This window comes from Myodes glareolus, chromosome 10 (genome assembly GCF_982192425.1).
Source record: "Myodes glareolus chromosome 10, mMyoGla1.1, whole genome shotgun sequence".
In the NCBI taxonomy this organism is placed as follows: Eukaryota; Metazoa; Chordata; class Mammalia; order Rodentia; family Cricetidae; genus Myodes; species Myodes glareolus.
In genome coordinates this window covers 67,850,342-67,922,430 of record NC_142035.1, presented here as the reverse complement: position 1 = coordinate 67,922,430, position 72,089 = coordinate 67,850,342, and the positions used below count along the sequence as shown (strand labels likewise).

The 72,089-nt window shown below is 35.9% G+C and overlaps 2 protein-coding genes and 1 pseudogene across 2 annotated transcripts; 2 read left to right on the top strand and 1 right to left on the bottom strand.

The window, feature by feature from the left end:
* The first annotated feature begins 16,398 nt into the window (after positions 1-16,398).
* On the top strand, positions 16,399-17,337 carry LOC125416716 (olfactory receptor 4F15-like). The gene has a single exon (XM_048459862.3). It carries the CDS (start codon positions 16,399-16,401, stop codon positions 17,335-17,337), a length of 939 nt encoding a protein of 312 aa, XP_048315819.3.
* Positions 17,338-25,607: 8,270 nt separating this feature from the next.
* On the bottom strand, positions 25,608-26,509 carry LOC148120688 (olfactory receptor 4K3-like; annotated as a pseudogene).
* Positions 26,510-47,037: 20,528 nt separating this feature from the next.
* On the top strand, positions 47,038-47,979 carry LOC125416819 (olfactory receptor 4F15-like). Its single transcript, XM_048459993.3, has one exon. It carries the CDS (start codon positions 47,038-47,040, stop codon positions 47,977-47,979), a length of 942 nt encoding a protein of 313 aa, XP_048315950.3.
* Positions 47,980-72,089: the final 24,110 nt, after the last annotated feature.

Sequence of the window (72,089 nt, the reverse complement as noted above, 5' to 3'; positions counted from 1 at the left end):
TTCCAAGAACACATTAGAAAAATTATCCATTATGATCAAGTAGGCTTCATTCCAGAGATGCAGGTCTGGTTCAACATACGCAAATCTATCAATGTAATCCATCATATAAATAAACTGAAAGAAAAAAACCATATGATCATTTCATTAGATGCTGAAAAAGCATTTGACAAAATCCAACATCCCTTTATGATAAAGGTGTTGAAGAGATTGGGGATACAAGGATCATACCTAAATATAATAAAAGCTATTTACAGCAAGCCAACAGCTAACATCAAGCTGAACGGAGAGAAACTCAAAGCCATTCCATTGAAATCAGGAACAAGACAAGGCTGTCCACTCTCCCCATACCTCTTCAATATAGTGCTAGAAGTTCTAGCAATAGCAATACGACAACATAAGAGGATCAAGGGGATTCACATTGGAAAAGAAGAAGTTAAACTCTCGTTATTTGCAGACGATATGATAGTATACATGAGCGACCCCAAAAACTCTACCAAAGAACTCCTAGAGCTGATAAACACCTTTAGTAATGTAGCACGATACAAGATCAACTCCAAAAAATCAGTTGCCCTTCTATACACAAAGGATAAAGAAGCAGGGAGGGAAATCAGAGAAACTTCACCTTTCACGATAGCCACAAATAGCATTAGATATATTGGGATAACTCTGACCAAGGAAGTGAAAGACCTATTTGACAATAACTTTAAATCCTTGAAGAAAGAAATAGAGGAGGATACCAGAAAATGGAAAGATCTCCCTTGCTCTTGGATTGGGAGGATCAACATAGTAAAAATGGCAATTCTACCAAAAGCAATCTATAGATTCAAAGCAATCCCCAACAAAATCCCATCAAACTTCTTCACAGACCTTGAGAGAACAATAACCAAGTTTATATGGAAAAACAAAAAACCCAAGATAGCCAAAACAATCTTATATAATAAAGGAACTTCTGGAGGTATAACCATCCCTGACTTCAAACTCTATTACACAGCTACAGTATTGAAAACAGCTTGGTACTGGCATAAGAACAGAGAAGTCGACCTATGGAATCGAATAGAAGACCCAGATATTAACCCACAAACCTATGAACACTTGATTTTCGACAAGGGAGCTAAAGGTATGCAATGGAAGAAGGAAAGCATCTTTAACAAATGGTGCTGGCACAACTGGATGTCAACCTGTAGAAGAATGAAAGTAGATCCATATCTATCACCATGCACAAAAATCAAGTCCAAATGGGTTAAAGACCTCAACATTAATCAGACCACTTTGAACCAGATAGAAGAGAAAGTGGGAAATAGTCTACAAGATATAGGCACAGGAGGCCACTTCCTAAGTAGAATCCCAGTAGCACAGACAATAAGAGAATCAATGAATAAATGGGACCTCCTGAAACTGAGAAGCTTCTGTAAAGCAAAGGACACCGTCAGTAAGACAAAAAGGCTACCTTCTGACTGGGAGATCTTCACCAACCCCTCATCAGATAAAGGCCTGATCTCCAAAATATACAAAGAACTCAAGAAACTAGACAATAAAACTCTAATTAACCCAATTAAAAAATGGGTGCTGATCTGAACAGAGAATTCTCAACAGAAGAACTCCGAATGGCCAAAAGACACTTAAGGTCATGCTCAATATCCTTAGCAATCAGGGAAATGCAAATCAAAACAACTATGAGATATCATTTTACACCGGTCAGATTAAAGCTAAAAGTCAAAAACACCAATGATAGCCTATGCTGGAGAGGATGTGGAGAGAGGGGAACTCTCATCCATTGTTGGTGGGAATGCAAACTTGTGGAGCCACTGTGGACATCAGTGTGGCGGTTTCTCAGGAAACTGGGAGTCAACCCCCCTCAGGACCCAGCAATTCCACTCTTGGGAATATACCCAAGAGATTCTCTAACATACTACAAAAGCATTTGTTCAACTATGTTCATAGCAGCACTATTTGTAATAGCCAGAACCTGGAAACAACCTAGGTGCCCCTCAATAGAAGAATGGTTAAAAAAGGTGTGGAACATATACACATTAGAGTTTTACTCAGCGGTAAAAAGCAATGACATCTTGAATTTTGCATGCAAATGGAAGGAAATAGAAAACGCTTTACTGAGTGAGGTAAGCCAGACCCAAAAAGAGGAACACGGTATGTATTCACTCATAAGTGGACTCTAACCATAATTAAAGGTCTTTGAACCTATTATTCGAGATCCTAGAGAAGCTAAATAAGAAGGTGAACCTGAAGAAAATCATGTACTTATCCTCCTGGAGATTGGAAATAGACATGAGTCCCAGGTAACCTCGGGTGCATGGGGGGGGTGGGTGGGAGGGTTGTTGGAAGGGGAGAGGGTTAGAGAGAAGGGAGTAGGGGAGGAATGGGGAAAACTCGGTGGACTGAGATGGAGGGAGGGAGGACGGATGGATATGGGATCAGGGAGGAATATATCTCAACTAAGGGACTCATTTTAGGGTTTACAAGAGACTTGATTATAAATGGGATCCCAGGTCCAAGGAGAGATCCCCAGATTGTTCTCTGGACAGAGGAGAGGGTGCCTGAACCGGCCTTGGCCTATAACCATACTGACGAAGATTTTCCTTATCACCATAGATCCTTCATCCGACGATGGATGGCGATACAGAAGGAGACCCACAATGGAGCACCGGACTGAGCCCCTCATGGTCCAAATGAGGAGCAGAAGGAGGAAGAACATGAAAAAAAACCTCAGGACCGCGAGGGGTGCGATCACCCACTGATACAAGAGGACTGATCTAATGAGAGTTCACCAAGGCCAGTTGGACTGGGACTGAATGAGCATGTGATCCAACCAGATTTTCTGAATGTGGCTGAATTCTCTGAATGTGGCTGGCCCGGAGCCTTTCTGAAAAGTCATTGACAATGACACTGGGACTTGTTTCCTCTGCATATACTGGATTTTTGGGATCCAGTCTGTTTGGATACTCACCTTCCTTGACCTGGAGGGAGGGGGAGGAACTTGAACTTCCCACAGGACTGGAAGCCCTGACTCCTCTTAGGGATGGAGAGGGAGAAGGAGGGAGAGGGGGGAGTGGGAGGGTGTTGGGAGGAGGGGCGGAAATGGAAACTTTCATAATTTAATAAACGTTGAAAAAAAAAAGATCCCACCTAGGTAAATTTTCAATTTGTGAAATGCAATTGGGGAAAAGTTTCAGGGCAGGTGTTGTGGTGCATAATTTTAATCCCAGCACTGGGAAGACATCAAGGTAGGTTGTTCTCTGATTTTGAGGCTAGCCTGGTCAACAGAACAAGTTTCAGGACAGCCAAACTTAGGCAGAGAAAGACAGCATGCTAGAGAAGATTGTAATCGTGTGAGTGGACCATCTTCCAGTCCTAGAAAGTAGCAGAACTTGGCAGTTTTGACCATGGTTTTCATTTCTTTAGAGATGAGGAAAAAAGAAAATGGGTTATGGAATTTGCCTCCATACCTATGGAAAGCTTTTGAGTTCAAGTATGTGTCAGAGTGTCCCTGAATGGAGGCCTAGAGAGGCAATTTTGTGAAGCTCTGAAGCTGAAGCCTAGATTACTTTGAAAAGCCCAAGACTTTGGAGATGCCAGCACCATGTGATAACTGCTAAGGAAAGCTGCTCACAGGGATCACAACCAGCTCAAGAGAAAGAAGTTTCTGGTGTCAACAAAACTGAAAGCAATTGGATATCTGAAGAGCATTTTGGCATCAGACATGGAGATGCAGCTGGCTTTCTATCTTGCTTTGGTCCTGAATTTTTTCACTATGCTCCCTTCACTGAGTTTTGGAATGGTAATGTATCTGTGACATTATATATTAGAAGTTTGCAATCAGTTTTTGCATTATGATTTTAAGCGATTACAATTAACAGTGCATGAATCTTAGAAGAGAATTTTTGTTTTGGATGTTTAATCGTTATTGAAACTCTGTATACCCTAAGGACTTTGAAGTTGTACTGAATGCATTTTTGCATTATGATATTGTTGGAAGTTTATGGGGGCCAGGGAATGGAATGTGGTAGCTTAAAAATAATTTGCTTCCATAAGCACACAGCAAGTGCCACTCTTTTGAGGTATGACTTTTTTGGAGTAGGTATGGCCTTGTTAGACGTCATTGTGGGGATGAGCTTTATGTCTCATATGTGTTCACATCACACCCAGTGTCTCAGTACACTTTTCTGTTTTCCTTCTGATCAAAATTTAGTCAACACCATGTCTGTCTGCATGCCACCATGATCCCCACCATGATGATAATGGACTAATCTTCTGAAACTGAGCAAGTCACTACAAATAAATTTTATCCTTAGTAAGAGCTGTCGTGGTAATGGCGTCTGTTTACTATAATAGGAAACCTATCCTCATCATGACCTCTGCTGCCAACACTAACTGCAGACATCAAAACTGCCATCAGAACAGTAGGGATCACATACTCCAACATATTGTTGCACTGTAGCAGAGATCACAGAAATCAACATGATCTTGATCATGAACCTTAACATGGTCTCCAGAAGCAGCATGGACCACGGACACTAACACTAAGACCATAAACATTAACATGGTCTTAGGCAGCAGCATAGACCACATAGATCAAAATGGTCTCCTGTAGCAACATGGACCAAGGGCATTACATGACTCATATCAGACATCAACATACCCTCACAAACATAGAAGAGAGTACTTAAAAATTGTAATAACAGTGCTACAGTGTAGGTCTTCACAGGTCCAATGAGTTTATGGGCAATATAATTGTACTTGGTGTATATTTTTTTTCATTTTTAGGTAGGTGGAGGGCTCAAGGTTGAATGGGTAAACATAGGAGAAATGAGAAGTAAGTGTGATTGGGATGTGTTGTGTGAAATTCCCAAAATATGAATAAAAATATTGTGTTGGAACAAATGGCAATCGGGTAGGAGATGGCATATTTCTTAAAACTAAGCAGTTACTTTGTTTTATGTTCTGCTATAAAAATTCTTTTATTAAAACCAAAAATTACTTTTTTGTTTTTTGATGTTATTTTTAGATTTTATTTATTAAAAATTTCAACCTCTTTCTCTCCTCCCATTTCCCATCCACTCGTCCCCCTCCCCCTCCCCCCTCTCTCTCCAGTCCTAAGAGAAGTCAGGGTACAATGCCGTGTGGGAAGTCCAAGGCTCTCAACCTGCCATCCAGGTCTAGGAAGGTGTGCATCCAAACAGACTAGGCTCCCAAAAAGCCACTACAGGCAGTAGCATTAAAAACCCAGTGCCATTATCATTGGCTTATCAATCAGCCCTCATTGTTAGCCACAATCAGAGAGTCTGATATAATCGCATGCTTGTTCAGTCCCAGTCCAGCTGGCCTTGGTGAAGTCCCATTAGAACTTTTGCCTGGTGATCTTGTCTACTTCCAATATCAAGGAGGATAAATATATGTTTTCTTTGGGTTCACCTTCTTATTTAGCTTCTCTAGGATCTCGAATAATAGGCTCAAAGACCTTTAATTATGGCTAGAATCCACTTATATGTTAGTACATACCATATTCATCTTTTTGGGTCTGTGTTATCTCACTCAGTAAAGAGTTTTCTATTTCCATGCGAAATGCAAGATGCCAATGTTTTTTAACACTGAGTAGAACTCTAAAGTATATATGTGCCACACCCTCTTTATCCATTCTTCTATTGAGGGGCACCTAGGTTGTTTCCACGTTCTGGCTATTACAAATAGTGCTGCTATGAACATAGTTGAACAAAAGCTTTTGTAGCATGATAGGACATCTCTTGGGTATATTCCCAAGAGTGGAATTGCTGGGTTCTAAGGGAGGTTGACTCCAAGTTTCCTGAGAAACCGCCACACTGATTTCCACAGTGGCTGTACAAGTTTGCATTCCCACCAACAATGGATGAGAGTTCCCCTCTCTCCACATCCTCTCCAGCATAGGCTATCATTGGTGTTTTTGAGTTTAGCTATTCTGACAGGTGTAAGATAGTATCTCAAAATTGTTTTGATTTGCATTTCCCTGATCGCTAAGGAGGTTGAGTATCCCATCTTTTAATTGGGTTAATTAGAGTTTTAATGTCTAGTTTCTTGAGTTCTTTGTATATTTTGGAGATCAGACCTTTGTCGGATGTGGGGTTTGTGAAGATCTTCTCCCATTCATTAGGTTGACTTTTTGTCTTAATGACAGTGTCCTTCACATTACAAAAGGTTCTCAGTTTCAGGAGGTCCCATTTATTCATTGATTCTCTTATTGTCTGTGCTACTGGGGTTCTACGTTGGAAGTGCTCTCCTGTGCCCATGTGTTGTAGTCTACTTCCCATTTTCTCTTCTATCAGATTCAGTGTGGTCAGATTAAAGACTGAAGTCTTTAATCCATTTGGACTTGATTTTTGTGCATGGTGATAGATATGGATCTATTTTCATTCTTCTACAGGTTGACATCCTGTAATGACAGCATCATTTGTTAAAGATGCTTTCTTTCTTCCATTGTATACTTTTAGCTCCTTTGTCGAAAATCAGGTGTTCATATGTTTGTGGATTGATATTCGGGTCTTCAATTGATTCCACTGGTCAACATCTCTGTTTTTATGCCAATACCAAGCTGTTTTCATTACTGTAGCTCTGTAATAGAGTTTGAAGTTAGGAATGGTAATGGATCTGGAAATACTTCTATTGAATAGGATTGTTATGGCTATCCTGGGTTTTTTGTTTTGCCATTTAAACTTGATTATTGTTCTCTCAGGGTCTGTGAAGGATTTTGTTTTGATTTTGATGGGGATTGCATTGGATCTATAGATGACTTTTGGTAGAATTGTCATTTTTACTATGTTGATCCTCCCAATCCAAGAGCATGGGAGATCCTTCCATTTTCTGCTATCTTCTTCAATTATTTTCTTCAAAGACTTAAAGTTCTTGTCAAGTAGATTTTTCACTTCCTTGGTTAGAGTTACCCCAAGATACTACATTATGCAATTTGTGGCTGTTAGGAAAGGTGATGTTTCCCTGATTTCTCTCTCTGCTTCTTTATTCTTTATGTATAGGAGGGCAACTGATTTTTTTGAGTTTATCTTGTATCGTGTCACATTACTAAAGGTGTTGATCATCTCTAGGAGTTCTTTGGTAGAGTTTTGGGGATTGCTTATGTGCACTATCATATCATCTATAACAATAGTTTGACTTCTTCCTTTCCAATTCGAATCACCTTGATCTCCTTATGTTGTTTTACTGCTGTTGCTAGAACTTCAAGCACTATCTTGAAGATGTATGGAGAGAGTGGACAGTCTCGCCTTGTTCCTGATTTTAGTGGAATGGCCTTAAGTTTCTCTCCATTTAATTTGATGTTAGCTATCTGCTTGTTGCATATTGCTTTTATTATATTTAGGTATGAATTTTTTATCCTTAATCTCTTCAAGACCTTTATCATAATGGGGTATTGAATTTTGTCAAATGCTTTTTCAGCTTCTAATGAAATGATCATATCGTTTTTTTTCCTTCAGCTTATTTATATGGTGGATAACATTGAGAGATTTTTGTATGTTTAACCAACCTTGCATCTCTGGGATGAAGCCTGTTTGATCATATTAGATAATTTTTGGATGTGTTCTTGATTTTGGTTTGCCAGTAATTTATTGAGAATTTTTCCATCAATGTTCATGAGTGAGACTGGTCTGTAATTCTCTTTCTTGGTTCAGTCTTTGTTTAGTTTGGTATCAGCATAACTGTAGCTCCATAAAAGGAGTTTGTCAATGACTCTTATGTTTCTATTTTGTGAAACACATTCAGGAGTATAGGTATTAGCTCCTCTTGGAAGTTCTGGTAGAATTCTGCATTGAAACCATCTGGTCCTGGGCTTTTTTTGGTTGGGAGATTTTTGATGACAGCTTCTAATTCCTCGCAACTTACATGTCTATTTAGATTGTTCACCTGGTCTTGGTTTAATTTTAGTATTAGGTACTTATCTAAAAAACGTGCATTTCTTTTACATTTTCCAATTTTGTGGCATACAGGCTTTTGTAGTAAGATCCAATGATTTTCCAAAAATCTTTCTGAATTTCCTCACTGTCTGTGGTTATGTCCCCCTTTTCATTTCTGATCTTGTTAATTTGCATGTTCTCTCCCTGACGTTTTATTAGTTTGGATAGGGGTTTGCCAATCTTGTTGATTTTCTCCAAAGAACCAACTTTTTGTCTCATTGATTCCTTGGATTGTTTTCTATGTTTATATTTTGTTGATTTCAGCCCTCAGTTTGATTATTTAAAGTGTTTTACTTCTCCTGGGTGAGTCTGTTTCATTTTTTATAGAGCTTTCAGGTGTGCTGTTTAGTCTCTAATGTGAGCTTTCTCCATTTTCTTTATGTGGGCACTTAGTGTTATGAACTTTCCTCTTAGCACTGCTTTCATAGTATCCCATAGGTTTGGGTATGTTGTGTCTTTATTTTTGTTGAATTCCAGGAAGACTTTAATTTCTTTCTTTATTTCTTTCTTGACCCAGATGTGGTTCAGTAGTTGACTGTTCAGTTTCCATGAGTTTGTAGGCTTTCTGGGAGTAGAATTGTTGTTGAATTCTAATTATATTCCATGGTGAACTGATAGTACACAGGTGGTTACTACAATTTCTTTGTATCTGTGAATGTTTGCCTTGGTACTGATTATGTGATCAGTTTTTGAGAAGGTTTCATGAGATTCTGAGAAGAAGGTATATTCTTTTCTGTGTGGGTGGAATGTTCTATAGATGCCTATTAAGTTCATTTGGTTCATTACATCTGTTAGTTCTCTTATTTCTTTGTTAAGTTTCTGTCTGGTTGACCTGTCCATTGGTGAGAGAGGGGTGTTGAAATCTCCTCTTATTAGAGAGTGGGGTTTGATGTATGCTTTGACTTCTAGTAATGTTTTTTCTACCTATGTGGGTTCTTTTATATTAGGGGCATTGAAATTCAGGATTGTGACTTCTTCCTGATATATTGTTCCTGTTATGAGTATAAAGTGTCCTTCTCCATCTCTTCTGATTGATTTTAGTTTGAAATCACTTTTGTTAGATATTAGTATAGCCAAACCTGCTTATTTCTTTGGTCCATTAGATTGGAAAATCTTTTCCCAACCCTATACTTTGGGGTAGACTCTGTCTTTGAGGTTGAGATGTGTTTCTTGTAAACAGAAGAATGTTGGATCCCGATTTCGTATCCATTCTCTTAACCTGTGTCTTTTTATAGGTAAATTGAATCCACTGATATTTAGTGATATTAATATCCAGTGGTTGTTAACTCTGGTTATTTTTTTCTGGTGGTAGTGTTTGTGTGTTTCCCTTCTTTGATTTATGCATAGTGGAGGGTTGTCAGATGATTGTTTTATTATGGGTGTTGTTGGCTTCCTTGGTTTGTGGTTTTCCTACTAGTATTTTCTGTAAGGCCGAGTTTCTGGCTAGGTATTGTTTAAATCTGTTTTTGTCCTGGAATATCTTGTTTTCTCCATTGGTGGTGAAAGAAAGCTTTGCTGGGTATAGTAGTCTAGGCTTGCATTTATTGTCTCTTAGTGTCTGCAGTACATCTATCCAAGACCTTCTGACTTTCATGGTTTCCATTGAGAAGTCAGGTGTAATTCTGATAGGTTTCCCTTTATATGTTATTTGATATTTTTCCCTTGCAGCTGTTAATATTCTTTCTTTATTCTTTATGTTTTGTTTTTATTATTATATGGCAAAGAAATTTTTATGATCAAGTCTATTTTGTGTTCTGTATTCATCTTGAACCTTCATAGGAATATCCTTGTTTAGGTTGGGAAAGTTTTCTTTTAAAATTATGTTGAATATATTTTCTGGGCTTTGAGCTGTAATACTTCTTCTACCCCTATTTTTCTTAGGTTTGGTCTTTTCATGGTGTCCCAGATTTCCTGGATGTTTTGTGTTAAGAATTAATTGGATTTGTTATTATCTTTAATCAATGAGTTTATTTCCTCTATAGTATCTTCAGCATCTGAGATTCTTTCTTCTATCTCTTGTATTCTGTTGGTTATACTTGTCTCTGTAGTTCCTGTTCGTTTACCCATATTTTCCATATCAGCCTTCCCTTGGTTTGTGTTTTCTTTATTACTTCTATTTCATTTTTCAGGTCTTGAACTGTTTTCATTACCTGTTTGATTGCTTTAAATTGTTATGTATGTATTTCTTCTGCCTTTTTGTTTGTCTTCTCCATTTCTTTAAAGCAGTTTTTCACATCCTGTTTAAGGTTCTCTATTATTCTCATAATGTTACATTTAAAGTCGATTTCTTCTACTTCTTCTGTAATAGGGTGTTCAAGTCTTCTTGTTGCATGATCCCTGGATTCTGCAGTTGTTATGTTGCTTTTCAGGTTGTTGGAGGAAATCTTGCATTGGTGCCCGACCATCTCTTCCTTCAAATGCAACCAGGAGAGTCTTGGCATCTTGGTCCAATCTTTACTGTGACTGACTCTCTGAGTGGATCTCCTCTCTGCAGGAGCAGGAACTGTTCCTGGGCCAAGGACCTCGCAGACAATCGGGCAGTCTTGGGGGAGGCAAGGTCATGTGGAACAAAGAAGCCCTGCAGCAGGAGCTGGAGGGGCCCTTTCTCCTTTCCCAGACAATCTACCCAGGAACACACTCACCATCTAGATGGATGTCCTCAGCACAAGAACAGGGACTCCTGAAAGTCCAAGGACCCTGCAGACAAAAGGACGAACTTGGGGGTGGGGCAGGGTCATGTGGAACAAAGAAGCCCCTGCAGTAGTTTCTGGAGGTGCCCTGTACTCCCTTCCAGAGACCTTCTGGCAGGGCGGGCAGACACTCACCTCTCTGGGTGGATAGTCTCAGTGCAGGAGCAGGAAATGTTCCTGGGCCAAGGGCTTCAAAGACAATAGGGCAGGCTTGGGGGAGGCAGGGTCGTGTGGAACAAAGAAGCCTCTGCAGCAGGAGCTGGAGGTGCCCTGCCAAATTACTTTTAATTTTGACCAAGATTACAGGTCTTTAGAATGTCTGGTAGCAGAGTAGGAACCCAATGGCACGTAAAGTCTTATGATCTGCTGCATATTTGAATAATCAAGCTGTATTTTTTCTCATTTTAATCTATTAAATTAAATGAATGTTTTTCTTTCACTTTGCATTCATCATTATAGACCTAATATATAATGAAATGTAAAATTGGTATTATAGCTTTATTCTGTGTGTTACAACAGTGACATGAACTGTCTATTTGATTTATAATATCTACAATCTGCTCACTGATATTAGCTCTGGTAATAACTAACTTAAAGATAGTCTACTGCTTGGCTATAGTGATTTTCTTTAAAGAAATTATTGGTTATAACTTAATACATGATGGTTCTTAGCCCTTTAAACTTATTCTTTAATTAAAACTTTAGTATTTGCTCACTCTTCCTACCATGGGTATTCCAATGCAGAATTCCCCTGGTAAATAGGCTGAGGACTATAGGACACCAGTATCAAGTGGTCACTAAGAGCTGGATTTTATGCTGTGGTGATCTAACATCCTGGGTATGTTCCAAAAGAACTCACAGGAACTAGAAATTTTTTTAAAACAAAAACCAACTGAAAATATTGTTTCTTAACATAAATTTTCTTCTTCATTTTTGTGATCAGGTGAGTAAGAAGAAAAGGAAGTGGGTGGACTTTTGAAGTGTCAGAAGGATAAGTACTTCTTTCTCTTAGCAACTCAACATTATTTATTAAATATCTTTTATGTGCTAAATTTTCATAATGGAAACTAAAGGATTTTGCTTCAGATTACATAGAAAAAGATGTACAATAATCTACTAGGTGATTTTTTGGATTGTGTCTCAAAGATATTATAAAATGTAATAAATTCGCAAATCATTTTTTTCCTCATTTTACTATCCATACTGATTCAAGGGAATTTTATAGAATGCTTCAGTTTCTATTCCAGAATTTATTGTATCTCTCTTCCAAAATTGGACAGCTATCCAGGTGTTATACTTTAGGATCCACAGGTCTTATGCCTGATGGATGATATTTTGTAGGAAGAGAATGAACACCATCATTTTCAATTTTATCAATGATGCCTCTGTAACACATATGTACCTTACTTTATAGCAATACACGTTTAAATGTGCCCATTATGCTTCAATGCTTTTAAAGCTTCCATGCATAGTTGTAGAAAAGTAATTTGATTGAGCAGTGAATATAAGATTATTAGAAAATATCTATTTTTGACAGGATTGGTTTTTATATAGCATCACTGCTTTTTATGATAGGTCACAGAGGCCTGTTGAACAAGATTGTATTTTAAATAAAAACCAAAGGCATCATGCAAATTTCTTGCATATTTATTATGAAGCCCTATTTTGCCTTGAACAAACATTTAAGATACTGACATTTACACTTGTTTTTCTTCCACTTTATTTTACACTTATAAAAAATTTAAGAATATGAATAATTAATTTCCTATTAGTGGGTAAATAATGTTTTACAGATAATAAAGCATTGAAAAGAAATCTTTTTACAAATACTTCTAAAAGCATATAAACAAGATTATTGGACAATAATCTCTAAGAACACATTACCAATAACTTCATAACTTTCAACAGTGATAATAGGTGAAAGTATTAATGGGTCACTTTAATAATAACATCAATTTAGAGTGACTCTTTGATAAAGATGTTATAAACAGTTGTTAATGTAAGCATTCAAAATTATTTGTACAAATTTGGAAAAATAGAGTTGAAAATATCATATGTTCTTTAATTCTAGTCTTAACTCAAAGCAGAAATAGGTAAAATGGAAAAATCACCAAAGAACTTTGTAAAAACAAAATTTGGGTATACTTCCATTTACATATTTTAATTACTTTTGAATTAATCTGATTATTTAAGCAATCATGACTGATGATGCCAAGCAGTTGGATAGAATACATTTTCCATTTATTTTTTAAACTGTTTCATTTTTGTTGGAAATTTTGATTTTATATGCATAAGTACTCAGTTATATAAATAAACTTTTAAAAAGTCACCCACTGAGATTCCAATTGCAGGTGCCAATAGAAGGACATATCGATGAAACTGTAGTTAATACAGTAATATTTACAGCTTGAGCCAATTACTTCATTGACAATATCTGAATATAGCTTAAACTAGTTGCCACAAATAATATCCACAGTTCCCACTGTTGCTGTTTCCAATTCTTGCTTTCTTTAAGGAGAATTAAAGTTACCAGGAGAGGCATATAGTGAGCTATTATTGTAATATGAGCTCTGGGAAGTTTTCAGGACAGTGTTGAATCACACGTGAATGGAGTATATTTCCTAAGGAAGAAACGAAGAATGTAGCAGAACTCAAATGGTTATGTCAGCATTTGCGTTCAAAAGTGTCCTTAACCTCTCAAAGATTTGAATTAGACAGGGGACCTTAAATAAAACTCCCTTTATTTGCATAGTGGATTTCAATAGATTCACATGCTTGCCAAATCTTCCTATCCTTTTTTATTATTCTATATGATTTGCTAACACCTGAAGTCTTCACTATCAATTAATTTGTTTAAAAGATAAAGCAATATATTCATGAACTATTCAAAATCAATACTAGAGTCAGTATTCTAATTTACTGAACTCAATTTCCCTCTAATTTACTAAACTCGATTTCTAGACTTAGTGCATGATGACAAGCAAGCGACAAGGGACTAATTCATATCATAAAATGTTCAATATATTCTAATGGAGGCCGTGTAGTTTACCATTTTATAGGCATGAATAAAATAAAATAAAATAAAATATCATGTATGAAGAAACTAGAGCAACTATCTAATTATCTATGCATCTAAGTACTCATGAATAATTACTGAATCTTCATTCTCTTACTTAAACAATTCTGTTTTTTGAAAACCAAGTAATTGAAGACATCTTTTCAACAACACGTTTGTATATTCAGATGTATATCAGTATCTACATAGGTATTATCTAGTGAGCTGCTTTTCAATGTCTTTAGATCATTTTTTAAGAGAACTGATCCTAAAACACTTCTTTCCTCATTTTCTCGTATTGTGATCATCCTGACTGTGCATTTTGTTTTCAGAATATTTATTTTAGGATTTTTATAGAGTCAAAATACATGATACATTTGAATTAAAATATAATTAGGAAGCAAATCACTTTCATAAATGGATACACAATAATAAATTTTAATGAAAATTCATTTTTAAGCTCCAAGCATTAAATGGATAATACGTAAAAACAACTGAAGAAACTTGGCATATAGAAAGCTTTTCTACCAGGATTAAAACATTAACATTGAAAAGAAATGAATTTTCAAAAGTTACATGAAGATAATTTTTAAATGTGAAATTCTATTGGTAATCCTGGCATTTCACAGCTGTCATTACTCACTTAATTTTCTAATTAACTCAACCTATGTCCTGCTCTGTGTTATCCCAGTTGTTACCAATATAATTCTTGCCATCCAGTGACCTGTGTTAGGACCTCCTATCATTGTCACTACAGTGTGTCCTTTCAGTTATCATATTACATCAAGTTCTTAATACATAGGATGTCTACCTACTCTTGTGCAACCTGCAAGATCTGAAATCATTGCTAAATCTTCAATCATGGAACTTGTACTAGTTTGTGCAGATGCTCTTGCAGTGACAAGCTCCGGAGCCTGACATGGTGCTGAGTGACAACATGGAAGTTCACCGAAGGAGAGTCAAGAGGGAGCTTGATGCAGAGCAATGCATGACTCAATAAAACATTGTTTTATAAAGTAGATGATAGTTTAGAAAATTCCAAGAGTATAACAAATTATTACAAGAAAAATTGAATCAAAATCTTAGATGGGCTTCATGAGATTGATACTTGTCCATATTTAGATATATTTAATGCATTATTTCTTATAATCAAGAAATGAGGAAATATTAGCTGAAAACCAGTAAGTATTACTTCTGATTCCTTTCAGTAATCTGGTGCTAATTTAAAAAATGTTTTCTAAGTTGGTTTTAGTTTCCTACAAATTGGAATAAATTACAAACATTTTTCTTTTTATTAATTTTTCTGTGTGAATAACAGCTTTATCCACCTGAATATATTATTTCTACTATATTTTTATTGAAGTATTTTTATTTATTAAAGTAGTTGGTGATATGATTTCACCCGAAAGCACGTGGTAGTGGCATCTTTTAAAGAAAGTTTCATTTAATGAATTATTATTCTAAGACTATCTTCGTTTAGGTGATGCATAAATTCATATTTTGAGTTTTAGTGAAAATGTCTCTTTCCCCAGAGTTTCACTTGTGACTTATTTATTAATATTCATATTTTCTACAAACAAAATAGTATCATAAGATTTTAACTTTACACATCTTTCATAACTTGTGGTATGGGTCTACTTCTTATACTAATTGATTATATTGACTTTCTATTTTTCATAGCCTTTATTTAATACAAATTTCATTTTATCTATATCTTAATATTTATTGTCACACATTTATTTCAATATAAAAGCTTGCATAGAAAATTTAAATTTTGGAATTCAAGTGCACCCATTCTTCTGCAAACATTGTGTCTTTCGATCCATACTTGCTGTGGTCTTTTTCACACAACTAAGAAAAAATGTGCAATTTTCATTTAAAAAAATTATTTTATTAACATAGCACTCAGATTACTTGTAGTCACAAAAGTCATTCTTTTTCCCTCTAAGACTGTTCATTTTGCACCATTTTGTGAGAAATTTCTCCCTTTTTAATCTATTTTGCATAGTCCATGATAAACTTACAACTGATCTGTGTTATGTTCTTCTGTTACATCTTTCCATTATTTTTTCATACTAAAGTGACGAACCATTTATTAAAGTGTTAACCCAGTTCCTTTAGCTCCTCACCAATATGTGTAGACCTATCTGTTACCACGAATATAACCCTTCACCTGAATCAGAATTTAACCTGTCCCTTATTTGTTGCTGAGGTTTTGGTTAAGTCCACTCCTGGGTATTTCTAAGTAATTTTCTCCCTATAAAGAGCTCTCACTTACTCACTCATCTAACCTCACTGATTCTTTATATCTCAAAACAGACGCCTTCCTGAGTGGTTTGTGCTACACCTGCAAGCTAATGTATCACTCAGCACCTGATTCATGTTTACACTACTTCCTTACAGTAGCACATGTACACTGTTATGGATTTCATGTTTCACTTCACATCTAGACAGAACACTAGATGAAGACAGAGTCTGTGTTTATTCCTTTTGGCTGGCACAATGCCCTTCTACATTTAGTTCTCTGTGTTTTCTGCCGGGTTATTGAACACTTGCCAAATGAATGATCAAATTCATTTTTAAAGGTTTTACTATATGAAAAAGATTTTTCATGGGACTCGGCACTTGCTTCTTTTAAAATTATAATATATTCCTTTAAAATTTTTATTTTTTCTGTTTATTTCAGCAAATATAACGAAGGTTAATGAATGAAACATATTACACAGAGGTGTCTGAATTTGTGTTTCTGGGACTTTCAACATCTAGACCAATACAGCATTTCTTCCTTGCCTTCTCTATGGTGTTTTATGTAGCCATTGTGCTGGGAAACACCCTTGTTGTGCTTACAGTGACCTTTGATCCACATTTACATTTCCCTATGTACTTTCTTTTGGGAAACCTCTCATTTATTGATTTATGTCTTTCCACCTTAACTGTTCCAAAAATGATTTCTGACCTCTCCTCTGGGCACAATACCATCTCATTTCAGGCCTGTGTCTTCCAGATATTTGTTCTTCATGTCTTGGGGGGATCTGAGATGGTGCTTCTGATAGCCATGGCCTGGGACAGATATGTGGCCATATGCAAGCCCCTCCACTACCTGACTATCATGAGCCCACGGATGTGCCGTTTGCTTCTTTCTGGTGCTTGGGTTATTGGTTTCCTGCATTCAGTGGCCCAATTAGCTTTTGTTGCTCATTTGAGTTTCTGTGGTCCTAATATGATAGATAGTTTTTACTGTGACCTTCCCAGGTTTATCAAACTGGCCTGCAAGGACACCAACAGGATGGAGTTCGTGGTTGCCGCCAACAGTGGCATCATTTCTATTGGCACCTTCTTCTTTCTGATTGTTTCCTATATTGTTATCTTGTTCACTGTATGGAAACATTCATCAGGTGACTTATCCAAGGCCTTCTCTACACTTTCTGCTCACATTTCTGTGGTCGTTTTGTTCTTCGGACCATGTATCTTCGTGTACATGTGGCCTTTTCCTACTGTCCCAGTGGATAAGTTTCTTGCCATTCTGGACTTCATGATTACTCCCATCCTGAACCCTGCCATTTATACACTGAGGAACAAAGACATGAAGGTGGCAATGAAGAAACTTAGTAATCAGTTCCTGCATTTTAGGAAAAGGTCCTAAAGCACCCCTAATAATAAAAGTTACTCAGAGTGAGTTCAATAGGCTTAAACAGAAAATATCCTTTATAACTATTTTGCTTTCTGATATTTATGTTAATATAATCTTTTTAAAACTTAACTATGATGCTATAAATAACATGAACTCTTAAAATTTATGGATACATAAAATTCTAATATGCAGAACCCATCTTCTTTGTAAAGGTTAATTTATTTTGATTTTGTCTGTAGGATTTTGACAGTGTCTCAAATACCATATTCATTATATATATATGCAGTGCCTATGGATGCCAGAAGTGGTAAACAGACTCTCTGCAACTGGAGTGACTGATGGTTGTGAACCACTATGTGGTACAGGAAAACAAACTAGGACTTCTACAATTATGCTCTTAACCACTGTAGCTGCAAAGAACAATTTCTTCATTTATCAATCAAAATATACTTTCTCTGGATTCACACAATATATATATATATATATATATATATATATATATATATAGAGAGAGAGAGAGAGAGAGAGAGAGAGAGAGAGAGACAGTGATTAAATTTTCATAAATATGGAAATACAACTATCTTTGTGGTTTTATAGATTATATATAAATTTAGAAAAGTGGTAGCCAAACTAATGGAAATTTTATTTATTAGTTTTCTGAGAATCTTCCTTAATGTTTTTGTTATTGCTGTACTAATTAAGATTTCTACTAACATTATAGAATAATTCACTTTTCTCTATCATCTTGCCAAGACTATTTTTAAAGTTTCTTCAGTGTATATTAATTATGCATAATGGTGAATTTTTGTTTTAATAAAATGCGAATAAATTATTGGATTATATTCATTTCCCACTGTGGTCTCTTGACAAATTACCATACCGCCCAGTCCCCTTCATCTTCCCAACTATCTTCACTTCTACTTTCCTAAATTCTTTTGTGACTCAATGGGTTTTCGTAGGGTTCTTTACAGGAGTGTAACATTTTGTCAGTGGATTCACCACTGAAGGAAATGGCTCTCCCTTCCTTATCTTCTCTTGTCACGGAGTAGTGACCCCTCTAAGGAGACTCCTTCCATGTCAGAATTTTGTTGGGACCAGTGCAGTAGAGATCTTATGAAGATAATTATAGCTGTTGTGAGTTTGAGTGCAATAGCCCTTGTCATGCCCAGGAGTCAACATTTCACACACTTCTACCATTTATCAAATTCTTACATTCGTTCCTTCCCTTATTCTTTAAAGATTCCTGAGTCTTGAAGGAAGTGATAATATCTACTTCCTTATATATCATTGGTCAATCACACTCATTTCTCAGTATTTTACCAGCTATATATCTGTGATTCACCAATACACATTGCTCATCTTCTCTGACATAAGTTAGAAGTATATATAGCTATATGTGCATAGACATAATTATCTGAATGACAATCTGACCAGCAAATCATCTGCACTTACAGAAGCAGCTGTTTCCCCAATAAGACCTATAACCTTCCCCAAACACTGCTTTTTACCAGGGTTAAAGGAACATATATGAATTCCATCTTACTTATCAAGCATCAAATACTGTGAGAATACATACTTTTCTGTATTTTAACAGTGAACTATACCTCTTAACAATGACGTTGTTGAACACACAGTATAAAACTGAGTAAGATGACTGATGATAATCTCCATCATATACTCAAAAATATAATACAATTATTATATTATATTATATTACTCAAAAAATATAATAGTAATATAAAATACTCTGGTATTGCAAGGGGATAACCAGCAAGAAAAAACTCCCAGCCCACTCCCAGATTAATTTTTTCAATGTCCTTACCAAGGTATGTGGTGTCTTTAGCAAGCTTTTTTTCTGTCTAGTAATAGTGACTAACGAAGTACAGTGACAATTGACTATATTGTTATGGGGGATTAGGAAAACTTTCTGACCAATAACTTATAAAGAAATAGCAAGCACAAGACACCAAAATACTTTAAGACTTCTGTAAACAACATTTCTCTCTCACACAGGTTGACTCAAACCAAGATCTTTTATTTCATTTTTTTTAATTAGCTTATGAAGCATCAGCTTTTTCAGACATTATTAGGTTGGTTGACATTCCTTCTAACCCTACTTTTCACCTTAATCCCTGTCCTTCCTCACTGCTTAAATCATTCTGCTTTCAGTGTTCCTGTTTCCACTTCCATATCACATTCATGTTGTTTTCTACCACCCTTGAAAAGTCTTTCACACTGGCCTATTTCTAGTCTTCTATTCTCTTCACACACATTCCCAAATGAAAGCATACATCTAAAGCTTAGTAGCTAGGATGCACATATGAAAGAGAATGTGATAGTTTCAATATGAGCCCGAGTCTCCTCCTTAAATTAATATTTCCAGTTCTCTTAATTTTCTTATAAATTTCATAATTTTATTTCTTACAATAGTAAAATTCCACAAGGTATATGTACTGAATTATAACTTCTCATTTACCAGTAGATGAATATCTTGACTGACTATTTCTTTGCTATTTTAAACAGAGTAGAAATAAATATGGTTGTGCACTTATTTCTAAAGAATTCTTTAGATACATGATTACAAATGATGCAAATGGAAGTTCTATTGTCATATTTACTTTAGGAATTCTTTGAAATGCTTTCTATATTTTACATATTAGTTTACACCCTACCAACAATAAAGATTCCATTTCTCCACATCTTTGCCAGAATTTGTTGTCATATGTTTTACTGATAAACTGTTATGAGATAGAATATAAAATGATAGAATATATAATGAGATAGCAATTCCAACTGTAATGAGATAAAATACAGAAGTACTAAGTTTGCATGTCTCTGATATGCTGACACTGATGTTTTTTATCCAATTAGAATATTTTTTTTGTAGCGGGTAACAGATGTGTCTAATTTCACTATTCTACACATGTACTCATAGGATCACATGCTACAGATGTTGTACTTTCTCAACTATGTTTTTTGGGTATTTTGATGAAGTATCAAGTTTTTTAAAGCATATGCACTTATTTCAGTTCTATATTGCTCCATAGAACTTTACATCTGTTTTTGTGCCACTACCATGCTGGTTTTAATACTATATGTCTGTAGCATTATTTGAAACCTGTTGGATAATCCCTTCGGATTTGCTAGTTTTTGCTCAGAATTGTTTTGGCTATTGGGAGTCTTATATGATTTTATATGTATTTTAAAATATTTTTCCATTACTGATAGAAGATATATATATATATATATATATATATATATCTTCTCATCAAATTGCTCTAAGTAAGACTGCAAGTACAATTTTGAAGTCATGCAGAAAGTAAACCTTTTTTTTTGTTCCTAATCATTATAGAAATACTTTCTGTTTTTCCTCCATTTAATATGACATTTGCTACAAGTTTAATACATATAGCCTTTATTATACTGAGGTATCCACCTTAAATTCCTAATAATCCACCCTAAATTCCTAATAATGTCAGTTTACACTGGTGTTGGATTTGCTGATGTTATTTTCTGCATCAATTTTTTTCTGAGTCTATGTGATTGATAACAGGAATTGATTTATACGTATTAAACCATTTTTAATCTAAAGTAATTAAAGTTCATCACAATGAATTGATAAGCTTTTTGCATGTTTTTGAATTTTATTTTGAAGGACCCCAACTCGTTTTTAACCACAGTCATACCGTTTTGCAAAGGTTTGCAGATAACAAGCTCCATTAAGGGCCTCCGGAGTTCAGGGCCTCCGGAATGCTGAGCAGATAACAAGCTCCATTAAGGGCCTCCGGAGTTCAGGGCCTCCGGAATGCTGAGCAGATAGCAAGCTCCATTAAAGGCCTCCGGAATTCAGGGCCTCCGGAATGCTGAGCAAAGATACCTGAGGTTAGAGCAGGACAGCCTTATCTGGCTGCGAGACAGGAGATTTATGGACTGGCCATAGAAACAAAGAAAGAGAGGATTGCGAGGCCCGAGTCACGTATAAAGCGGGGCTCTCACGAGTCAGGGGCTGTGCAATCAGACATCTGGTCGCCAGCCAGGAAGGAGGGGCAGGATAAGAGGAACAGTAAACCGCTGAGTAGTCCCCTCATTGGTATTTAGGTTAAGAATTTACCACCCTGCATCTTGCTTCTGTAAACCTCGCTTTTTGCTCTCCTATAAGAACCCCTCATCCCCAACCTGCGGGCGCGCAAGTCCTTCGAGAGACTCTGTCGCCCCAGGTACCTGCATATCCAATAAACCTCTTGCTGTTTGCATCTGGCTGCATGTTTTCGACTGATCTTTGGGCACGGGGTCTCTCCCGAAGGAAGACGCACACGGGAGTCTTTCAATTTTAAGTATTTTAATGAGAAATTGTTCATTTGTGTTTCTCAGATAGCTTGGTCTGTCAATTTTTGTTATTTGGTGGTGGTGGTTGTGTCTTTATGAGGATTGAGTGTGGTGATAATGCTGGGTTCATAAAAAATTCAATACCAGTCATTCCTCTTCTGTCTATGAAATGATTTAAAAGGAATCGGAGTTAATTTTTCTTTAAATACCTGGTAGAATTACAAATTCAATTTGTCTAGTCCTGAACTTTTTTGTTTGTTGGTTCTTGGTTTTGTTTTGATGGTGAAAGACCCCCGATTTGGGGAGACTCTCACTCGAGCCTCAGGAAGACGCGAACACCCCCAGTAATTCATGAGAGACCATCCTTACTGCAATCACACGAGGTTTAATGACAAGACGACAAGACAGGGACCAATGCACTGGGGCCGAGACTCATAACCCACACAGGGGAAGAGTTCGACCTCGAGTGACCGGAAGAAGTAATTTTTATAGGAAGAAACCACACAGCCCAGTAATCCGAAAGGGGGGGCAGGGAGGATGTCACAGAAGATTCCGAAAATTCCAGTGATGATTACAAGGGGGCAATTCCCTGCCTCTCAAGATCATTCTCAAAGGTCGTAATCAGCTAATTCCTATTCCAGTGATAATTACTAGGGGGGTGACAATTACTAGGGGGAATCTCTTTGTCTCTCAAGATTACTCTCAAGATTACAATCTACCTTTATCTTCAGCTAGTTCCTGGAACCCTGGAACTGGTTAACCTTAGATTTCTGATTCTTCTCTTCCTGCTAGATTTTTGGCTCTATTTTCCAGTTAGGGGGATCTGGATTTATCCAGGTCTTTCAATGGTGAGAAAGGCCATTTTATACCAATTTTTATCTCACTGCTTGTAGAGCCCAGTCTACCCTTGCTCCTTGGGGTGATTATTGTGGATGGTTTCTGGCCAGCCAGCTAAGCTTCCTGTTTGCCTCTGTGCTCCCTCTGCCCTAGCCTGGTGATTAGCTGAAGGGCATTGTTTCATCTTTGGTATGGTAATTTCCCACCTGCCTGGGAGGAAATCCTTTTGCAGCAGCCAAAGTATATTAGTTTTGCAAAAAGCTGAATAAAGTGGCATTTGTCTGATCTCCTTTTAAATGACCCAGGTCTCTTGTGTGTTTCTTTCAGTCTCCAGGCCTTTGTCCGGACTTGCGTATGGGACAGAGGTACGCGAACTGTACCAAGGGGTAACGCAGAATTGGGTGTTACAATTGTTTGTGATAGATATGTTTATCTTTTGAGTTTTTAATAAAAACTATTTTTTTCAAGTGTGCGATTTGGCTTCAGTATGGGTTTTAGTCCATTCTTCTTGGAATTAAAAGGAACATGCTTTTAATATGCATACTTATCAGTCATCTTAATTTTCTTCTTTGGAAAAATGTTTTATTCCTGCAACATTATTCAGGTAGACAAGAAAAACATAAGATAAAATAAAAAAGTAAGTATTAAGAAAGAAGATATATGAGGAATGTGAATTTAAGGTAATCCATCATGGGCTATATAATGCATACAAAGCTAGGCTGGACTACATTGAGAGACAAATTTAAAAGTAAAAATAAACAAGGTGCTACTTGTATAATGAGCAGGAACAATTCTGAAGTATACTCAGATACAAAGTCATAGAAAAACTATCACCCAGATTGAAAGTATATTAAAAAGTATATAAGCATTATCATCTTTTAACCCAATCTACGTGAAGCAATATAGAGAACAGCAAATGGTTTGAGACATAACGCAACATAGATATTTATTATTTTCTGTGACAAGTGTGACAGCATAATAATTATGAAACAACTGAATAAACAGGAATATGTGCATTACAATTAATAGAAAATGGCTAATATAAGTAATAGGCAGATGGAGCTATTGCTAGAGTTAGCAAAATGAGAACATAAGATTGATTTTACCTATGTTTAAAAACAAAAGTTTAAAATGATTCTAAAATATGACAAATTTCAATGGGCAACTCAGAAAATCAAATGATGTAACATTTTAAAATGTGTGAAATATGAATTTTCAAACAGAGTATACAATGGATAAAAAGATATAAAAGCAAGCTTTAAGAATTCAAGATATGCTACAGAGATAAACAATAATTGAAAAGTATATCATAATAAAGTTCCTTGGAATGACATGAAATACAGTACTTTATGTGCAAAGGAGTACTATAGCTGACAAAGGGGAAGATACAAGCATTATTTCATGAACTGAAGAAATGAACACACTCACATATTGAAGAAAATTAATATGTATCAACAGGAAGATATTACAAAATTGTTATTTTTCTGAATTCTAAACACAAAGGTAAAGAGATGGGTAAATGGGTTATCTGTTAACTTCATAAAGACCTGAATTCAATCCCCAGTATTTATGTAAATGCTGAATGAGTCGATTTATAATCCAAGGGATCCCTGAGACATGATGGCTAGCTAGATTATTCCAATAGGTACGCTCAGGTTTCAAGTGAAAGATCTTTCTTCAGTAAGTAATAAGGAAAGCAGTAGAGAACATCACCGACATCACCTAACATTAAACTCTAATCACTTAACCAGCAAATGCAAACAAACACACGCATATACAATACACGTACACACTTACCAGACACACACACACACACACACACACACACACACACACACACACATATAAGCGATGATAAGCTTAAAGCAGCATACAACATTGGAAACGTACAGAAGGAAATAGTGAAAAGTATTTTCTAGGTTGAATCCAGCTTTCTGGTTGAGGCAATTGAACCTACAGTCAAAAGCAAGCTTAACTTTAGAGTTGTTAATTGTTAGAGTTAACTAGGTTAGAGAGTATAAATAAAAGCTCCTTGAATGAAAACCAGAAACCACTATGACAATGATTATGTTATAAATTATTGAAGCCTTCTGGTCTGCAGAAGAAATAATACTGTACATGTTAAAGAGGTACACCTCTCTCTGGGACATGGGGGCAATAGCTCGATACTGTTAACCATTTTTTACTTTTTTCCTTTTTAATTTTGTGGGAGTGCATCTGTATGTGTTACATGAACGTGTGAGTATAGACACCCATGTAGTCCAGAGCTGTCAAACATCTTAGAATTGAAGTTATAGGGGATTGTGAGCCACAAAACATGAGTTCTATAAAATAAATTTGAGTTGCACTCTTTAAATGTTAACTTCTTCCACCACTGTATAAACAGCTGTTAAATATTATGATTACCATTAAGTATTAATAACACTTTTGTTTTTAGTTTTTATCAAATATTTATTGTATATATATATTTTTACTGCTTTGGGTAGATGAATAAATCTGTCAAAAGTGGGTCTTGAGCAGTGGATTATTTTTTGAATAGTCCCTCTAATGCTAAGCAGATAGAATGACCTCATGGAAGTTCTTGATTCTCAACACTTAAGTTTTGAAGGAGACTTCAGAAACAAAGGGGACAATTACAATCATGAAAAGGAATATGCTAAACTCATGATCCCTTGAGACAACCTGATTCCAGAAGTAGAAACTCTCTAAGCAACACAAGACTCATATTCAACCTGTTGACTTAAATGGGGGGGAGGGTAGAGAATTATGTCACATATTTTGATAACTGATTTTATAATGGGACAATAAAGATTAAAGAAACAGCAAAAGTAATAGGTACCAGTAATTTGCCATTAACTTCAAATTTCACTTAAGATAACCAAAATCATAATTTGAAAGATGATTAACATTTTATAGTCAGAAGGTTATTTTCCACCTAAATAATGATCATAAAATTTATAATCATAGACATTTTGACTAGCATTATACATAACTTCCATGAATTTGAGAATGTTTATAATCTATAGAAAAAGGACAAGTATGATTAGTTTAGTTACCTATAAGTTAATATTCCAACAATGTAAAATCATAAAACATTTATTGAAATTCATATGCTAACATTACAATCTCTTCATAGCATTTCTAATCTCTTTGTTTCTTAAAGTGTAAATGGTTGGGTTCAGGAGAGGTGTGATGACAGAAGAAAGCAATGCAAGATACTTGTCCAACTGGATTATGTTGACTGGCCACTGATAGATGAAGATGAGGGCCCCTCAAATAATATGACCACAGTGATATGAGCAGTGCAAGTAGAGAGAGCTTTGGATGCCCCATCCTTCGAGTGAAGGCAGACAGTAATCAGAATATGAGAATTGGAGATCAGCAACAGAATGAAGCATATGGTTGCTAGCACCCCACTGTCAGCATTTATCAAAATTTCTAAAACATAGGTGTCCATGGAGGCTAACTTGATGACCAATGGAATATCGCAGAAAAACTATCCAATTCCCAGGATTCATAGAAGGGCAGATTTATGATTATAATCATTTGGCTTATTGAATGCACAAAGCCAATGATCCATGATGACATCACTAACGCAATTCATATATGTCTGTTCATGATGCTGGAGTAATGGAATGGCTAACAGATGGCCACGTAATGGTCATAGGTCATTGACACAAGTAGTACCATCTCGCCCCCTCCAAAGAAGTGTCCAAAGAAAATCTGACGCATGTACTCCAAAGGAGATAGACTTTTTTTCTTTGAGGAAGTCTGTGATCATCTTTGATGTAGTGACTAAGGAAAGACAAAAGTCAATAAATGAGAGACTGGCCAACAGGAAATACACAGGAAAGTAGAGATGAAGGTCAATGATGATTATGACTACAATAAATACGTTGCTCAAAATGGTGATTAAATAAAGTGAGGAAAATATCACTAAGAAGAAGGCCTGGTGCTCCCAAGAGTCACAAAGCCCAAGAATAATGAATTCAGACACCTCAGACTGGTTTAGTTCTTCCATTCAGTTCAGTTTCAAATTAATCTGGAAATATTCATTATTAGATTCTGAGAATATCAGAGAATATGAATCAGAAGGATTTCTTAAACTATTCTGATATAAGTGATTAATCTTGGCTTTTGGGTATAATATTTCCTGTAACGGTCATATATGGTGTGTTCTAGAATCTTTACTCTCATTTTTTACACAGATTAATTCTTGTATATGGGTATAAGAAGAAATGTATACTAATGCTAATGGCCATTGATGAAATAATGACACATTGTTCTGAAATACAAGTGAAGAAAAATTTGTAAAATGTCGAATTATTTTAGTAAAATATATATTTTATGTTAAATGTATATTTTTACATAGTTTTTTATAAGATGAAACACAAAGGAATATAATTATACTTGGTAAGGATTTGGTAAAACTATATATGATAAAAAGGAAAACAATAGAAAAGCAACAAAGTCGGGTGTGGTCAAAAGTAGGTATGAAACTGAGCACATAAGCATATTAAGATATTCTTAATTTTTTCTTTCTTGAAAATTATCATATCGCATCTGGGTTATGATTAATTAAAAAATATGAGTGGTGATAGACACTCTAAATGAGGAACTCTCATCTATTTCATAATATATATCTGAAATAAATGTGAATTTTTCAAAACGAATCCTTGGTAGAGACACGATAGGAAAATAAAATTTTATCAAAACTTAAAATATTAGAAGAATAGCTCTTTAGTGAATCTCAATACTTATATGATAAATGAATAAATAAATAAATAATTTAGCAAAAATTAAGAGTAGCAATACTAGTTGGTAAAATGTAAACATTTCTTCACAATGACAATAGTTAATTGTGTATGAGCATTGAAAAGCCAGTGAAAAGTAAGATGGCTAGCCATTTGTGTTAAAGTCATTACTATTAGAAAGAAATGTTCTCTTATCATGAATTTCAAAGATCATGGACTCTGTACAAAATTACTCAAAATCTAAAGTATACCTAATTACAGAGAATCAGGAAGCCTAGTTTTCAGAGAGCTCATTTGGGTGTTGGAGAGATGGCTCAGTGGTTAAAAGCACTGGCTGCTTTTCCAGAGCCGAGGACCTGGGTTCAAATTAGAAAGCCCACATGACAACTTATAGTCATTGAACTAAATGTGGTTTAGATAGAAAATACACTATTTGGCACTGAGTTTCTCTTAAAAGAAAATAGCCTCCGAGCAACTTAAATCTGGAAGTCAACAAAGAGTTAAATGAAAAAAGACTGGGGCAAAAAATAGGGACTGCATATGTGTCGTGTTACTTTCAATTTAGAAGACCCTAAGTACCTAAAACCAGGACAACCTATCTATTCTGTTCCAGAGTAGAATGACTCCTTAATTTCTAGACTGTTTGTAATTTTCCTGCTGAATTTCATGTTCATTGGACTGAAAAACTATAACTTTTAAAAGATATCTGTGTTCCCTTTGTTCACCAATAGAAAGATACTCTTGGTTATTCATTGTAAATGGCATATACAAGCTCATTAGGTTCCTAGAATATTCTTATCACAAATCATTTTGAATTAAATGCTTTAAACATATTTCAGTCAAGGCAAAAAGTAGAAAATTTCTTTCTCCTTGTTTTTCCTTTTCTCTACATTTTCATACCTCTTACCTCTTTGTCCCTTCCACTTTCCTCCTTTTTCTTCTGTGCCATCTTTGCTTTTCTCTCTTCTTCCTCTTTTCTTTCTCTGCTTCCTTTTTAAGAATCCCAATTTCAATTGATTTGCTATACATCACCAAATATCTTTACAATGACAATTCCTATTTCCTTACAACTGATGTTAGATCAACATCCTCTATCAAAATTAAGTGATATCTCAGGATTTGATCTATAAGTTAAGATTGTGTTAAAAAATTTTAATCACAACGTTATAATTAAGGTAAGAACCACATACATTTTATAGTTGAAATATCAGGAGACAAACTATACAGCAGCATAGTTAAATATCTAGAAGGATTATCTTATAGATTGGAAAGCTGATTATAGTAGGTCCTAGTTGTTTGGAAAACAATAAGACTTCTATAAGCTAAGGAAACAAAGCTCTTTCTAAAATTACATTTTCTGTGAAAATATATATGTATAACTATAAAAAGTACATATATATGAAATATGAATATCTAAGTAACTTATGAAAATATTCTATATCTGTATAATATACTGCTATTAATCATAATTCCTGGGTTTTTGCCTATGCAGTCTGCTTACTTTAATAATCATAATGATATACATAATTAAAGTTATTAATGTGGTGTTTGTATTACACAGTCTATATTCAACTAGGTTTGAAGCAAGAACATAATTAGATGTTGTCAAGTGTACATAGATTTTTCTATAATCAATTTATTAAAACCACTTAATATTGAGTAGTACATTAAATTCGTCTAGGAATTTTCTACGTCATATTTTAAGGCTTTAAATATTTTGTTACACATAAAGTAAAAGTCTCTGCTTATTTTTTGAATTAGCTTTGAAATCTATTAGTGTTTAGTAAAATTATAAAAGCCATCACTAAATTCCCAAGGTCCAGTTGAAGGGCAGAAGATGGGAGAAGACGTGCAAGGAAGTCAGGACCACAAGAGGTTGGTCCACCCACTGAGGCAGTGTATCTGTTCTAGTGGGAGCTCAATGAAATCCAGCTGGACCAGGACTGAATGAGCATGTGATCAAACTGGACTCTCTGAATTTGGCTAACATTGGGGGCTGACTGAGAAGCCATTGATAAAGGCACTGGTACTTGTTACTGCATGTACTGGCTTTTTGGGACCTTAGTCTATATGGAAGCCCAGCTCCCTAGGCCTGGATGTAGGGGGAAGGGCCTTGGACTTCCCACAGGGCAGAGTTCCCTGCTCTCTCTCAAGCAGGGAGTGGGAGAGAGGAGGGTAAGTGTGGGAACAGGAGGGGAATGGGAGGAGGGGAGGAAATGTAAATTTTTGAATGGAAAAAAAAGACATCAATTTATACTAAATGAATTCATATTGGTCTCAGTATTAATAATAATATTATAGTTGAATTTCAAGTATGCCAAATGTAGCAAATGTAAATCTTCATTCCAAAAGAACACAATCCTAAACTCTAATTCATAAAATAGAGCTTGACAAAAAGAATCAACCCAGGACCATCCAAATAAAGAGACCATTGTCTACTGAAACTATTTTCATATATTACAGTTGCTTATTTCAGAATTATGCAAAAATTAATCTTGTGTCCCTGTGAACCTCTCTGACTTCAACATGCCAGTTTCCTTTAGCAACTGTGTGACTTTATTAGACCATCAGGAGTGTACCAGCATGCATAGCATGCATTCTTTAACATTAGACCATTTTCTTCTGAGATTTCACCCTTCAATTTCTTGAGTTAATTCCACAATCACAATCCTATTAATTCTCTCTCTCTCTCTCTCTCTCTCTCTCTCTCTCTTTCTCTCTCTCCTATGTAATTAATAATCAATTGTTGATTATCTAGAAATGTCTTTTTCTAGTCACCTCTGTGTCTGCAAGAAATACTTTATTCTGTGAAAACTATGTATCCTGATGTTTCACAATCATTAAGCCTTCTTCATCCAAGTCACTCAAAGGATAGTTTTACCTATGGCAAAATATTTTTCTTCATGCTTATAGATATTACACATCCCAAGTCAGTTTGGCATAAATCATGATATTCCTGAAATCTCTGTGGAGTTACAAATTCTCCCTATTAATGTTTGTGGTATGACTGTAATAAAACATTGTAGAATTATCTTTAATATTCTGAGTAGGAGAGTAAAAAGAAATAAATACCCATGTATAGACAATGTTTTATCAGAGAGAAACAGTACCTGACCAAATGTTTTCCCATAGATAAATCACTGTTCAGAGTCCTAACAGGACTCCAAAATTGTATCTGCTTGAGGTCAAACAAACTATTTTCTTTCTGCCACAGGTTCGCAGAAACGTATAAGGTTTATATTTAGTTTAGAGTAGCCTTATGGGAAGGATATTTACTTCAATCTATATCACATTCCTTTGAGATCTCTCAGTTTCAGAATTGAGAATATCAGCAGGCAATGCAACTATCTGTATTAAAGTAAAGGAGATTTGAGTGAAATTACGAAGCAAAGTTTTAGATGACAATAATTATGATTTTAAAATATTTCATTCTTCAACATTTCTAAAGAGTTAATATATTAAAAGACTGAAGTGTTATTGCTCTAAAGGTACTACATGACTTTGTCAGAAGAAGTGGATGGCTGTCTTTGAAGCCTGAACTATTTATTGGTCATCAATGGTTTCAGTCATGCTTGTATGAAAACAGTCAGAGGAGAACAGAAAAAAATGTTACCATCTCAAAAGGTTTTGTCTTAAGAAGAACAATATTCTGTGTGTAACATATCCAATTTTAAAAATTTCTGTGGACTGAATATGCAGCTCAGAAGTGAAGTGCTTGTTTGAGTATCAACCTCACAAAGATAATTATAAAAAGAGTAACTAAATTATTAATATTGTCATAAATAACAAAGAATAATATTGATATGTAAGAGTAGTACATGTTCTTAACATTGAGTCATTTCTTTGGTCATCTCATTATAAACAAAAACATAATATGTTTTAAATTTAGTACTTCTGAATTTTAGTATCACTATGTGTTATTTCTTTTTTCTTGGTCACAGTTATGAATCTTACAAAATGATTATATAATCCAGTGTAACTACAGAAAGCAGAACATAGTATGGTATTCATGGTTGGTACCACAAGCCTAGCCAGCTACTAATGGCCAGTGTGGTCCTGGATACTAGAGAAGACACTTAATATTAGCACTTTCCAAATCCAATGTAATGTTTAACTTCACTCTAGATACTCATTTTTGTGTTTAGAGATATCTGTAACTTATCAATTATCCTTCTTTTTTGTGGCAGACAAAGAATATTACAGACACCAAAAACTGTTTGAAATGCAAAGAACAATACACCATTAGGTGCACAAAATGATTCCTACACCAAAAGCTCAAATAAAATCAATGAAAGAGTGGGCAGAAATTACTTATATCTAGGACTCCTGATATAAGTAATGTCATCTGTCTATATCAAGGAATATGCAAGTGTTAAATCTCAACAATATGGTCATTCAAAGAAGATATACATAATGACCAGTGTGGACTACAGATATCTCACAATCCCCTCCCCTAGATAAAAAGAATTTGTACACACATCATACACATTAACTCATGCAAATATATACACATACACATTAAACAATATATATTAATTTAAAAATAAAGAACTAAGCCTATTGCCAGTGTGAGGCCCTGAATTCAATTTTTACTACAAAAATCCCTATAAAAGAAAAATGAGAGTATATTAGGTGTATTATGCCATGATATTCATTCAGTTTGGATTGAAACAGTGTTTTTCAAAATAAATTCTTGACTATGGATTCTTGTCTTTTGCTTAAGGATAAGTGTATAATTTACTGTATGCATGTTCATCTTATCATTTACCTTAATATATACTATATAAAAGTATGTTTGGATTCAAAACAATGTCATAATTAATAAACTAATTTTTTAAACTATTCACAGTAGGTGTCATTTAGGTTACAAAGGAGTAAATTGGGAATAATAAACAGTATATTGTATATAATACATATTATTTACTATTTGTGAGTATAGATGTGTAGCATTAGGCTTGTTTACACATTGTTTTTGCTCAGCAGAATGTCTAGCATTTAGTAACACTAGCATTAATTAATGAATAAAGACCATTTGACTGAATTCTTAACAGAAACAAGAGCTCTAACCCAATTTTTGAAGATGAATTACAATCTTTTTTATTTATGTAATAAAAATAATATTACATAATTATATTAAAATTTTATTACAGAAATAAAATAGATCTATAAGAGCTGTGAAAAGTTAAAATTAAAATGGACATGAATTGTTATTTACAAGTTATAGCATATAGCAATGATAAGAAACGGAAATGGACAACTGGGTTTGAATGCTAGATAATATTACCTTGTCTATATATTATCTTTGTCTACATATGAAATATACAGTTATAAATACAGTATGTGTTAATCAATATTTAAGCTTTTAAATGAAAACACTAATTACATCAATTAAACTAAAAACTTGGTATCAGATGTTCTGTAGAATAGTCCTTGAATATTGTTTGTGATGGAACTGGCTTTCATAATGTCAGAAGACATAAGCCTGACTCACAAAGACAAGTACTTTGCCTTATAAGTGAGGTTTGAGCTTAGGTATAAGTATATGAAAGCAGAAATGGACAATTAAGGATATGGAGTGTGAAATTGTAGAGGGAAGTGGATGAGAGAGCTTAATAGAGGGATTTTAATATTTAACATATGTGTATATACGACAATGTCATAATGTAAACCATTGTTTTATACAACTAATATGTTAACATAAAGATTTAAATGATATTCAATGAATTTGTTAGGAGCTACATGGCTTTTAATAATATTGGTCAAAATCATATATAAATTATATTGTGTAATAAAATGTTGTGTTGCTTTTCTTCAAAAATATTTTACTTCAGTTTATTTTCCTTTCTTATCAAATACTTAGTAAAACAGCTAGTATTTCTCTCTTTGATGCCATAGGATTTTGAAGTACAATTTCCATGGTAAATGACCTGGAGACTTAGGCCACCAACTATAAGTTAGTCACCGAATGCTGTTTTAGGATGTAGGCAGTTAGAGCATTGGTAAAAAGTATTAAATGTGTAGTATCCAAGAGTAAGATACATTCTCAAAGGTAAAATAATAGTGGAAATATTATTGTCTAGTATTTGAGGACACCTGGTAAGTAGACATCAATAGCACACTAGCATTAGCGTAACTTTCCTTGTACAGCTAGTGCACAGCATCTCTGTAACATGCAGAGTGTCCCATCTTCAATACTATTTTTCTTTCACATAACATATACTTATTGAGCAGCCATTCATGTTGGGATTCCCAAAACAAGTTTATAAGTTGTATTGCATAACACTAGGTTTCATTTCACTTTTTGAAACAATTTGGGGGTCTGGATTATATCATGAAGATGTTGAAAATAATTAAAAGACAAGGTGAAAGTATGAAAAGATCCAATACACTGATTCTTAGGACTTGACCACCTCACACACAGAAAGAAATTCTGTACATGGTATCTGTTAGGGGTTTCAGACAGTGGATAGGTATTAGGAGTCTCAAGAAATATTCCATTCATGTGCTACCTTTGATTTCTTGTTTTTCTTGTTGTGTGTAGGAGCCTGGTCTTTCTGTCATAGTCATAGTGATAGGTCAGTTTGAACACAGGAATAAACTGAGCCTTTACATTTTACTCTAATAACTTCCATTGTAACCTTTATAGTGTTGTCTTGCTTTATTCTACCTTCTCTAGTCTTTCTTTTCTTTGTCCATGTCCCTTTTCCCTCATGTCTCCTTTTTTTTTAGCATTAATCAAATAGCTGATCTGTGTTGTTATAAGTAGGAATGAACTGCTCCTACATGAGAGCTTTTTTGTTGTTGATGAATCTACGTGAGAACACTCTTTGTAGAGTGACACATATTTAGGAGAAAATATTTTTTTCTCATTTTAAACCTTTATTATTAAATGTTAATCTGGATAAATCTGAAATTTCTCCATTCAATTTACAGATTTGTTCTTCCTAAACCTAGTATATTATATTTATGAATCCACATTTGATTAACATTGATACAGGATTCTTTTAGACCATTTAACAACACAAAAATATAGAATTTAGGAAGTAAAAGTCACTTGGGCTCTTCCTTTTAGTTCTCAATATTTCTGGTGTTTTTTGGTGTTTCTTCTTGATAAACGTTTCAGTTAAAAATGTTCACAAATAGTCATATTACTGATTTTATACTTTCCCTTATTTTTCAGTAAAGTAAAAATCTCTCTAGACTTATATATGTAGATCTATTCTGGTGAGTTTTAAAGTATCACATTATTTCACCATATATACAGAAATAAATTCATTCATTATTTACACTTTAAAACTGTAATCTGTGTGTGAATATATTTGTTACATATTTGATATTTACTCTTGTAACAATGCCAATGTTACAAAATCTATTAAATATCAGTTTATAACACATATACAATGTACAAAATGAGATTTTATATTTAAGTCTCAAAATTATTGTGAATATTTTGCTGATATATCTCTTCTGCCTTTACAAATTTTTCCTTTTCTTCCCATAGTGACTGGCAAAATAGGATGTTTATACTAATCATAGATATTAGGAAATATTTGATCTATTAATTGTATGTCTTGATTTCATTGTACATTCCCTATACCAAGTGGTACTGTTTTTACAATCAGATAGAGTATTTGGTACCTTGTTGAAAATTAATGAGTCTTTATACTCTGAATAAATGATGACTATTTTTATTCCTATGAATACAATATCATTAGTAAGTAAATGTCAATAATTGTATACTGAAAACAAGGAAAATAAGAAATAAACCATTTTTTGAAAACTTTATTAGAACTTTTGTCTTTTATATTTCTTAATTTTTATTGATTTATAAATAATACCATTCAAAATTTCCACTTCCTCCTCTCCTCCCATTTCCATCCAGCTCCCCCACTTAACCCTCTCCTTTCCCCCACCACTCCTAAGAGAGGGCAGGGTACCAAGCCCTGTTAGAAGTTCAAGCACACCCCATCCAGCCTGTGATGAATTTTCTTGGGATTTTGATGGGGATTGGATTGAATCTATAGATTTCCTTTGGTAGAATTGCCATTATTACAATGCTGATCCTATCAATTCATGAGCATGGGAGATCCTTCCATTTTCTGGTATCCTCTTCAATTTCTTTCTTCAAAGACTTAAAGTTCTTGTCAAATAGATCTTTCACTTCTTTGATTAGTGTTACCCAAAGACACTTTATGCTATTTGTGGCTGTTGTGAAAGGTGATGTTTCTCTGATTTCCCTCTCTGCTTCTCTATCCTTTGTGTATAGTAGGGCTACTGAATTTTTTGGAGTTGCTCTTGTATCCTGCCACATCACTAAAGATATCTGTCAGCTGTAGGAGTTCTTTGGAAGAGGTTTTAGGGTCACTTATGTACATTATCATATCATCTGCAAATAACAAGTTTGGCTTCTTCCTTTCCTATTCAAATCTCCTATATCCTGGAGGATAACTATATGATTTTCTTCAGGTTCACCTTCTTATTTAGCTTCTCTAGGATCATGAATTATAGGCTCAAAGACCTTAATTATGGCAAGAATCCACTTATGAGTGAGTACATACCGTATTCCTTGTTTTGGGTCTAGGTTACCTCACTCAGTAATGTGTTTTCTATTTCCATCCATTTGCATGCAAAATGCAAGATGTCATTGTTTTTTACTGCTGAGTAAAACACTAATGTGTATATGTTTCACACCTTCTTTAGCCACTCTTCTATTGAGGGGCACCTAGGTTGTTTCCAGGTTCTGGCTATTGCAAATAGTGCTGCTATGAAAATAGTTGAACAAATGCTTTTGTAGTATGATAGGGCATCTTTTGGGTATGTTCCCAAGAGTGGAAATGTCAAATGGGTCTTTCACTTCCTTGATTAGAGTTACCCCAAGATATTATATGCTATTTGTGACTATCATGAAAGGTGATGCTTCTCTGATTTCCCTTGATTTCCCTCTCCACTTCTTTATCCTTTGTGTATAGGAGGGCAACTGATTTTTTGGATTTGATCTTGTATCCTGCCACATTACTAAAGGTGTTTATCAGCTGTAGGAGTTTTTTGGTAGTTATTTTTTTTTGGGGGGGGGGTCGCTTAGTACACTATCATATCATCTGCAAATAACGAAAGTTTAACTTCTCCCTTTTCAATTTGAATCCCCTTGATCCCCTTATGTTATCTTATTGCTATTGCTAGAACTTCAAGCACTATATTGAAGAGGTATGGAGAGAGTGGACAGCCTTGTCGTGTTCCTGATTTTAGTGAAATGGCTTTGAGTTTCTCTCCATTTAATTTGATGTTAGCTGCAGGCTTGCTGCAAATAGTTTTATTATATTTAGGTATGATCCTTGTATCCCTAATCTCTCCAACACCTTTATCATAAAGGGGTGTTGAATTTTGTCAAATGCTTCTTCAGTATCTAATAAAATGATCATATGATTTTTTTCTTTCAGTTTATTGATATGATGGATTACATTGATTTGCATATGTTGAACCAGCCCTGCATCTTTGGGATGAAGCCTACTTGATCATAATGAATAATTTTTCTAATGTGTTCTTGAATTCGGTTTGCCAGTATGTTATTGAGAATTTTTGTATCGATGTTCATGTGTGAGATTGACCTGTAATTCTCATTTGACAATGACTCTTCTGTTTCTATATTGTGGAATATATTAAGGAGTATAGGTATTAGCTCCTCTTGGAAGTTCTGGTAGAATTTTGCATTGAAACCATCTAGTCCTGTGCTTTTTTTGGTAGGGAGGTTTTGATAACAGCTTCTAATTCTTCGTGACTAACAGGTCTATTTAGATTGTTCACCTGGTTTTGGTTCAACTTTGGTATATGGTACTTATTAAAAAAATGTACATTTCTTCTACATTTTCCAATTTTGTGGCATACAGGTTTGTAGTATGATCTAATGATGATCTGAATTTCCTCAGTGTCTGTGGTTATGTCCACCTTTTCATTTCTGATCTTATTAATTTGAGTGGTCTCTCTCTGCCGTTTGATTAGTTTGGATAGAAGTTTGTCAATCTTGTTGATTTAATCCAAGAACCATCTTTTTGCTTCATTGATTCTTTGGATTGTTTTCTGTGTTTCTATTTTGTTTTTTACAGCCCTCAGTTTGGTTATTTCCAGTCTTCTACTCCTCCTGGGTGAGTCTGCTTCTTTTTTTCCTAGAGCTTTCAGGTATGCTTTTAAGTCTCCAATGTGTGCTTTTTCTGTTTTCTTTAATTGGACACCTAGTGCTATGAACTTTCCTCTTACCACTGCTTTCACAGTGTCCCATAGGTTTGAGTATGTTGTGTCTTTATTTTCATTAAATTCAAGGAAGACTTTAATTTCTTTCTTTATTTCTTCCTTGACCCAGAGGTGATTCAGTAGTTGACTGTTCAACTTCCACACGTTTGTAGGCTCTCTGGGGGTAGCATTGTTTTTGAGTTCTAATTTTTATTCATGATGATTCAATAAGACACAGGTGGTTAGTAATTTTTTTTTATATCTGTGGAAGTTTGTTTTGCAACCGAGTATGTGGTCAATTTTCAAAAAAGTTCCATGAACCGCAGAGAAGAAGGTATATTCTTTCCTATTGGGGTGGAATGTTTTATAGATATCTGTTAACTCCATTTGATTCATTACCTCTATTAATTTTCTTATTTCTCTGTTAGATTTCTGTCTGATTGACCTGTCCATTGGTGAGTGAGGAGTGTTGAAATCTCCTTCTATTAGTGTGTGTGGTTTGATGACTGCCTTGAGTTCTAGAACTGTTTCTTTTACATAAGTGGGTGCTTTTATATTAGGGGCATAGATATTCAGGATTGAGATTTCATCCTGATGAATTGTTCCTGTTATAAGTATGAAATGTCCACCTCCATCTTTTCTAATTGATTTTTGTTTGAAGTCAAATTTGTTAGATATTAGAATGGCCATACCCACTTGTTTCTTCGGTCCGCTTGCTTGAAAAACCTTTTCCCAACCCTTTACTCTGAGTAAATGTCTGTCTTTGTGGTTGAGGTATGTTTCTTGTAAACAGCAGAATGTTGGATCCTGTTTTCGTATCCAGTCTCTTAGTCTGTGCCTTTTTATAGGTGAATTAATTCCATTGATATTAAGTGATATTAATGACCAGTGGATGTTGACTCCGGTTACTTTTTTTTATTTTTATTTTTATTTTTTGGAGTAGTAGATTTTGTGTGGTTCCCTTCTTTGAGTTGTGCTTGTGAAGGGTCACTAGATGTCTGAATTATTTTAGGCAGTGTTGACAATACTGGATTCCTTGTCTTGTGATTTTCCTTATATTACTTTCTGGAAGGCTGGATTTGTGGCTACGTATTGTATTAATTTGTTTTTATCCTGGGATATTTTATTTTCTCTATTGATAGTGAACAATAGCTTTGCTGGGTATAGTGGTCTGGGCTTGCATCCATGGTCTCTTAGTTTCTGCAGTACCTCTATCCAAGACCTTCTGGCTTTCATCGTTTCCATAGAGAAGTCCGGTGTAAGTCTGATAGGTTTACCTTTATAAGTTATTTGACCTTTTTTCTTTGTAGCTCTTATTATTCTTTCTTTAATCTGCATGTTTTGTATTTTGATTATTATATGGCAAGGAATTTTTTTTGATCCAGTCTATTTGCTGTTCTGTATGCTTCTTGAACCTTCATAGGAATATTGTTCTTTAGGTTGGGAAAGTTTTCTTCTATAATTTATTGAATATATTTTCTGGGCCTTTGATCAGCAATTCTCCTTCTTCTACTTCTATTTTTCTTAGGTTTGGTCTTTTTATTATGTCCCAGATTTCTTGAATGTTTTGTGATGAGAATTTGTTGGATTTGCTGTTTTCTTTGATCAGAGCATTTATTCTCTCTATTGTGTCTTCAGAATCTAACATTCGTTCTTCTATCGCTTGTATTCTATTAGTTATCCTTGTTTCTGTAGTCTCTGTTCATTTACCTAGATTTTCCATATCCAGCCAGCCCTTGATTTGTGTTTTCTTCAATGCCTCCATTTCAGTTTTCAATTTTTGAACTGTTTCCATTACCTGTTTTATTGTTTTTTCATGGTTTCTCAGGGTGTCATTTACGGATTTACTCATTTCTTCAAACTTTTTGTTATATTTCTCATCCCTTTCTTTAAGGGATTTATTCATATTCTGTTTAAATGACTTTATTGCTTTCATAATGGCACATTTTCCCACTTCTTCTGGATTAGGGTGTTCAAGTCCTTCTGTTGTAAGATCACTGGGATCTGGTGTTTTCATGTTATTTTTCAGATTGTTGGAGGAATTCTTGCCTGCTCATCTCTTCCTTCAAATGCTCTCCAATAGATCTTCTGGTACAGAGTCTGGTTCTCTTGTTGGCCAGGGACCTCGCTCTGTGATGGATCTTCTGCTACAGGATCAGTGCCTCTTGCTGGCCAGGAATCTTGCTGAGAAAAAGCTTACCTTACTGCAGGCAGGCTATTGAAATACAGGAACTCCTTCTTGCTGGGTTGCACTCACCACCCTGTCCCAGTGCCCAAACAGGCTGAGCTGGGGGATTTTATGTTCCGGAGGAGGGAGGAAGAAGGGAAGGGTTTGCTGGGTGAAAGCTGGGATGGAATAGGAGAAGAGAGGGCTTAGCAGGGTGGAGCAGACCCTGCAGAATGACCAGGGAGTTAAGGGGGTCGGGGAATATCTGTGCTCTGTTGTCGGGCTTCTGCCGCAGGTCAGGAGCACACTTATCCCTCTGATGGATCTTCTGCTACAGGGTCAGATCAGTGCCTTTTGCTGGCCAAGAATCTTACTGACAAAGAGTGTCTCTATCATTTTCATAATGTTACTTTTAAAGTCGATTTCTTCTACTTCTTCTTGATTAGGGTGGTCAAGTCTTCCTGTTTCATGTTCTCTGGTTTCTGGTGTTATTATGTTGCTTTTCAAGTTGTTGGAGGAATTCTTGCATTTGTGCATGCCCATCCCTTCCTTCAAATATGGCCAGGAAAGTCTTGGAGTCTTGGGCCAGTCTTTGCTCTAGCTCACTGTGTACTTGGGGGTCTTTCTTGGTCTGCCCTGTCTTAGGTCCCCTCAGCACTGGAGCTGGCTCTAAGATCCCCTCTGCTCTGAAGCAGGCTGTTCTGGTGGATCTAAGGACCCCACAGATGGAAAGGAGTGCTTGAAGGCAAGATGGAATGGGAAATAGAGAAAGCCAGTAGCAGGGTAGATACGACTCTGAATGGCCAGAAACGTTTATGGAATTGGAGGCGACCTGTACTCCATTCTTGGGACTATCAGGCCAGACAGGCATACACTTACCCCTCTGGATGGATCTCCTCAGTACAGGACAAGGCCTCTTACAGGGCCAAGGACATCACAGACAAAAGGACAGGCTTTCAGGGGCAGGGTCGTGTGGAACAAAGATGCCCCTGTGGCAGGAGCACTTACCACTGGCTCCCCAGACCCTCAGCCCCAAAGCAGGCTGAGTTGGGGGATCCAGGATCCCAAAGATGGAAAGGAGTGCTTGGGGGCAAGATGGAAGGGGCTAAATAGATTAAGTCAGTAGCTGGGGATACTCCTAGAGCTTCTTTTTTAAACTGAAAGTTTTGTGTTTTAATAGAACACTTGGTTCATCTGCACAGTTAAAATATACTGAATATGTATATATTTTGTATTCTATAATATCAATATTTTAAATTTGTGGATAGCATTTAATTCCTTTAGAATTTCTTAACCGTGACATCTGCCAATAAAGTTTTGTATTTAAAAATCCTTTGGTTTAATGTTTGCTAGTTGTATGGTATTTGCTTTAATATGATTTTTAAATTGGTTTATATGGGGTCTAGACAGATGGTTGAGTGATAAAAAGAACTGTATGCTCTTACAGATGAGTGTGGTTCAATTCCCCGAGTGATGAACAAGTGGTTTATAGCTGTATGTAACTCCTGCTAAAGGTATACCACTGCTTCTTTTGGTCTGTGTGAGTGCTGGTTTGCATGTGCACAAAAACATATTCACATACACATAAATAGATCAATGTATTTTAAGTTTGACAAGCAATATATGCTCGTTGGTGCAATAGTGGCAAAGATGGTATGGGAGTTAAGGACATTCTCTCTCTATCTGAGTTCTGCTCCATGGTAATAATTCTAAAGTTTAAATGACAAGGCAGTATCACTCTTTCTGAATTATAACTTAAACTCTCATATTGTTGTTTCTCAGACTATATTCTCTTGGACAATATGTTTCCCATTCTATGTTCACTTCTGTACTGGAAAAGTATTGGGTAGACACATAACAGATTACGTAATATTGCCCCTATGACAAACAATATTGGGAAATGATGGATGGTTGTAATTAGACCACATTTTTAATAATTGTTAAAATACATGTAGCAAATTGTCTTTATCCTATTTATATCATGCTACATTTACAATTTTATAAAATATAATAAATTACTCTCCCATCATCTTTTTATCCCTTTTAGATATGGATAAATTTGCATGATAGCATTCCCGTGATATTCTGGTTGTCACTACCCAAGTAAATTAATTCATGACAGTCATTTAGATGTCAAATTCACATTAGTTCAATAAGTAACACTATGCAAAGAGAGACTATATTCTCTCTGCAGATACATTTTTAGCTGCCTTCATCGTTTTGTTTTTCAGTTATATTATTTGTTGCATTTTTCTAGCTTAACTCATATCTAAGTTTAATGAAGCATAAGAGTCACTTGAGAGCTAAATTCAGATAAAGTAAGTGACTATGGGATTTCCCCCAGGAAAATCTAAAGAAAGCTTTTCCATGTCAGGTGCTATTTAAAACACAGAACTGCAAAGTTTTTCCACAAAGAGGCTTTACAGATACACTGTTCTCCACTGAAAAAGAACTATCATTAAAGTTTCTTAGTATAGGAAATGAGCTCACCATCGTTTTGGGGTAAAGACACAAGCTAAAATTACTTATCAGACAAGAAGAAACTAATTTCATAGGCAATTCCAATAGGTAAGTACACGAGAAACTTTCTAATTTAGGGATATCACTTTTAATCTAATTTGGAAATTTCAGAATATTTTCCTCTTGGTATATATATTTTTTAATTTCTAAATTTTAATTTTAGAGTTATGAACATGTTACTCATGTGAATACCAACCACAAATATTTTAGATTTTCTTTCTAGTGAGTAGTTTTGGAACTTATTTGCTGTAGTTTTACACACATTCTTTCTATTGACATCGACAGTGTAACATGCACTCTAATGACAAAATATTTTAGATGTTTTTAATAATGATGTAAATTTTTGTCGGACTTCTGTTAATTGTGCATGTGTGTGTGCACACATGTGTTTGTGTGTGTGTGTGTGTCCGTTCATTTCCATGCTGATGAGTCTTCTGTCATCTTTATGACTTAGTTTTTTCAAAGTCTCTACAAGAAGCCAGACAATCCTTGCTATATATTATAGGTTTGTCACTTTGTAATAATGTGAATGAGCAAGCCAAATTGGAGATCTACCATAATGAGAAAAAAAAAAGCTGTTTACTTAAATAAATGGGGAATGAAATTTAAAAAAAGAACAATTTAAATTCTAGAGAAATTTTATCTAGTATTCACTAAGACTAATGTAGATAATACAGCTTTTGCTTGTTTAAAGTTTACCTGAGCTTTGAAATAAACATAGAACTTATTTTTTATTATAAATAGTCATAAGGGAAAAGGTAGCTTGTATCGCTATAATTCTACAAATGGAACAATTTTTCTAATTACTACAGATTCAACAATGTATAAACCTATTTTATATAATAAATATCTATTTATCCAGCCAGTATTCTTAAATACTAAATCTATTTCTGATTACTTAACACTTTCAGAATTTAAATTATATAAAATAATGTAAAAATATCATTCTGACCTTTGCCTTCTAATTTCCTTTAAATACAGACACATGGAAGAGAATGGCAGGGTCAGAGTTAGAAGGGTTTCATCTTAAGTGATTCCCTCTGCCCTGTAGAGTCACTGTGACTTGCATTCCCATCACTTATGCTGAGATTTTCAGCCTACAGCATCCATGGGGTTACCATTATTTCAGGAAGTTTCATATTACGAGCTAGAACAGGTTTCTGAAACTTTTGGTCTTAAAAATAAGACTTAATCTGAAGTTTAAAAATAACTTTCAAAACTGAAGTGGTGACTCAGTGGTTAGAATATATTCCCCTCTTGAAGAATACCAGAATATGTATCCAGTGTCTGCTTCTAGCCGCTGTGCATATCTGCACATATGCAGCATACACACACTTAAACACACAGAGACTCACATACTTATGGCCTTTAAAATGTCTATTCTGTAAAATTTCATAATTGATAGACTTCTAATCACACAGGGAACATTTTTACAAGACATTTAATAAAATTATCAGAAATCCATGATTTCAGCCATTGCCTGCATTTATAAAAACCAGCAAGAATTATGATTTTCATACTACTCATTCATGTTCCAGCATTTGCAATAAATCATTTAACATATATAAATGTACTCATAACTATCTAACTTTTACTGTGTTCATTCCGGTTTTCATTTTAATTTTTAGTTTAATTGATTACAGCTTTATTCATATAATTTTAAGATCTCTATGTCTCAAAAAGGAAACAGAATTCTCATAAGACCACAGGGGCTCTTTTCCCCCCAAAAAATGTCATATTCATGTATAGTGGCTGTATTGATTATAGATGAGTTAATTATTTATTTTATAAATTTCAGTTTTTTTACTAATTAATTAGATACTAATTATACTGAATATTGTATTGCCGAAAAAACTAAGCAGGACAGGTCTAGTTTGAATGAGTCACATAAAATATTAAGGGTTGGAATAGGAGAAACCATTACTACACAAAATAAAAACATATAAAAATTAAAAGCATGGAGAATGTTGAAAGCAATTTTGCAAAAAAAAATAAAGTCAAGAAAATTTCAAAGAGAAATTAGTTGCATTCACCAGTAAGCCTTGTTTGCAACAAATCATAAAGAATAGAGTTCAGTTTTCTCATATCACTAGAATAAATCTTGAAAATGCACTGGTGGCTTTGGTGGAGTTGCTCAATATGCATACTGAGTGCTGGGCTTAGTTCAAGTTTCCACTGTGCTTTATGTAGGACCTGAGTATTAGTCATCATAGCTGCTGTACTCTTAAGAATAGTAATAGTATTAAGTTCCAAAATTAAACAGAGCAAAGCAACACTTTGTCAATAAGGAGGTCTTTTTCCCTTTTGAAAGAAAATGACTTTCTGGAAAGATACTGACCTAGCAATACATATCCAATTTTTAATAAAAAAATAGAAATATCACAACATGTTAAAAAAGAACAGACCTAATGTTCCTGGTGTGAGATAAAGCTGCAGTCTTTAAAAATTGAATTGAAGGTCATAACAGGAAGGAAAGCAAGTAGTTATAAGAGTTTCTTGAAGTCAAGAAGTTAAAGGCTTAGAAATATATGTAGACAAATTAATAAAATCAGGACTTGAATCCTGGAGAGAAATACAGGAAAAGAGTAAGGGAAAACTGTTTGTGATAGAAAATAGCCCGAATAGAGTGTCTTTCAAGAAACAAGGGGTCTATGGCAATCGGATGTTAGGACTGACTGAACGAACATTGAGGATGGCTGAGGAATGACTGGCAAGAGAGGAGTAGTTCAAGGGGACACCAGAGACTTGTATCTTAAATGAGTTAATACTAGCTATAGGACATAGAAGTTGGGGGATGTTTGTGGAAACCAGAGTGTATGTCAAAGTAACAATCAGAGTAGCATAGTACTGCAGCTAAAAGCATTGAATATGTGTTTAAAAATTGTAAACATAAGTCCTGACCCTGACACTTTATCCCATTGTAACTCTGGGGATTTATTTTTTTAACATGTAAGTCTAGATCAAGAGTATAAAACATACACAGAATTTTACATAGTAAAAGTGTTAATGGGATTGCTAAACATCTTCACACAAAAGAAGTACAAAATTAAAGCTTTGTATTGGTATATAATTGTAAATCTAATAACATATTTACCCTTACAGCCACTGAATGTTGATATTTAAGCAGGACCATGATATAAGTGTAATAAAGGAATTTTTTTTAAAAGAGAGCATCTCAATTGAGTAGGAAATGTCCATGATAAGTGTATAAAAAAGCAAGATATATACATGGAAGATACGAATTGTAAAAAAAAAACAAAAAGAAAACAGTAATACAACTTATATCATTGGTATAGGCATATTTTTAGACAGGATTTCAAAAATACAATACAGTGAAAAATGAAAGGAGTGTTTATATCACAAAACAAAAAGAAACATAAATGAAATCAAGGACAAATAAAAATTATATGAACATTCATCTGTTATATTTAAGAAAATCAAAATGCTAAATCCTCCTCTGAAAAAATAAACAATCAATTTTAAAATTCATGGGGAAGTAAAAGTGAATGTCACTTCTAGCACAGATGCCCAAATGCTATACAGCAAATATTTATATTGGGGATGTTGAGATGGCTCAAAGGAAAAGGCCACCTGCTGCTTTTACAGAGGACCCATGTTCAATTCCCAGCACCCACAAATTAGCTCATAGACTGTAATAACACCAGGGCCAAAGAATTGAATGTCCTCTTCTGACCTCAGTGTGAACTGCACATGCATGGTACACATATAGATATACAGAAAAAAACAGTCATATGCATTAAAAACAAGAAAAAATATTTAAGATTCTATATTAAATCATAAAACACAAAAGAAACACTAATCAAAACTATAATGAAATCACAGTGTCATCTACTACTACCAAATAAAAAGTAACCAGTCTTCTTCAAGAATAGCCCAAAAGTTCTGTTTTACGCACTCGTGATAAGAATGTTCATGTAGCAGCTGTATTGAATTATAGATGTTCCTCAAAAGTTAACATAGAATTGTCATATTGATCCACTATTTTAGCTTGGGTTTATCTTAAATAAACAAATTCATCATACCAAAGAGATACATGCGCTTACATATTTAAGACTGTACTATTTACAATAGGTAACATGTTGAAATGGCCAACATATAATCAAATATTAGTCAAACAAAGGAAAGAATTGTGCCATTTGCAGACAATGGATAAAAGTGAAAAACCATATTGTTAAAGGAAATGTCACAGAGAGAAAACATATACAACTCCTTATCATGTGTGGCAATGTTAAAAAAAACTCAATATTACCATATAATAGTAATCAATAGTGGTTTGAAAGTGAGAAAGTGGGAAGGTAGAAAGACTGAAACGGTATATCTAACACTTCTGCTTATATACAAAACCATAATGCACCCATGAATGAATACAACTAATGTATGTCTTTCAAAACATTTTAATTTTATAAAAATAAATATAGATGAAATGTGTTTAAAAACTTTCATTTTGCCAGTGAAACAAATACATGAAATAATAATTTGCAAAAGAGAGCAAGAACACACTATATAGATATTTTTTGTCACCTGAAGTGATTGCAGATTGAAAACATCTAGAAAAGAGTTCAGAGAATATATTCAGAAATACTGAAAAGCAAATCTACTAAAAAGAAAATGTCTGAATGTAAAATAAGAAGGAGGAACACCTTTGCTCCCCTCTACCATATTTATTCTTGTGTTTCTTTAGGGGTACTATGCTGATAACTTTATTATTTTCCATTTTCTTACTCTTTTGCTATTTAACTCAGAGTTTTTTCTCTTGATTTTGAAATTTAGAGAATAAAAGAACCCCACAAATGGAAAATATCCCTTAATAGCTAAGCTACAATTTCTCATCATTTCCTTACAACAAGTGATTTGAAACTGTCCATGCCAATGGATCAACTAAATGACTCCATGGTTTCTGAGTTTGTGCTTCTAGGACTCTCTAGTTCTTGGGAAACTAAAGTATTTCTTACGCTGGCATTCTCTACACTCTACTTAGGAATCATTGTGGGAAATCTCTTCATTGTCATTTTGGTAATTGCTGACTCATATTTACATTCACCTATGTACTTCCTGTTGGCCAACCTGTCTTTGAATGATGTGTGGGTTTCCTCTACCACAGTTCCCAAGATGATCTCAGATCTTCTGAAAGAACACAAAGTAATTTCTTTCCGCAGTTGTATGACTCAGATTTGTTTCATCCACATTATGGGAGGAGTGGAGATGGTGCTGCTCATAGCCATGGCATTTGACAGGTACACAGCCATCTGTAAGCCTCTGCGCTACTTGAACATCATGAGCCCTAAAATATGCATTTTATTTGTAATCACTGGTTGGGTCACTGGTGTCATCCATGCCTTGTCCCAGTTCTCTTTTGTTATAAACCTACCTTTTTGTGGTCCTAACAAAGTAGACAGCTTTTACTGTGACTTCCCTCGAATCATACAACTCGCATGCACTGATGGAGGCAAGTTTGAATTTATCATTGCTGCCAACAGTGGCTTCATGAGCATGGGGACGTTCTTCCTGCTTCTGCTCTCCTATATCTTCATTTTGGTCACTGTCTGGAAAAGGTCCTCAGGGGACTTGTCCAAGGCACTTGTCACTCTGTCAGCACACATCACTGTGGTTGTTCTTTTTTTTACTCCATGTATATTTCTCTATGTGTGGCCGTTCCCCACATCAACAGTTGACAAATACCTGTTTATTGCTGACTTTGCTATCACACCTGCCCTGAATCCTGTCATCTATACATTGAGGAACAAAGATATAAGGGTATCAATCCAAAGATTATACAAAAGAGTTGGTCATGACAGGTTTTGCTGAGTAACTCTTATGTGGAAGCTCTAAAAGCATATGGACAACTGTATATGTAAAGTTCCACTAAGCCCCATGTTCCATAATGATGGAGGAGGGTCATCTGTCTATTTGTTATTTTCACTGGTTAATAAAGAGACTGCCTTGGCCTTTTTGATAGATTAGCCCTTAGGTAGGTGGTATAGACAGAATAGAATGCTGGGAAGAAGGCAATGAGGCAGTCGCCATGACTCTCCTCTCTGAGAGAGACGCAGGTTAGGATCTTTCCTGGTAAGCCTCGTGGTGCTACACAGATTACTAAATATGGGTTAAAGCAAGATGTGAGAATTAGTCAATAAGAGTCTGCAACTAATGGGCCAGGTAGTGTTTAAGTGAATACAGTTTGTGTGTTGTTATTTCTGGGTGTAAAGCTAGCCATGTGGGAGCCAGGCGGGAACGCAGCCTGCTGCTCCTTCTACACCATAATCTTGTAGCCTATACATGTCACCTACCTCGCAACATATATCCATTCCCACAGACTATTAATGTGTTGCTTCTGTTCATTTGAGAAATTACAATACATCACTATGTACTTCTTTTCTTTAAAACAAAAAGCTCTGTGGATAAATAAATGTATTTTATAGGTTTTTAAACAGCCTACAATGTTCAAAAATAAACATCAAATTTTGGGGGTTAGATTAATGAATAATCACAATGAGTGGTTCCATATATAGGCCTCGTGTCTCCAGGTTTTCATGTTGTATTGTCTCAAAAAGTACACAGAACTAAAATTTGAAAGCAAAAAACTTATTCAGAAGAGGATTCAGAATCATCAGTGGAGAAGAAATACATTAATTGCCTCTCCTGGTTCTTCCCTAAAGGTGACTATGTAGATGTCATTTCTTCAAATTGTTTCAATTGTAAGATAAAGTATCCAGAATGGTTCTTCTTTTTGTAAATGTGCGGTTTTTGATATGTTCGATCTGTTTCCTAGAAAATGTCTATGTGCAATGTAGAAAACTTGAGAAAGTTATCAAGCAGAGTTGATGCTTAATACACTAAATTAGGTAACCATCAAGTAAATTAATGGTCATAATCTAAAGGCAATATAATTTATGGAACTATACATTAAATCATTCCTCTTTAATCATGTGGCACTAACCATTACATAAGCAAGAAAAATTCTACTTTCTGAATATCTCCAATTCTCTATTTTATATGAGTCGCTTAAAATTACTAACTGATTGATGGTGGCCTTTCATGCATGAGCCTGGCTCAGCAAAGATATGGCCAATATAGTAGTCTAAGGAACAGAGTAGATACCATACCCTATGAACTGAAATCATCTGATATCTACGGGGTTAAGAAATGACATTTGAGTTTTATATTAAAGTTCTATATATAGCCCAAATACTGTCTTTATATACATATATACAAATAAAATGATCCACAGAGTAAAAGGATAAAGGGAAAAGGCATATTTGAGAAAAGGGCACTGAGATTGATATTCATTTGAAAGTGTATAAAAGCTATTAACACTGCACACAATATAGCAGAAGTCTGAAAAAAAGAGACTTTTATCTTACGGGGTAAAGAAAGGGATCTGTATTGGGTTTTTTTGTTGTTGTTTCTGCTGTTGCTTTGCTTTTTGTTTATATTGAAAATAGACATTTTAGAAAATATACCCTGAGTGTAGTTTTCCTTTCTTCTACTCCTTCCCATCCTACTTTGCCTCCCCTCCCATCTGTGTCACACTAGAAAATTAGCAGTCAGCTAAGGGATAGTAATAAATTAATATAAGGTAAAACAAAAATGTACAATTTGGAATAGGGAAAAATGAACAGAAGGAAAAGAACCAAAGACTCAAGAATCACATATAGATGCAGAGACCTAGTGTTCACATTCAGTAGTCCCATAAAAGCATGAACCTGGAAGTCACAATATACACACATACATATACACATATAAATGTGTGTGTGTATCCATCCATCCTATATATATTCTATATATGTATATGACAAAAAATGAATGAATAAATGAATAACAATATTGGTCTTTAAAAAGACATCTCTGACATGACAAAAGACATCCAATGATGCAGGTTAGTTCATTTTCTGTTGGTCATTGACTGCTGGGATTGCAGGCCACCATTAAGAGTAGTGTGTTTCTCTAATGAGACTCCCTTGGATAAAGCTGGTTTCTCATTTACAAGTTCTTATCAATTGTACATAGCTTCAGAGTTAAGGATGCTAGCTGCATCCAATTGCAGGCCTTGTACAGGCTGCAAGATTCTAAGGGGGTAAGGCAGTCTGAATCACACACACACACAAAAAAAGTCTTGGTTATTATGGGACTTGTGCTTTGTGCCTGTAGCCTGTGTCTTCCAATATCTGGAATGAACTTTTTCTCATTTTCAGGTTTTAAACACACCACCTACCATCTCTGTTGTGTTTGAAATGTCACCGTTTTGAACTAAAGTCCTCAGAAAGAAAGGAAAAAAATATACCCATGTTGAAGACTCTTTAAAACTATGGGTTGCTAAGATGACATGGTGGTTAAGAAAACCTCAGAACCCAGAATCCACACTGAGTGACTCACAAACACCTTTAACTCTTGCTTCAAGGAATCAGACCAAGGATATCTGCATACATATATACAAACACACAATACACACCCTCTCTCAGTCACATGCACACACACAGACATAGACATAGACATTTACACAGACATACAAACACACAGACATGATCTTTGAGAGAAACCCATGCCTGAATGTCAGTACGGTCACGGTTGCAATAAAGATGAACCAGTCAGTATGGCTCTGGTATTACTAAGTCCTTTAGACACCGACACTGTCTTGGGTAGCTAGCTGCACAGAACCCAGGCATCTGCACAGCCTTTGGTGGTAACAGGAGTCCCAGATATCAACTCAGATTCTGGATGCTGTAGGGTCACAGACCCAGACATAGCCCAGACATGGTCCTGTGCAGCAAACTAGGACCAGATGACACCATAGTCCTGTGTGTGTATAAACACAGGCCACCAAACTCAGTCTGGACCCATTTGCAGCTTGGTCCTCGGATACCAACAGTGTCACAGGTTGTGGCCTAGACCTCAGGCATCTGTGTGTCCTTCAGTGTTACCATGAGCCTCAGTCATCAACACAGGTCTCAGCTGTACTAGGACCATGGAACCAGACACGGTTTCTGGTAGCACCCTGTGTCTAGATGTCACCATGACCCCAGGTAGCAGCACGGGGCACTCAGATTGTCACGATATTCATAGTAGTATCACCCTTGGAAACCCACATGATCCCAGGTCATAGCCCAGACCCATGGTATTGACAAGGCCTTTGTTAGTATCGGCAGCCTTGAACATTATCACAGACACTAGCTGTAGCAGGGCCATGGACCCAGACATGACCCTGGCAGCAGCTCTGGCCCAAAGTCATCATGCTCCTTGGTTGGTATCTACAGGCCACTCATGAACATGACCTCCGGGGTGCCATGGCCGTCAGATAATAAAGTGACCACAGGTGTTAGCCCAGACTCTGGACATCGCTGTGGTTATTGACATCAACATTGACATCCAGCTGCAGTAGGATCACATACACTGACATGGCCCTTGGCAGCAGACCAGCACCTGAAATCATCCTGGTCCTGGCTGGCAAGCAGGCCAACAACATCATCCCAGTCCTCACCATGCTCACTTCTTTAGATTTGCCACTTAGCCTAATACGCAAGCCTGTCTGCTTCTCTTTCTCTCCTATTTCTCCACCATATACTTGTTCATCTTTAGGCTGCTTTGGTATCAGATGGCCCATGAATTTAAACACCATTCTTAAAAACACTAAAAACATTAAATATAAAATAAATCATTGAACACATCAAGCTCACTATTAACTATTTAACTGAAAAAATAAATCTCTGTGTGTGACAAAGATGGGAATATTCACACTGTTGCATTCCTAACAGCTACAGATTGGATACAAGTCAAATGTACTGAAGTGGGGAGTAGATAAATAGATGTGCATACAATGGAAGAAAAGTAGCAAAATAAAATTAACAACATGGTTTAATCCAAAATTCAGAGAGAAAAAAAACTTGAATCAGAGGGAACATAACATGTGACTGTGAAAATCAATGCCATATTGGCATAACATCTTATAACTTCTCAGATATTTATCAGATATTTATAACTTCTCAGATATGTATAGAAAATGGTGTACCAACTTATGGTAAAAATTTGGAGAAATGAATTCTTAAATTGTTGGCACAAATACATACTTCCAAAGCCAATGTTGATAATAATCTGGAAGATTTCAACACCCTGGAAATTGAAGAAAATTGTGCATTTCAAGTAAACTTGTGCTAGATAGCTAAACATTGGGCAATATGCAAAGCTAATTCCTGTATCAATGTTTTCAAAATGCTTACTACTAGGTAAATACAATATATGTGATATACCATGTGATGGATCAAATGCATACTATTACATATAAAAATAAATGGAGCACATAGTGTATATGGAATAAGTTTTATTCCTTGCTGTTAAGGCTTTAAAAAGAGGGATATAATGTCACTGATGGATTTGGAGAACATTATGCTAAGTAAAAAGTCAGGTACAAAGAAAAACTGTACGGTGTGCTCTCACTTATATGCAAAGTTTTATAAAGGTGAATAAACAGGAAACAAGAAGAACTGTGGTCAATAGTAGTGTATCAGAGAGAAAAGAGAAGATATCTAAGTTCATAATTTTATATAAAGCAAATAATACTAGAAAATTAATGCACTGTATTAAAACTATAGTTAGTAGGTTGCTATTTAATTATGGTGTTATTTAACTATTGTAAATTAAAGAGATTTTTAGATGTTTTTAAATGCATACACCATGTCTATGTAAAATACTGATATGCAGTATTACAATGTGTATGTATATAAAAACAAAATAGTGGTATACCATAAATGAACTTAAAAATAAAAGCAAAATTATATAAACTAAAATAAGATTGTTTGCTGAGCCAGATCTTCTTTGTATGTTTCATTGCAGATGATGAGACGGTACTTGTAACCGTGGTCTATGACTGCTATGTGGTCATCTGTAGGTCATTGCACTATATCAGCAATATAGACAGAAGTGCATCTTTCTCATTTTCATATCATGGACAATTGGATTTGTACATGACACAAGTCATCAGCTCTTGATTTTAATGATAGTTGATAAGTGGCTTAGAAATAAACCTACAAAACAAAGATATTTGACTTTTGTGACATGCCAAGAATATACAGTGGTGAATAGGGTAGTTTCTTTAGTAAATTCAGAGAAATGCATCTTACTGTATCTATAGTCTTTACACAATACAGAAATCAATTAATAATGGGTCAAAATTTACAACAAACACTCTGAACATAAAATTCAGTGTTTTTAATAGTTATTTATTATGTTATCTAAAACTTTGAAATTACTGAAGAATAGGAAAGTGTCATGGGAACACTTCAAGTACAGGAATACATAGGACTTTCAGAATAATACTCTGAAACACAAAAAATAGTAGAAAGAATTCACAAATATGTTTATATTAAATTAAAAACTCTTCTACAAAGAAAAGGCAACAACTAATGGAGTGAAAAGGTAGCTATAGAATGAGAGAAAATTCCCTACAACTATTCATCCAATTAAGGGATTACTATGCATAATATATGAAGAGTTAAAATTAAACACTAAAGAAAATACTAATGCAACAATAATAAGGGGGGAAATGAACTGAGCAGATATTTTTCAAAATAGAAATACAGATTGTTGCAATTTAGAATAAAAGTGACACACGAGAAAAACACACTATGTGACAGAGCTTAGGTGAAACTTCTTTTTTAATCGGGAGAAAGTAATAGGGAAAATGGGGGAGAGAAAATGGGAAACCAGTCTTTGGGGACAGGAGTAGCAGAAGAGAAGAGAGAAGAGATAGAGGAAGCTCCCTGAGAATGAGTTTTTATGGTAGGAGAAGGACCTACTACTTAATGCTATCTATAAAGATACTAATGCATGGTTTGATGGTGGTGGTGATATCTGTGATCAAATTTCTAACAGTAATTGAACTGAACTGCATCCTGTTTATAGCTGTTCTGTTGAACTTGTCCATATTGGGTTTTATTGTCTAAGCTGATGAGGACAACTGACCAGGTCTTTTCCTCCAAAGGACACCAAATCTCGTTACTGATGGTTGTTAGCCACTATGTCGTTAGAACAGGTGATTAAATGCCATAACCAACTGTCACTAGAAAATTAAAATTTAATATAGAAAAAAAAGTCATGAGCAAAAGAAAATTAATATTAGGAAAGAGAAGGGGACCCAGGAGTATAGAAAAGGAGGAACAAGAGTGGTGACAGAGGGCAATTGGGATCAAAGTACACCAAAGCATAGATTAAATGTGAAATAAAACTTATTTCTTGTCCAATTTATATTCATGAAAAAAATTAAATCCCCCCAAACAGGTGGTAAATATCAAATAAGTTAGCCTCAGTCAATGTCACCTCTGCAACCATTCCAAAATATTATTTAGAATCTATATGAAATATTAATTATGGATGAATGACTTATTATACTACAGAGGCTAACATTACAAAACATAAAACATAATTTAAATGATTTTGAAAGTGTTTAGGAATACTAAGAAAGTAGTGTATTAAATTATACTTAGTAGTACTTGCTGGAAGCATGGGGAGAACTAAAATTTTTATAAAGAAGAAAAATACACAAAGTTTATGACAAAACTTTAGAAATATATTTTCTTTTTCTTTGAAAAATAGATAAATTAAGTTCATTTCATGATAGTGCATTAATACAAATATTAACTTTTCTAAATTATTGATCTAAAAAAGATTATTACTACTGACTTAGATCACATATTTAGAGATGATTATATATTCCTATTATATATTCTTTCTTTTCTTGTTAATATTTTTGTATCATCCTTGTTTGACTCACATTTGGGCAGTCGTTCTGGTGAAATTGTGTAGGTGCCAGAGGACCAGGAAGTTTGCTATGAGAATATATCTTCTAGCAATAGCAGAGGCACCATCATTTCTGACATCTTGTATTGCAATGTTAAAATACAGGCTAAAAAATGGACACTATATCTGCAGTTTTTCAATTCCATTTCCCTCAATTCATTTTATATTATGTGTTTAGGTTTAGTCTGAAGTACATTTATTGCCACAATATCTCAAAATAAAAAATTATCTTATATTTTTCTCACATTTTCTGTAGTTTTCTTGACTTGTTACTCTTCTATGTAAATCAATTGCATATGTGACAAGATATTATTCTTGAATCCTTTATATTTATATGCATTATATTTTCTAGTCTATTAATTTCAACCTTACACTGAAAGAATTGATCAATATACTTTTCCAAAAAAAAAACAAGATTTAAAAATGGATACCTATAATTTCACCCATCCAGAAAGTACTAAAAGGAAAACTTCAACAGAAGGAAGTTAGCTGCACCCATGTAAACACAGGTAATAGATAATCACACACCAGCAAACCTTAAAAAAGGGAAACACACAAACACTACCAATAATAACAACAAAACTAAGACTGAAAAAAATTAACAATCACAGATCATTAATATCCCTTAATTACAATAAAATCAATTCACCTATAAAAACTCAGAGAAAACAGAATGGATATGAAAACAAAAATCGACTTTCAGCTGCGTATAGGAAACATACCTCAACTTCAAAGACAGACTTCAGAGTACAAGGTTGGGAAAAGACTTTCTAATCAGATGGACTAAAATAACCAAAAGGTATTGAGAAAGATGTTTCATATTCACCACAGGGAACAAATCCATCAAGATCAAGTCTCAATTAAGAAACATTATGTCTTAAATACAATGGCACCCACATATGTGAAAAAATGTTTGATTTAAATCACAAATCAAATGCCACACACTAACAGTGGGAGATTTCAACAACAGTCTCTCACCAATGGGCAGGTCTGCCAAAAAGAAAATTAACAGAGAAATAAGGGAACTAACAGATGTTATTACTCAAATATTTTTAACAGTTATCTGTAGAACATTCCATCCAAACACAAAAGAATATAACTTCTTTTATGAATTTCATGGAACCTTCCCTAAAATTGACCATATACTTGGTAACAAAGCAAATCTCAACAGATGCAAAAAAAAAAAAATTAGAGAAACTCCTGTATCTTCCTAGATCACCTTGGCTTAATGTTTTAATTCAAAAGCAAAGTTAATTACCAAAAGCTACAAATTAATGGAAACTAAGTAATGTTGAACTGAATCACCACATGATCAAGGATGAAATAAAGAAAAAAAAGAAACTTCCTAGAATTCAATGGAAATGAATGCACAACCTACACAAACATATGGGACACTAAGAAAGCAGTACTAAGAGGAATGTTCATAGCAATAAATGAGCACATAATGAATTTAGAGATATCCCACACTAACAAATTAACAGAACAACTGAAAGTTCTAAAACATAAACAAACAAACATACCTAGGAGGATGAAATGCCAGGAAATAATGAAATTGAGTGCTGAAATCAATAAAATACAAAGAGAGTGAAACAAAGAATCGATGAAACAAATAATTGGTTCTTCAAGAAAATTAACAAGATAGAAAACCCTTTATCCAAACTAAACAAAAGTCAGAGAAAGAATATTCAAATGAACAAAATCAGAAATGAAAAGGGGGACATAAGAATAGATACTGAAGAAATCCAGGAAATTATCAGGTCATACTTCAAAAACCTGTACTCCACATAACTAGGAAATTTAAATATATAATTTTCTGAACAATTACCACATACCAAAATCAGGATCAGATAAACAACTTAAATGGAATTATAACTCCTAAGGAAATAGAAGCAATCATTAAAAGTCTTCCAAATAAAAAAAAAGCCCAGGGACAGATGATTTCAGCACAGAATTCTACCAGAATTTCAAAGAAGACCTAATATGAAAACTCCTTAAACTGTTCCACACAATAGAAACAGAAAGAACATCACCAAATTCCTTATATGAGGCTACAATTACCCTGACACTCAAACCACACAAAGATGCAACAAAGACAATTACAGACCATTCTTTCTCATGACCTTTGATACAAAAATACACAATAAAATTCTGGCCACCCGTATCCAAGAACACATCAAAGAAACCATTCACCATGATCAAGTAGACTTCATCCAAGTGATTCTACGATGGTTAAACATGAAAATTTATCGATAAAATTCACCATATAAACAAACTGAAAAAAACAAGATTATCATATTACACTAGATAGCATAAAATTTGACACAGTATAGTAGTAAATTATTTGTGTTTAATAAATAAAACTTGCCTGAAGATCAGCGAGCAAAGCAACCATACTAGTTAACCACGCAGGACAGCTGGTGATGACACAGCCTTTAATCCTAGGAGGAGGGAGAAAGAGACCGATGAATCTCTGTGAGTTCAAGGCCACACTGGGCTACTGTATTAAGAGGAGTGAACTGCATCCTGCCACCCGGCTAGCTTAATCCCCAAAATAACCACACAGAAATTGTATTAAATTTAATGAAATTAAATTACTGCCTCGTCCATTAGTTCTAACCTCTTATTGGCTAACTCTCACATCTTGATTAACCCTTTTCTATTAAATCTGTGTATCACCACGTGACTGTGGCTTACCAGCAAAATTCTAACCTACATCCGTCTCAGGCTAGAGATTCATGGCATCTACCACTCTGCCCATCTTCCCAGACTTCTGTTATATCTTCCCTTCCTACCTTAGATCCGCCCTATCAACTAGACCAAGGCAGTTTCTTTAATAACCAATACAAGCAACACAAATACAGAAGGACCTGCTACACCAGGCTACACAAGATTAAATCTGTCTAAAAGAGAAAGAGCTCACATAAAGGTGATCACAGTACTTGGGATCACACATCTTCAATCCTAGCACTATGGAGGTGGAGGCAGGAGTGATATGGCTGAGTAGAGAGAGGAATATTAGGGGGAAGGGACAGGAAATTAGTTGAATGTGATTGTGGCATATTCAGTATACATGCAGACAAAATCTTGCCCTTTTTCAATCTGATGTAGAAAAAAGAGTCAGTGATCAACTGCTTTGCTTTTCTGATCTTCTGGTTGGACCCTAATTTCTGTCTCTGGGTTTTTATTATTCATGCTACATTTGTTACCCATCGTTAAGGCTGTGAATTCAGGAAAAGACACTTGCCTATTTACAGTCGCCGGTATAGGACAAAGTTGCATGCTACTAAAGTCACTGTCCTACAGGCTAGATTTTTCTTTTTTTTTCTTCCCTGGTGTACATCCCTGAGTCTCATTTTCTGGCTGCGAAACACAAGGTAGCTACCTTGAAATCCAGTTAGGATTTTTACTATTTCTACACAGCAGCAATAGGTCTCACATCTTTATCAACTTCAGCAACAGATTTGGTAAGACAATTGGAAATTCTTTTTTTTCTCTCAAATCTCTTTTATTTCATTACAGTTTATACAACCCAGCAAAATCTTTCAAGCAGTATAAAAACAATGCAATTATATTCTATTTTTCAAGTGAAGAATTGCAATGAATACAAGTATACAACAGCTTGTTTCTCATTTTCTTTACAGAATTAAATCTTTACATATTATATATGAGAAACAAGCTGAGCTGTGGTGGTACACACCAGTACTTGGGAGGCAGGACCACTCAGATAGATCTCTGAGAGTTTGAGACAACCTGGCCTACAGATTGAGTTACAGGGTAACCATGGCTACACAGAGAATCCCTTCTTCAGCAGGGCAGTCATATCTTGCTTCTTGTGTGGCAGGGTCACAACTGCCGAGGAATAGAATTCCTTCTTTACAGAATTCTTCTGTTCCCATTGAGCTGCCTCAATTTCCTGTCTGGTTGTCCCGACTATAATTCCTGCCTGGCTACTGACCAATCAGCATTTATTGAAAATATAATTGACAGAATACAGATCATTTGCCCATACCATTTCCCCTCTTTTTTTTTAAATAAAAGAAAAATATCCATAGTCCATTTTTTGGGAATGTGGGCATAGATTTTTAGCCTACTTCCTGTTGCTTGGGAGTGCTGATAATCTAATGGGAACCTAAGGGAGAAATTAGTTAAAAGAGATAGTTTTTTCACATTAAAAAGTAGGAAACAACGTTACATTGGAGGGTTTTGTATCTCTGTATGATAATACACTGAACCATTTGAAAGTGGAAGGATTAAATGACTACTTCAGATAGTATTTATTGTAAATATAAGTATTATCATTTTTTGTATCACTAAAAGTTTTGGTTAATCTGAGTGCTAAGATACAGAACTTAGAAAAACTTAATTAGATCACAGAAATATTCAAATCCAGATAGAAGAATTTAAGGGAGAACCAAATTAGTGTTGCATTATAAGAATAGAGGGAGCTGCTAGCTCTGTGGACCCCTGCTACACAGCCTGCATGAGTACTTGAGTGGACCTAAAAGGGGAGTGTGCAGCAGCCCTGTGGCCCCAGATGCCCCACTCCCTAAGACCTCCCTGTGGGAGAAAAACCAGGGGTCCCTCTCCAGTTGCCTTGGTGTTTCTAGCTGCCAGCAGGGAGTTTTCCTGCTAGCCCTTAATCGACTCCACCCCCAACCTGCCATTCTCTCTTAGCTCCTCATGGCGAATCAATACCACACCAGTTAGGTTTTAATGGGGGTATTTATTTTGGGGGGTAAAACTTACATACACACAAACCATCAGGAAAGGAGCGTAGTTGCTGGAGGAGGAGTCGGAACCAAGAAGTCAAACTTAGGCTTGCTGGTCTTCTTTTAAAGAGAAATATACCATGCCCCAATGTGCTGGTATTTCAGCGGCTATTGGCTGATGGAGTGGAAGGCGCTTCTGCAGCACCGTGGGTTTGTACTTCAGCGACTATTGGCTGAAGGAGCAGAAGGTACTCCCACAGCACCTCCCCTTTTTGTTTAAGTAAGAGAGTTCTAAGCCTACTATGAAATTATATACAGTAAGTACAAACCTACAAAATTATAATGTACAGTAAGTACAAATATCCTATTCTAACTAGCTAAAGTCTTGTATAATAAATAACTTGGCTAAACCGTGAGAGGAAAGTAGCTACATTTATCTAGTCTTCAACCCCATAGAAGATCCAAGAAGGGAAATAATGTTACCTGAGTAATTAGGAAGTGCAATCAAAGAACTTCCAAAACAAGCAGCAAATCACAGAGACAACTGGCTACCTGGGCAATCACCAAAGACCTATTTGCAGCGCTGAAGCAACCAACTTTGACTAAGGCCTAGAATAACTGACAGATTATTTTCAACAGGCAAGAGATTTTTCAAAGCCATCTTACCCTGTCTTGGCAAGATTTAGCAGTTCTGTTTGTCCATTTCTGGATTTTATCCATTTCCTGATTTTAACAGGCAAGAGATATTTCAAAACCATCTTACCCTGTCTTGGCAAAATTTGACAGTTCTGCTTATCCATTTCTGGATACTTTGTATTTGTCAGTAGTTGAGGTATGGGCAGTTCCTTGCCCAGAGGCCAATTTTGTCAAGAAGACAAGCTCCAAGTGGAGTGTCTTTGGTGCTCAACAATCTCTCGGGAATAGGTCGGTGTTGCCAGGAGTGATTGTGTCCTACAATCTACACAGAACTCTATGATTAAATTAAATGCCATTTTCTACAGCTTTTCAAAGAGGTTGAAGACTATTTATACAGAATATAATCTCTATGTATCTAAAGAACCTGATTAGTCTAACCATAAATATGACAGGCATAGATGACTATTGATCTACAATTCTTAAAATGTATCTAACTTAAAGACTAAGAGAATAAACAACTGTGCAATAAATGAGGACAATGACCTCTAAATGTAAACAATAAATATCAATACATAAACAATATATGAGTATCTTAATCAGAGGTAGAAATGTACACTGCAATATGGTATACATATATCAATACAATATATATCAATACATAAAATGTTTTAAACAGGTAGAAGCATGCATACATACAATAATCAATATAATTTAACTTTGTATCCATATACAAAAATCTATACCGATGTAATTATCTATAAACAATAACTCACAAATACCATTATTATCTATCCAATTTTCCCTCTTTTTTTTCAAAAAGATCCCTGAGCTTATAAAATTCCTTTCCCAACTTTCAACCATATACTAATTATAATCAGTACCTATATATTGTTCCTAAACCTGAGGACAAACTTTGCTGAGAGAGGGGACATCGTCCTCTAAAATTACTTCCAGCTGTCATGGGGGTGAGGTTCTTTCTGGAGGATCCTGTGAAAGTAAAATGATGGTTACATTTCAAGATCAATGTCTTTCAAAATTGCAAACAGCCTCTGAGTATTTTATGGAGCTCTGGCCAGAATGTTGTACAAGATGTGCACCATTTCAGCTAATCATGTTGGAATCATCTGTGCAGCTGATACCAGAAACAGGACTTGTAGCAGCACTATCAGTATCATGACGTCATATCAACCAAGTGAAGTTGTTGTTATGGGAGTCCCAATTTCTTCCTGGAAACTGCAAATGTCAGTGCAGAAAAAACTCATTGTTCATTGTGGAAAACTTAAACATTAATTATATAGACATATACAAACATATATTCAATAAAAGGTATGATAGACATATTCAATGAAAAGTATGATAGATATGTAGAAAAGCAAAGATGTTTTCTAAACTCATATTTCTTTCTGTCCTATATCATGGCTCTTGACATAAGACAGAAACTCCAGAAACTCTGGGGTTTTTCTCTTAACAACAGGCTTGAATTAGAGAGAAACCGAGCCAAGAGTCCAACTCCAAAACCAGCTCCATAAATTCAGAAATATGATTTAGTATATTCCAGAGCTTAATACTCACAGAACCTATTCAGTTTTCTTGATAATCCATATTGGGTAGTTGGACCAATCTATCAGTACTTTTCCATCTGTCAGTATTCAAACATCCAGGGTCCCTTGAATTTTTCAACGACGAGTGTTTTCCTGTGGAGACAAGAACAGAACCCTGCCCCCATTCTATGTTTTTCTTACCACCTGTATGGTCATCATCATTGTAGATGCTGTCATTTCTTCTTTCCAAGAGGTTTCTTCTCTTCAAATCTAACCTTTATTAATTTTGATGGTATCCACAATTTTTCTTCTCCTGTGGAAACAAAAGAAAAACCCCAATGTAACACATCTCCTGGCTTCCATTGAGAGGTCAGCACATCTTTGATATTAACCGGTTGATTTAGTTTAGCAGACTTTTCCATTATCCAATGTCTTTCTGCCATTGTTGTTCCCTTCTCATTAGCGTTAAAAAAATTCAAGGTTAATAAGGCATCATGTAATCTATTTCTGGGGGCATTTTCCACCCCTTTCTGTTTATTTAACATATCCTTTATAGTTTGATTTGACCTTTCTATGACTGCTTGACCTGTAGGATTGTATGGTATACCTGTAACATGCTTAATATTATAATAAGCAAAAAAACGTTTCATTTTCCTAGATACATAAGCTGGACCATTATCTGTTTTTATTTGTGCAGATATACCCATAATGGCCATAACTTCTAATAAATGTGTGATTACTGAGTCAGCTTTTTCTGAGCTTAAAGCAGTTGCCCACTGAAAGCCTGAATAAGTGTCAATGGTGTGATGTACATATTTTAATTTTCCAAATTATGCAAAGTGGAACACATACCATCTGCCAGATTTCATTCCTTGAGTACCCTTCGGGTTAGTCCCTGCAGATAGTGGTGTTTGGTTATATAATGAGCAAGTAGGGCATCTCTTTACAATCTCCTTAGCTTGTTGCCATGTAATGGAAAACTCTTTCTTTAAACCTTTGCTATTGACGTGATGCTTTTTATGAAATTCTGAGGCCTGAAACATGCCTTCAATCAATGATTGATCAATTTCTGTATTACCTTGTGCTAGAGGACCTAGCAGACCCATATGCGACCGGATGTGTGTTATGTACATCGGGCAAAGCCTATTCCTGATTATGTCTTGTACCTGGATAAACAATGAAGTCAACTCTGTTTCATGTGGTATAAATTCAGCAGTTTCAATATGCAAGATAACTCTTTCTGCATATTGTGAATCTGTAACAATATTAAGAGGTTCTTTAAAATCCCTTAGCACCATAAGAATGGCATATAATTCTGCCTTCTGGACAGAAGTATAAGGGTTTTGGTCCACCTTACTAGATTCATCTGATTTGCAACCAGCCTTCCCTGATTTATTAGCACCAATATAAAATGTACGGGCTCCAGCTAATGGAGCATCACGTACAATTTGAGGAAGAATCCAAGAAGTTTTCTTTACAAGGTTAAGTCTATCGCTTTTTGGTTTTTTTTATTTTTATTTTTTATTTTATAAAAGTTTATTAATTTATAAAAGTTTCCATTTCTGCCCCTCCTCCCAATGCCCTCCCACTCCCTCTACTCCCCCTCCTCCTCCCTCTCCATCCCCAAAAGTAGTCAGGGTTTTCTGCTCTGTGGGAAGTTCAAGATCCTCCCCGCTCCCTCCAGGTCCAGGAAGGTGAGCATGCAAACAGACTGGATACCAAAAATCCAGTATATGCAGAGGAAACAAGTCCCAGTGTCATTGTCAATGACTTTTCAGAAAGACCCCATGCCGGCCACATTCAGAGAATCCGGCCACATTCAGAGAATCTGGTTGGATTACGTGCTTGTTCAATCCCAGTCCAACTGGCCTTGGTTAACTCTCATTAGATCAGTCCCCCTGTATCAGTGGGTGTACGCACTCCTCACGGTCCTGCCTTTCTTGTTCATGTTCTCCCTCCTTCTGCTCCTCATTTAGACCTTGGGGGCTCAGTCCAGTGCTCCAATGTGGGTTTCTGTCTCAATCTCCATCCATCAACGGATGAAGGTTCTCTCTGATCTTGCCATCTTTGCTCACGTTCTCTTTCCTTCTGCTTCTCGTTTGGACCAGCGGAGTTAAGTCCAGTGTTCCAATGTGGGTCTCTGTCTCAATCTCCATCCATCGCCAGATGAAGGTTCTATGGTGATATGGAAAATATTCATCAGTATGGTAATGGGCCAAGGCTGGTTCAAGCACCCTCTCCTCTGTCCAGAGAACAATCTGGGGATCTCTTTGGACCTGGGATCCCCTTTGTAATCAAGTCTCTTGAAAACCCTAAAATGACTCCCTTAGTTGAGATATATACTTCACTGATACCATATCCATCCTTCCTCCCTACCCCATCCCAATCCCCCGAGCTTTCCGCATTCCTCCCCTACTCCCTTCTCTCTAACCCTCTCCCCTTCCAACAACCCCCCCATGCACCTGAGGTTGCCTGGCACTGTTGTCTACTTCTAATCTCCAGGAGGATAACTACATGATTTTCTTCATGTTCACCTTCTTATTTATCTTCTCTCGGATCATGAATAATAGGCTCAAAGGCCTTTAATTATGGCTAGAATCCACTTATGAGAGAATACTATGGAATCGAATAGAAGACCCAGATATTAACCCACAAACCTATGAACACTTGATTTTCGACAAGGGAGCTAAAGGTATGCAATGGAAGAAGGAAAGCATCTTTAACAAATGGTGCTGGCATAACTGGATGTCAACCTGTAGAAGAATGAATGTAGATCCATATCTATCACCATGCACAAAAATCAAGTCCAAATGGATTAAAGACCTCAACATTAATCTGACCACTTTGAACCAGATAGAAGAGAAAGTGGGAAGTAGTCTACAAGACATAGGCACAGGAGACCACTCCCTAGGTAGAACCCCAGTAGCACAGACAATAAGAGAATCGATGAATAAATGGGACCTACTGAAACTGAGAAGCTTCTGTAAAGCAAAGCACACTGTCAGTAAGACAAAAAGGCTACCTTCTGACTGGGAGAAGATCTTCACCAACCCCTCATCAGACAAAGGCCTGATCTCCAAAATATACAAAGAACTCAAGAAACTAGACACTAAAACTCTAATTAACCTAATTTAAAAATGGGGTACTGATCTGAACAGAGAATTCTCAACAGAAGAACTTCGAATGGCCAAAAGACACTTAAGGTCATGCTCAACATCCTTAGCGATCAGGGAAATGCAAATCAAAACAACTATGAGATACCATTTTACACCGGTCACATTAGCTAAAGTCAAAAACACCAATGATAGCCTATGCTGGAGAGGATGTGGAGAGAGGGGAACTCTCATCCATTGGTGGTGGGAATGCAAACTTGTGCAGCCACTGTGGAAATCAGTCTACCGCTTTTTGGATAATTGCTATTTATTTCTCCCAAAAAATTAGCACAAGCCCTTTGCCATAGTTCATTGTCTTCCCATAACTTTTTTATTTCATCAGTAGTGAAAGGCACTATAATTTCTGCTGGGTCTATACCTGCTTGTTGACAAAGTCTCAGTTTACCTTTTATAATTAATTCAGAGACCTTTTCTACATAAGTTTTCAATTTTTTACTTGGTTTGTGTGGTAAAAAGATCCATTCTAAAATAGTATCTTCCCTCTGCATTAAAATTCCCGTAGGAGATATTCTGGAAGGCAATATGACTAGAATGCAACTAAGATTTGGATCCATCTTATCTACATGTGCCTCCTGTAATTTTTCCTCAACCATCATCAGTTCCTTTTCTGCTTCAGCTGTTAATTCTCTGGGACTATCCAAATCTTTGTCACCATCTAAGGTTTTGTTTAAATGAATTATTAGATCAGGTGTTATCCCAACAGCTGGTTGTAGACTGGAAATGTCTCCTAACAATCTCTGAAAATCATTTAGAGTCCGTAACTGGTCTCTCCTAATTTGTGCCTTTTGTGTCCTAATTTTCTGTAAACCTGTTCTGTAACCTAGGTAATTAACAGAATCTCTTCTTTGAATCTTTTCAGGAGCAAGTTGTAAGCCCCATTTAGGCAAAATTATCTTTACTTCCTCAAACATTCTTTCTAAAGTATCTATGTTTGAATCGGATAGCAAAATGTCATCCATGTAATGGTATATTATAGATTTAGGGAATTGCTTACGTATTATTTTCAATGGCTGACTTACAAAGTATTGACACAGGTTGGGGCTATTGAGCATTCCCTGTGGGAGGATAGTCTGCTGGTATCTCCTAGTAGGCTGGGAGTAGGCACTGTGAAGGCAAATTTTTCTCTATCCTTTTCTTGTAATGGAATGGTAAAGAAGCAATCCTTCAAGTCAAGAACTATAAGAGGCCATCTTTTGGGTAACAGAGAAGGCAGAGGAAGTTCAGACTCTAGAGGGCCCATAGGTTGAATTACCTTGTTGACAGCCCTTAGATCTGTCACCATTCTTCATTTCTTAGATTGTTTTTTACAACACACACAGGAGAATTCCAAGGGCTAGTGGACTCCTCAATATGTTGAGCATCTAATTGATCCTGTACCAATTGTTGTAAAGCATGCAATTTATCTTCAGCTAAAGGCCATTGTTTAACCCATATTGACTTTTCAGTTAGCCATTTTAAAGGTAGGGCTGCAGGTACCTCTAAAAGTTTGTTAGTTGTTTCATGTTCCTGTACAGCCTGAGTGGCTGGTGACCTTTGTGCACAGTACTTTATTACATCCTTCCCAGAATCATGACTTCCTGAGACTGTAGGAATGTTAATCTGGGTATTCCATTGTGGTAGCAGGTCATGGCCCCATAAATTTATTGCAATGTCAGCTACATATGGCCTTAACTTTCCTCTTTGACTCTCTGGCCCAATACAGTGAATCCGTCTTGTGCTTTGTTTAACTCGAGATATGGTTCCAATTCCTAGTAATTGAACATATGCCTCTTGAAGAGGCCAATTTGGATGCAAAGATTCTGGAGTGATGATACTCACATCTGTTCCTGTGTCTATCAAGCCAACAATCACAATTCCATTTATACATACTCTCATCTTTGGTCTCTGATTATTTATAGAAGTTTGCCAAAATACACGTTTCTTATTTCCTAATTGAATTTCTGATTTACCCTCCAAATTTGCATCATTTAGAACCTTATGATCTTGTACAGAAGCTTCTAGAGTTTTTAATTTTCCTGGTGTGACATGTCCTCCATGGTTACTGGGAATGACTGGGCCACTTTTGGCTTGGGGATCTGCGAGAGGCCCCTCAGGGAGTTTCCCGATGGTTTCGGGTTGCCTTGTCTGTCTGTTGTTGATCTGCATTCATTTGTCCAATGTCTTCCTTTACCACACCTCCTACATATACCTGAAGGCCGAGGTTTCCTATTCCTGCCATTCCCAGATGAACTGTTATTCCTAGAAATACCTTGCCTGCAATCCCCTTTTAGATGTCCAAATTTACCACAATTAAAACATTTGGCAGGTTGATGTCCCCTCATCACTTCGGAAATCGCTTCTCCTACCCAAGATTCGTCATCGTAATTAAAGGTCTGAAAATTCATGGTTTGCTGGATCCATTCATCCATAGGTGCTGATCTAGACCTTAAAGGCCCAATTATCTTTTTGCAGTCTAAGTTTGCATTTTCAAAAGCCAGTTATTCAAGAGTTAGTCGTCTAGCTTCTGGGTCTATTATTCCTGTGTTCAGAGCCTTAATTAATCTTTGCAAAAAGTCAGTATAGGGTTCTCCCTGTCCCTGCCTAACCCTAGTATATGACTCTATCTTCCTTCCTGGCTCTGGTAATCTACCCCAGGCATTTAAAGCTGCCTTGTGGCATAGAGACAATACTTCATCATCATAAAGAGCTTGGACCTGTGGATCAGCGTAAGCTCCTACACCAAGAATTTGATCCTGTGAAACCTCCACACCTTTTGCTCTTCCTTGCTGTTCCATATGTTTGGATTCTTCCTTGAAATAAACTCCAAACATCAAGAAAGGTCCATCTTCGAGGACTGATGAAGCTAACTGTGAGAAATTGTGGGAAATAGCCCTAGCATTAGAAACCCAAGTCCTTATCATTTCCTTAACAAATGTAAAGTGTAAGCCATAATTAAAAACAGCTTGCTTAATTTCCTTTAGGTCATTCATTCCTACTGGCATCCATCTAGATTCTTTGGCTCATTTGAGCCTTTAGAAGTTGATGCTTTGTCAGAATAAATTACAGGGCATGTTGCTAAAACCCTGGGTAAGCCAGTTCTAACAGGTGGTGGTGGCATTGTATCCCACCCTTTTGTCTTCTCACCCGGATCATCAGTTCCAATAATTTTTTCAATCATTTCAAATCTTTGTATCATTGTCTCTCTTAAATCCTGAATCCCCTGACCTGCATGTGTTTCTAGTGATTTCACTAATGTATCAAATTTTTGGTCCCCATTCTGCACTTGTGATTCCAAGGTCTTAATGATTTCTTTAAAAGATAATATCTCCTCCTTGAACTGCCCCTGGATATCATGTAAATTGCCATCCTGGAGGTATATTCTGTCTGTTACCTTATCAATACTCTGTGATAACTTTTCAAAGTCAAATTCAACAGCTTGGATCCTTTCAGGTAATTTCCTAGTACCCTTAGATAAGGAGTCAATTTTGCCTATCATAGTATTTATCCTATCAATTAATGCCACATATTTCCACAATGATATAACATTAAGAAGGAAACTAAAACCTAATAACCAGTAAATCGAGGTACCTCCATAGGCATATAGGCCACTTGTGATTTCTATCAAAGTGGCAGCAAGAGCTGCAGCTAGAGTCCCATTAAAAAAGAAACCTGCCATTTTACCTGTCAGCCACCAGATGGGGATGTTTCGGAGTAACAACTGAAACCACTGTCGGCCTCATGACAAATCCTGTTTTAAAATCTGCTCTGCCCACTGATACAGGGGGACTGATATAATGGGAGTTCACCAAGGCCTGTTGGACTGGGACTGAGCGAGGACGTGATCCAGCCAGATTCTCTAAATGTGGCTGGCCCGGAGCCTTTTTGAAGGGCCGTTGACAATGACACTGGGACTTGCTTCCTCTGCATATACTGGATTTTGGCGCTCCAGTCTCCTTGGACTCTCACCTTCCCTGGACCTGGAGGGAGGGGGGAGGAGCTTGGGCTTCCCACAGGGCAGGAAACCCTGACTGCTCTGGGGGATGGAGAGGGAGGAGGAGAGGGAGTGGGGGGGGGGTGGGGAGGTGGTAGGAGGAGGGGCTGAAATGGAAACTTTTATAATTTAATAAAAAAAAATCTGCTCTGTTATTTGTTTAAAAACTGGGGAAAATGAGTCAATTGAAAGGTCAAATATACACAGAGGGAAAATCCAGAGGCCAGGCACAGAGCACAAAAGGTCAGAGAGCTTCTAGTAGCCAATAAACAAGGCAGCCCGGCCTACCTTGGCCAGGCTCTCCTGCCCTGCCGCTCTGTTCAACCTGATGCAGAGGGTCATGACACAGCCAATAAGCTGTTGCTAAAGAGGCTTAATGCTTTGGGCCCCATGTCCCTGTGCTGGGATTAAGAGTCAAGCTGCTTGCAACGCTCCCAATCAGTTATAGTAGATGGCGGGGATTTCAAACAGCATTGTTGGAACTTCAAAGAGAGTTTGAGCTGTGAGCTCTGTGACTCACATTGCAAGGGAAAACTTAAAAATCCCTGCTGAACAGATCAAAGTAGGCTGGCAGAGACTGCCCAAACCTGTGTGTCCCGGGAAGCATGGAGGTTATGGTTGAGGGAGGGCTCATGCCGAGTTGAGCTGACCAAGCTGAGCTGGCCAAGCCGAGCAGGTGGCAGGCAGCCAAGCCAGAGGCCGGCAGCTAAGCCGGGGGATAGGGGATGGGGGGTGGTTCTTAAACCAAACGCTGGGGGCCAAATAATGGCGAATCAATCCCACACCAGTTAGGTTTTAATGGGGGTATTTTTTGGGGGGGTAAAACTTACATACACACAAACCATCAGGAAAGGAGCCTAGTCACTGGAGCAGGAACCGGAACCAAGCACTGGAATCAAGAAGTCAAACCAAGGTTTGCTGGTCTTTTTTTAAAGAGAAATATATCATGCCCAGTGGGCTGGTATTTCAGTAACTATTGGCTGACGGAGCGGAAGGCACTCCCGCAGCACCATGGGCTCATACTTCAGCGATTATTGGCTGAAGGAGCAGAAGGTACTCCTGCAGCAATCTCCATGGAACCCTGCTACACAGCCTGCACCAAGACTAAGTGGACCTAAGAGACAGCCACTGCGAGGGTTGGACCAAGAAGTCAAGACACTACCTGCCTCATTTGAAGGAAGAGATGGGTAGGCGCCAATATAAGAATTCCTCCAAAATCCGAAAAAGCAACATGGTAACACCATAACCAAGCGGACACACAATAGGAAGACTTGATCATCCTAACCCAGAAGATGTATAAGAAAAATGACTTAAATGTAACTTTATGAAAATGATGGAGATCTTTAAAGAGGAAGGGAAAAACTTCCATAAATAAATGGAGGAAAAGACAAATAAAAGGCTGGAAGAAATCAATAAATCCCTCAAAAAAAAAAAGAAAATCAAGAAAAACAATGAAAGAGGTAAAAGAAACAGTTCAAGACTTAAAAATTGAAATAGAGGTAATACAGAAAACACAAACCAAAGGAATTCTAGAAATAGAAAATCTGGGTATATGAACGGAAATTACAGAGACAAGTCTAACCAAAAGAATATAACAGATAGAAGAAAAAAAATTTCAGGCGCTGACAATACTACAGAGGAAATAAACTCATTGGTCAAAGCAAACATTAAATAAAACAAATTCTTAACACAAAACATTCAGGAAATCTGGGACACCATGAAAAGGCAAAACTTAAGAATAATAGGGATAGAAGAAAGAGAAGCACTCCAGCTCAAAGGCACAGAAAATATTTTAACCAAATTATAGAAAAAAACTTTTCAAACCTAAAGAAAAAATACCTTTGAAAGTACAAGAAGCTTACAAAACACTAAATAGATAGGATCAAAAAAATCCCATCGCCATATAATCAACAAAACAAAAAACATACAGAACAAGGAAAGAATATTGTGAGCTGCAAAGGAAAAATGTCAAGTAACATATGAAGGTAAACCTATCAGAATTACACGTGACATCTCAATGGAAACCATTAAGGCCAGAAGGTCCTAAATAGACACTAGGAGACCATGGATGCAAGCCCAGACTACTATACCCAGCAAAGCTTGCATTCACCACTGATGGAGAAAAGAAGATATTTAATAACAAAAACCGATTTAAGCAATATGTATCAAAACCAAGCCTTATAGAAAGTACTAGAAATAGAAGTCTCAAGCCAAGAAAGCTAACTACACCCACAATAGCATGTACATCTGATATCCCCCCCACAAGCATAACCCAAAAAAGGGAAACACATAAACACTGACTGAAAGATAACTGAAGATAAAAACCACTGGTCATTAATATCACTTAATATGAATTGTCTAAATTCACCTATATAAAGACATAGGATAAGAGAATGGATATGAAGACAGGACAAAGCATTCTGCTATTTACAAGAAAACACCTCAACATCAAAGACAAGCACTACGTCAGAGTAAAGGGTTGGAAAAAGGTTTTCCAATCAAATGGACCTAAGAAACAAGCAGGTGTGGCTATCTTAATATCTAACAAAATTGATTTCAAACTAAAATCAATCAGAAGAGATGGAGAAGGATACTTTATACTCATAACAGGAACAGTTCATCAAGATGAATTCTCAATCTTGCATATCTATGCCCCCATACAAGAGCACTCACATATGTAAAAGAAACATTAATAAAACTTAAAATGCACATCAAACACCACACACTAATAGCAGGAGATTTCAACACTCCTCTCTCACCAATGGACAGGTCAAACAGACAGAAACTTAACAGAGAAATGAGAGAACCAACGAGATGTAATGAATCAGACATCTATAAAACATTCCACACAAACACAAAAGAATATACCTTCTTCTCACCACCAAATGGAACCTTCTCTAAAATTGATCACATACTCAGTAACAAAGCAAACATCCACAGATACAAAAAAAGTGGAGTAAAATACTGTGCCTTTTTGGATCACCATGGAGTGAAGTTAGAATTCAATAACAATACTACTCTCAGAAAGCCAATAAACTAATTTAAACTAAACAGTCAACTATTGAACCACCTCTGGTCAAGGAAGGAATAAAGAAAGAAA

Bases quoted from the DNA above. Each gene is read 5' to 3' on its own strand.
- LOC125416819 (XM_048459993.3), top strand. From the start codon at position 47,038: ATGCCAATGGATCAACTAAATGACTCCATGGTTTCTGAGTTTGTGCTT.
- LOC125416716 (XM_048459862.3), top strand. From the start codon at position 16,399: ATGAATGAAACATATTACACAGAGGTGTCTGAATTTGTGTTTCTGGGA.